General features: G+C 45.2%; 3 protein-coding genes and 1 long non-coding RNA gene across 8 annotated transcripts in view; 3 read left to right on the top strand and 1 right to left on the bottom strand.

Annotated features, from left to right (window-relative positions):
- Positions 1-19,518, top strand: part of LOC112216392 (zinc finger protein PLAGL2) — a 53,400-nt gene extending 33,882 nt beyond the window's left edge. The window contains exons 2-3 of one of the 2 annotated variants that reach the window (XM_042299747.1): positions 17,042-17,500; positions 17,597-19,518. In XM_042299747.1, the coding sequence (XP_042155681.1) occupies positions 17,211-17,500; positions 17,597-19,046 (1,740 nt within the window). In that variant the 5' untranslated portion in view covers positions 17,042-17,210 and the 3' untranslated portion in view covers positions 19,047-19,518. Of the gene's footprint in view, positions 1-17,038; positions 17,501-17,596 lie in introns of both variants that reach the window. The other variant, XM_042299748.1, reaches the window with a different exon arrangement.
- A 1,132-nt stretch (positions 19,519-20,650) lies between these two features.
- On the top strand, positions 20,651-26,586 carry LOC121839648. 3 transcript variants are annotated; one of them, XR_006079138.1, is made up of 2 exons: positions 20,651-20,893; positions 24,075-26,586. It is a non-coding gene; the product is annotated as an uncharacterized LOC121839648 (long non-coding RNA). The 3 variants fall into 3 exon arrangements; XR_006079140.1 differs by having other exon boundaries at positions 22,921-26,586; XR_006079139.1 differs by having other exon boundaries at positions 22,904-26,586.
- A 2,139-nt stretch (positions 26,587-28,725) lies between these two features.
- Positions 28,726-45,901, bottom strand: LOC112215249 (transmembrane 9 superfamily member 4-like). Its single transcript, XM_042299745.1, has 17 exons — positions 45,755-45,901; positions 43,891-44,004; positions 43,533-43,632; positions 43,184-43,340; positions 42,879-43,014; positions 42,102-42,225; positions 41,693-41,811; positions 41,174-41,356; positions 40,821-40,953; positions 40,544-40,625; positions 40,198-40,273; positions 40,002-40,085; positions 38,338-38,513; positions 33,847-33,910; positions 32,220-32,339; positions 31,942-32,031; positions 28,726-31,830 (listed from the first exon to the last, which is right to left on the bottom strand). The coding sequence occupies exons 1-17, from the start codon at positions 45,788-45,790 to the stop codon at positions 31,681-31,683; spliced, it is 1,944 nt and encodes a 647-aa protein (XP_042155679.1). The 5' UTR covers positions 45,791-45,901; the 3' UTR covers positions 28,726-31,680.
- Positions 45,902-57,702: 11,801 nt separating this feature from the next.
- Positions 57,703-68,471, top strand: LOC112216394 (zinc finger and SCAN domain-containing protein 2-like). 2 transcript variants are annotated; one of them, XM_024376367.2, is made up of 5 exons: positions 57,703-58,208; positions 62,268-62,422; positions 62,519-62,600; positions 65,986-66,331; positions 66,594-68,471. In XM_024376367.2, exons 3-5 carry the CDS (start codon positions 62,536-62,538, stop codon positions 67,755-67,757), a joined length of 1,575 nt encoding a protein of 524 aa, XP_024232135.1. In that variant the 5' UTR covers positions 57,703-58,208; positions 62,268-62,422; positions 62,519-62,535; the 3' UTR covers positions 67,758-68,471. The 2 variants fall into 2 exon arrangements, with proteins under 2 accessions (XP_024232135.1, XP_042155667.1); XM_042299733.1 differs by lacking the exon at positions 57,703-58,208 and adding an exon at positions 62,065-62,195.
- The last annotated feature ends 3,618 nt before the right edge of the window (positions 68,472-72,089 follow it).

Raw genomic sequence — 72,089 nt, 5'->3', positions numbered from 1 at the left:
ACAGAGTACGATTGAGATACAGGCAGGTATGCCCCCCCAAACATCCCTCTTTCCTGTTGGTGTGACTGATAGTGTTGCTGGAGGTTGGTAGAGAGACACTGAGCAGAGGCAGACCCACCCTCTTCCTCTCCCCCTCCTCTTCCTCTCCACTCTCCCCTTCCCTTTCCCTCCCTCTTCCTCTCCACACTCTCCCCTTCCCTCTCCCTCCCTCTTCCCTTTCCCCTCCTCTTCCTCTCCACACTCTCCCCTTCCCTCTCCCTCCCTCTTCCCCTTCCCTCTCCCTCCCTCTTCCTCTCCACACTCTCCCCTTCCCTCCCTCTTCCTCTCCACACTCTCCCCTTCCCTCCCTCTTCTCTCCACACTCTCCCCTTCCCTCCCTCTTCCTCTCCACACTCTCCCCTTCCCTCTCCCTCCCTCTTCCCCTTCCCTCTCCCTCCCCCTCCCTCTTCCTCTCCACACTCTCCCCTTCCCTCCCTCTTCCTCTCCACACTCTCCCCTTCCTTCCCTCCCTCTTCCTCTCCACACTCTCCCCTTCCCTCCCTCTTCCTCTCCACACTCTCCCCTTCCCTCCCTCTTCCTCTCCACACTCTCCCTCTTCCTCTCCACACTCTCTCCCTACCTCTTCCTCTCCACACTCTCTCCCTACCTCTTCCTCTCCACACTCTCTCCCTACCTCTTCCTCTCCACACTCTCCCCTTCCCTCTCCCTCCCTCTTCCTCTCCACACGCTCCCCTTCCCTCCTCCTCCTCTTCCTTCACTATTGTTCCCCACAGATGAGTGTTAGTTCTGGGTGGGATGGAGGGAAGCCCTGTTTAATTTGTCTTTGTTTGTAGAGCCGGTTCATTTTCTAATTAGTCCTGTTTCATCCCGTGCCATCGTTAAGAGGATGCCTTGTGTCGTCCAGATGTCTCTACCCAGTGCGTTCTGAATAGACTATACAGCACATTGAGAGTTCTCAGCAGACTATACAGCACATTGAGAGTTCTCAGCAGACTATACAGCACATTGAGAGTTCTCAGCAGACTATACAGCACATTGAGAGTTCTCAGCAGACTATACAGCACATTGAGAGTTCTCAGCAGACTATACAGCACATTGAGAGTTCTCAGAAGACTATACAGCATATTGAGAGTTCTCAGCAGACTATACAGCACATTGAGAGTTCTCAGAAGACTATACAGCACATTGAGAGTTCTCAGAAGACTATACAGCACATTGAGAGTTCTCAGCAGACTATACAGCATATTGAGAGTTCTCAGCAGACTATACAGCACATTGAGAGTTCTCAGCAGACTATACAGCACATTGAGAGTTCTCAGCAGACTATACAGCACATGAGAGTTCTCAGCAGACTATACAGCACATTGAGAGTTCTCAGAAGACTATACAGCACATTGAGAGTTCTCAGAAGACTATACAGCATATTGAGAGTTCTCAGAAGACTATACAGCACATTGAGAGTTCTCAGAAGACTATACAGCACATTGAGAGTTCTCAGAAGACTATACAGCACATTGAGAGTTCTCAGCAGACTATACAGCACATTGAGAGTTCTCAGCAGACTATACAGCACATTGAGAGTTCTCAGCAGACTATACAGCACATTGAGAGTTCTCAGCAGACTATACAGCACATTGAGTTCTCAGCAGACTATACAGCACATTGAGAGTTCTCAGCAGACTATACAGCACATTGAGAGTTCTCAGCAGACTATACAGCACATTGAGAGTTCTCAGCAGACTATACAGCACATTGAGAGTTCTCAGCAGACTATACAGCACATTGAGTTCTCAGCAGACTATACAGCACATTGAGTTCTCAGCAGACTATACGGCACATTGAGAGTTCTCAGCAGACTATACAGCACATTGAGAGTTCTCAGCAGACTATACAGCACATTGAGAGTTCTCAGCAGACTATACAGCACATTGAGAGTTCTCAGCAGACTACAGCACATTGAGAGTTCTCAGCAGACTACAGCACATTGAGAGTTCTCAGCAGACTATACAGCACATTGAGAGTTCTCAGCAGACTATACAGCACATTGAGAGTTCTCAGCAGACTATACAGCACATTGAGAGTTCTCAGCAGACTATACAGCACATTGAGAGTTCTCAGCAGACTATACAGCACATTGAGAGTTCTCAGCAGACTATACAGCACATTGAGAGTTCTCAGCAGACTATACAGCACATTGAGAGTTCTCAGAAGACTATACAGCACATTGAGAGTTCTCAGAAGACTATACAGCACATTGAGAGTTCTCAGCAGACTATACAGCACATTGAGAGTTCTCAGCAGACTATACAGCACATTGAGAGTTCTCAGCAGACTATACAGCACATTGAGAGTTCTCAGCAGACTATACAGCACATTGAGAGTTCTCAGCAGACTATACAGCACATTGAGAGTTCTCAGCAGACTATACAGCATATTGAGAGTTCTCAGCAGACTATACAGCATATTGAGAGTTCTCAGCAGACTATACAGCACATTGAGAGTTCTCAGCAGACTATACAGCATATTGAGAGTTCTCAGCAGACTATACAGCACATTGAGAGTTCTCAGCAGACTATACAGCACATTGAGAGTTCTCAGCAGACTATACAGCATATTGAGAGTTCTCAGCAGACTATACAGCATATTGAGAGTTCTCAGCAGACTATACAGCACATTGAGAGTTCTCAGCAGACTATACAGCATATTGAGAGTTCTCAGCAGACTATACAGCACATTGAGAGTTCTCAGCAGACTATACAGCACATTGAGAGTTCTCAGCAGACTATACAGCACATTGAGAGTTCTCAGCAGACTATACAGCACATTGAGAGTTCTCAGCAGACTATACAGCACATTGAGAGTTCTCAGCAGACTATACAGCATATTGAGAGTTCTCAGCAGACTACAGCACATTGAGAGTGTTGTTTGAGAGAATCAGTCATAAAGTCCATTGTGTGGCTTCAATAGAATAGTTATTAGGTGTGTGTTTAGTGTATTTCTCTGATAGATAGCTCTATGAAAGAGCCTCGTTTTAGAGTCTCAATCAGAGCGTGAACACAGGAGGGTTGTGTATATACTCCAGGTGTATATCCTTTCTCCACTTGTTGTAAAGCATGGAATGAATATAGGGTGTGTTAAAGGCGTTTGATCACGGATAATTGCTGTCAGGTTAGTGACGGGCTGTGGGACTACACATGAAGAAGACAGAGGTTACAGTACTGTTTCTCCAGTTAAGGTACAGTGTCATGGGTTGGTGAGTAGTGGGTGGTGCTCCTCCCAATCGCTCCCCATGCATGATGTACTGTAATCTAGACTGTTTATTTTGGGAGGTGCCCCTCAAACGCATCTGCCCCTCATACACAACAGAGCCCCATACGCAACAGAGCCCCATACACAACAGAGCCCCATACACAACAGAGCCCCATACACAACAGAGCCCCATACACAACAGAGCCCCATACACAACAGAGCCCCATACACAACAGAGCCCCATACACAACAGAGCCCCATACACAACAGAGCCCCATACACAACAGAGCCCCATACACAACAGAGCCCCATACACAACAGAGCCCCTCGCACAACAGAGCCCCTCGCACAACAGAGCCCCTCGCACAACAGAGCCCCTCGCAAAACAGAGCCCCTCGCACAACAGAGCCCCTCGCACAACAGAGCCCCTCGCACAACAGTGCCCCATACACAACAGTGCCCCATCGCACAACAGTGCCCCTCGCACAACAGTGCCCCATACACAACAGTGCCCCTCGCACAACAGTGCCCCTCGCACAACAGTGCCCCTCGCACAACAGTGCCCCATACACAACAGTGCCCCATACACAACAGAGCCCCTCGCACAACAGAGCCCCTCGCACAACAGTGCCCCATACACAACAGTGCCCCTCGCACAACGCACAACAGTGCCCCTCGCACAACAGTGCCCCTCGCACAACAGTGCCCCTCGCACAACAGTGCCCCTCGCACAACAGTGCCCCTCGCACAACAGTGCCCCATACACAACAGTGCCCCTCGCACAACAGTGCCCCTCGCACAACAGTGCCCCTCGCACAACAGTGCCCCATACACAACAGTGCCCCATACACAACAGAGCCCCTCGCACAACAGAGCCCCTCGCACAACAGTGCCCCATACACAACAGTGCCCCTCGCACAACAGTGCCCCTCGCACAACAGTGCCCCTCGCACAACAGTGCCCCTCGCACAACAGTGCCCCTCGCACAACAGTGCCCCTCGCACAACAGTGCCCCATACACAACAGTGCCCCTCGCACAACAGTGCCCCTCACACAACAGTGCCCCATACACAACAGTGCCCCATACACAACAGTGCCCCTCACACAACAGTGCCCCATACACAACAGTGCCCCATACACAACAGTGCCCCTCGCACAACAGTGCCCCTCGCACAACAGGCCCCGCGCACAACAGTGCCCCTCGCACAACAGTGCCCCATACACAACAGTGCCCCATGCACAACAGTGCCCCATGCACAACAGTGCCCCTCGCACAACAGTGCCCCTCGCACAACAGTGCCCCTCGCACAACAGTGCCCCTCGCACAACAGTGCCCCTCGCACAACAGTGCCCCATACACAACAGTGCCCCTCACACAACAGTGCCCCTCACACAACAGTGCCCCTCGCACAACAGTGCCCCTCGCACAACAGTGCCCCTCGCACAACAGTGCCCCATATACAACAGTGCCCCATACACAACAGTGCCCCATACACAACAGTGCCCCATACACAACAGTGCCCCTCACACAACAGTGCCCCTCACACAACAGTGCCCCTCACACAACAGTGCCCCTCACACAACAGTGCCCCTCACACAACAGTGCCCCATACACAACAGTGCCCCTCACACAACCGTGCCCCTCACACAACCGTGCCCCTCACACAACAGTGCCCCTCACACAACAGTGCCCCTCACACAACAGTGCACCATACACAACAGTGCACCATACACAACAGTGCACCATACACAACAGTGCCCCTCGCACAACAGTGCCCCTCGCACAACAGTGCCCCTCGCACAACAGTGCCCCCTCGCACAACAGTGCCCCTCGCACAACAGTGCCCCTCGCACAACAGTGCCCCTCGCACAACAGTGCCCCTCGCACAACAGTGCCCCTCGCACAACAGTGCCCCTCGCACAACAGTGCCCCTCACACAACAGTGCCCCTCGCACAACAGTGCCCCTCGCACAACAGTGCCCCTCGCACAACAGTGCCCCTCGCACAACAGTGCCCCTCGCACAACAGTGCCCCTCACACGCAGTGCCCCTCACACAACAGTGCCCCTCACACAACAGTGCCCCTCACACAACAGTGCCCCTCGCACAACAGTGCCCCCTCGCACAACAGTGCCCCTCGCACAACAGTGCCCCTCACACAACAGTGCCCCTCGCACAACAGTGCCCCTCGCACAACAGTGCCCCTCGCACAACAGTGCCCCATACACAACAGTGCCCCTCGCACAACAGTGCCCCTCACACAACAGTGCCCCATACACAACAGTGCCCCATACACAACAGTGCCCCTCACACAACAGTGCCCCATACACAACAGTGCCCCTCACACAACAGTGCCCCATACACAACAGTGCCCCATACACAACAGTGCCCCTCGCACAACAGTGCCCCTCGCACAACAGGCCCCGCGCACAACAGTGCCCCTCGCACAACAGTGCCCCATATACAACAGTGCCCCATACACAACAGTGCCCCATACACAACAGTGCCCCATACACAACAGTGCCCCTCGCACAACAGTGCCCCTCGCACAACAGTGCCCCTCGCACAACAGTGCCCCTCGCACAACAGTGCCCCATACACAACAGTGCCCCTCACACAACAGTGCCCCTCACACAACAGTGCCCCTCGCACAACAGTGCCCCTCGCACAACAGTGCCCCTCGCACAACAGTGCCCCATATACAACAGTGCCCCATACACAACAGTGCCCCATACACAACAGTGCCCCATACACAACAGTGCCCCTCACACAACAGTGCCCCTCACACAACAGTGCCCCTCACACAACAGTGCCCCTCACACAACAGTGCCCCTCACACAACAGTGCCCCATACACAACAGTGCCCCATACACAACAGTGCCCCTCACACAACCGTGCCCCTCACACAACCGTGCCCCTCACACAACAGTGCCCCTCACACAACAGTGCCCCTCACACAACAGTGCACCATACACAACAGTGCACCATACACAACAGTGCACCATACACAACAGTGCCCCTCGCACAACAGTGCCCCTCGCACAACAGTGCCCCTCGCACAACAGTGCCCCTCGCACAACAGTGCCCCTCGCACAACAGTGCCCCCTCGCACAACAGTGCCCCTCGCACAACAGTGCCCCTCGCACAACAGTGCCCCTCGCACAACAGTGCCCCTCACACAACAGTGCCCCTCACACAACAGTGCCCCTCGCACAACAGTGCCCCTCGCACAACAGTGCCCCTCGCACAACAGTGCCCCTCGCACAACAGTGCCCCTCGCACAACAGTGCCCCTCACACAACAGTGCCCCTCGCACAACAGTGCCCCTCGCACAACAGTGCCCCTCACACAACAGTGCCCCTCACACAACAGTGCCCCTCGCACAACAGTGCCCCTCGCACAACAGTGCCCCCTCGCACAACAGTGCCCCTCGCACAACAGTGCCCCTCGCACAACAGTGCCCCTCGCACAACAGTGCCCCCTCGCACAACAGTGCCCCTCGCACAACAGTGCCCCTCACACAACAGTGCCCCTCACACAACAGTGCCCCTCACACAACAGTGCCCCTCACACAACAGTGCCCCATACACAACAGTGCCCCATACACAACAGTGCCCCTCACACAACAGTGCCCCTCACACAACAGTGCCCCTCACACAACAGTGCCCCTCACACAACAGTGCCCCTCACACAACAGTGCCCCTCACACAACAGTGCCCCTCACACAACAGTGCCCCTCACACAACAGTGCCCCTCACACAACAGTGCCCCATACACAACAGTGCCCCATACACAACAGTGCCCCATACACAACAGTGCCCCATACACAACAGTGCACCATACACAACAGTGCCCCTCGCACAACAGTGCCCCTCGCACAACAGTGCCCCTCGCACAACAGTGCCCCTCGCACAACAGTGCACCATACACAACAGTGCCCCATACACAACAGTGCACCATACACAACAGTGCCCCTCGCACAACAGTGCACCATACACAACAGTGCCCCTCGCACAACAGTGCACCATACACAACAGTGCACCATACACAACAGTGCACCATACACAACAGTGCCCCATACACAACAGTGCCCCATACACAACAGTGCCCCATACACAACAGTGCACCATACACAACAGTGCACCATACACAACAGTGCACCATACACAACAGTGCACCATACACAACAATCTCTGCAGGTTATGTGGTGTAACAGAACTGAGTAAAGGAAGCAGCATGAACTCAGACTTAACCCCAAAAACCCAGTTGACCTCCCGCTATCATTACTGTTGCAGGATGTATCCATAGACACACACAGAGTTGTAGATACAACACAGAAAGTGACCAGAAATAAGAGTGTACCTGTTGCAAATCTCTTTGGTGACCACAGATTTGTCAATGCTTTTTATTGTTGGCTGACAGATGACAAGGCTTCATGGCTGTTTAAGTGTGAAAAATAAATACTTCCTCTGGGGTTCAATCACTCATCTGTGCTGGATTTACAAAAGTCAGACAAAGAAAAAAGAAAGACAAAAGTGACTTGGAAGATCCAACAGTGAAAGGTGAACCGAGGAGAGAGAGACAGAGCCCTCATGAAGGTGTTCCTCTGTAACTGTCAGATGAGTCCCCACAACCACAGGGGCTATCTTTAGCCCGGGCAGAGCGCAGAGTTGTTTGGCCACATCCCGAACCCACTGCTTGCTGCCTGTCCAGGCCTACTGGCTCCAACTGCCGGGAATGTGCGGGTTTGGCACAGAGTCTTCTTCATGCGTGGCAGGGAGGGGTTCCTCTTCTGTCCCCTCTCCCCACCACCACCAACTCTACAAAATCCTCCACACCAGGAGGTCAAAACCAACCTGGACTCAGGGGTAGACGTACCATACCAAACGTAAAATATCGTACTAATTGGGGTGTCCTGGATTTACGTTTAATGTGGTACGTATTCATTTGTGTATGTCCATCATCCATTTTGTATTTGTTGTGGCTAACGTTAGGTAGGTGGCTAATGCTAACGTTAGCTAGGTGGCTAATTTTAGGTAGGTTGGGGTTAAGGGTTCAGGTAAGGAGTTAAGGTCAGTGGAAGGATGAGATTCGAACACACAACCTTTGGGTTGCTAGATGTTTGGGTTATATGCCTACCCAGACACCCCAACCAACCACCTACTTTAGTTTTTGTCTTCTGCCTTATGTGACCATACCAAAAGTAACATACTAATTTGAGTGTCCCGAATTTCAAGTAAAATCAAATAAAATGTTCTTTGTCAGATGCGCCGAGTACAACAGGTGTAGGTAGACCTTACAGTGAAATGCAAAATTACAAGCCCTTTAAACCTACAATGCAGTTTAAAAAAAGAAAGTGCTAAAATCAACTGAAGTTTAAAAAAAAAAGTATAATAAAAAAAAAAGTGAAATAACACATGTACGTATACTATGTTACGTCTAGTCTATAAGACCAGGCTGTCAAAGCCAACAACCATTAGAGGAACTGAAACCTGCCCATTTATGTGAATGGTGGGAGAGAGGAAAGGAGGGAGGGAGAGACAACAGAGGGGTTGACTTGTTCAGAGAGAGAACTTGACTGCAGCCTCATAAAAGCCCACTTTCAGAACTTGTTGGTCACTGCGTTGATCGTTGTTGTCGGTCACCATACATAGTCCTCTCTGAGCAGTTCGCGATGCAAGGAGCTATGCTATTCAACGGAACACCTCCCTCCTCACTCTCCTTTCTACTCTCCTATCTGGTCCTGCCTGTAGGAGTGTCTCCACTTCCTCCCCTGTCACTCTTTTGTCAATGTGGTTGGTAAAGCATGACGTGCCAACCTCCACTGTGGAGTCACTACACTATTGCTAAAGGCGAATTCCACTGTTGCAAGTGACTCCCCCCTCCCTCCCTCCCTCCAGACCTGCAGTCTTTCTCTGTGTTTCTATTCGTCCTCCCTCTCAGTCCCTCACTCAGCTTCTCAGTCCTTCGCTCACCGTCTCTCTCTCATTCCCTATCTTTCACTCACTCACTTGCAGAAGCTCTCCCCCACACCCTCTCTTACGATATCTCCCAGCATCGATCTGTCCAATTCTCTCTGGAAACTCCCTTTCTCACACATCCTCTTGTACTTTCAAACTAGTCAGACATGCTATACTGGCATGAACTATCATAATATTCTCAGATAATGCAAAAAGAGGTTACACTACCAAAATATTCACACAAGGTGACACGGATGTAACCAGCGAGACATATGAGAGTTTGTTTGTGTATTTATGTATATTTGTCACAATATTTGTGTAATCGGTGTTTTGCCCCTCCTCTCCTCTGGTGAGTGCGGCTGTTGTCACCTAAGCTCAGGAAGCTGAACTCAGTTTCTATATTCTATATTTATCTCAGTGGTTTAGTTGAACAGGTTCTGTAGCCTCAGGCCCTCTGCTCTCACAGCTCTCACAGCCCTGACTACTCTGTGCCTACCTTCTGCTTAGCGCCCCTCATTTCAGCGGTGTGACTGTGAAAGGGTTAAAACAACTCCACATGCAGGAGCCAGAGAGAAGTGTACGAGATGACCCCTGACCCCAAAGGAAAGGAATGTGGAAGCTCTTTCATCTTGGACAAAACCAAAGACACTTGGAACAGTTGGAAAGTAGAGGGGAATTTCTGTTCTAGGTTTTAGATTAGAGTTAGACTAGGTTCTAGGTTTTAGACTACGGTTAGACTAGGTTCTAGGTTTTAGACTACAGTTAGACTAGGTTCTAGGTTTTAGACTAGACAGTTAGACTAAGTTCTAGGTTTTAGACTAAACAGTTAGACTAGGTTTTAGACTAGACAGACTAGGTTCTAGGTTTTAGACTAGACAGACTAGGTTCTAGGTTTTAGACTAGACAGTTAGACTAGGTTCTAGGTTTTAGACTAGACAGTTAGACTAGGTTCTAGGTTTTAGACTAGACAGTTAGACTAGGTTCTAGGTTTTAGACTAGACAGTTAGACTAGGTTCTAGGTTTTAGACTAGACAGACTAGGTTCTAGGTTTTAGACTAGACAGTTAGACTAGGTTCTAGGTTTTAGACTAGACAGTTAGACTAGGTTCTAGGTTTTAGACTAGACAGTTAGACTAGGTTCTAGGTTTTAGACTAGACAGTTAGACTAGGTTCTAAGTTCTAGACTAGACAGTTAGACTAGGTTCTAGGTTTTAGACTAGACAGTTAGACTAGGTTCTAGGTTTTAGACTAGACAGTTAGACTAGGTTCTAGGTTTTAGACTAGACAGTTAGACTAGGTTCTAAGTTCTAGACTAGACAGTTAGACTAGGTTCTAAGTTTTAGACTACAGTTAGACTAGGTTCTAGGTTTTAGACTAGACAGTTAGACTAGGTTCTAAGTTCTAGACTAGACAGTTGCATGTGGAAGGGTTTTCTCATAGAGAAACCTTTTTATGCATGGCAGTCTTACAACATCCTGCTGTCCATGTTTGTGATGGACCTGTGATGCGATACTCTTCCTGGATGTTGATTTGCTATCTCAGTATATTCTATTTTTGTCTGCAATGCATGGAAACACTCAGCACTGACAATTGTTAGAGTGGACAGTAGATTACTCTGCCCCTGGGTAGACAATGCTTTTCTCTTTCCTGAGGTAGACAATGCTTTTCTCTTTCCTGGGTAGACAATGCTTTTCTCTTTCCTGGGGTAGACGATGCTTTTCTCTTTCCTGGGGTAGACAATGCTTTTCTCTTTCCTGAGGTAGACAATGCTTTTCTCTTTCCTGAGGTAGACAATGCTTTTCTCTTTCCTGGGGTAGACAATGCTTTTCTCTTTCCTGGGGTAGACAATGCTTTTCTCTTTCCTGGGGTAGACAATGCTTTTCTCTTTCCTGGGGTAGACAATGCTTTTCTCTTTCCTGAGGTAGACAATGCTTTTCTCTTTCCTGGGGTAGACGATGCTTTTCTCTTTCCTGGGGTAGACGATGCTTTTCTCTTTCCTGGGGTAGACGATGCTTTTCTCTTTCCTGGGGTAGACCATGCTTTTCTCTTTCCTGGGGTAGACCATGCTTTTCTCTTTCCTGGGGTAGACAATGCTTTTCTCTTTCCTGGGGTAGACCATGCTTTTCTCTTTCCTGGGGTAGACAATGCTTTTCTCTTTCCTGAGGTAGACAATGCTTTTCTCTTTCCTGAGGTAGACAATGCTTTTCTCTTTCCTGAGGTAGACAATGCTTTTCTCTTTCCTGAGGTAGACAATGCTTTTCTCTTTCCTGAGGTAGACAATGCTTTTCTCTTTCCTGAGGTAGACAATGCTTTTCTCTTTCCTGAGGTAGACAATGCTTTTCTCTTTCCTGGGGTAGACAATGCTTTTCTCTTTCCTGGGGTAGACAATGCTTTTCTCTTTCCTGGGGTAGACAATGCTTTTCTCTTTCCTGAGGTAGACAATGCTTTTCTCTTTCCTGAGGTAGACAATGCTTTTCTCCCTTCCTGGGGTAGACAATGCTTTTCTCCCTTCCTGGGGTAGACAATGCTTTTCTCCCTTCCTGGGGTAGACAATGCTTTTCTCTCTTCCTGGGGTAGACAATGCTTTTCTCTTTCCTGGGGTAGACCATGCTTTTCTCTTTCCTGGGGTAGACAATGCTTTTCTCTTTCCTGGGGTAGACCATGCTTTACAATGCTACCACATGATGAAATCATTGTGCATAGGTTTATTATTTATAGACATTCACAGTGAATATACAGTACCGTTTGGGCAAAGGCTACCATCATTTAATTGAAATGACGGGAAACAGCGTTGATTCAACCAGTGTGCGCCCAGTGGGAAAGCATTGCGTGCGGTGCTTTGCTATGGCTAGCCTGACTACTCCCTGACTACCTCGCGACTACATCCATGACTACGTCCCTGATTACCCTTTTGACTACTCTCCTGACTACGTCCACGACTACCCTCCTGACTACCCTCCTGACTTCCTACCTGACTACCCTCCTGACTTCCTCCCTGACTACCCTCCTGACTACCTCCCTGACTACCTCCCTGACTACCTCCCTGACTACCTCCCTGACTACCTCCCTGACTACCCTCCTGACTACCCTCCTGACTCCCCTCCTGACTCCCCTCCTGACTCCCCACCTGACTCCCCACCTGACTCCCTACCTGACTCCCTACCTGACTCCCTACCTGACTCCCCCATGACTCCCCCCCCTGACTCCCCCTGACTTCCCCCCTGACTACCTCCATGACTACCCTCCTGACTTCCTCCCTGACTACCCTCCCGACTACCCTCTCCACTACCTCCCTGACTACCCTCCTGACTACCACACATACTGTGGTCCCTGCAGGGGAGGGCGAGGGGCGGAGCCTGATGGGTCAGGGGAAAACGAACAAAGATAAAAAAAAAATAATGAAGTAAAGGACATTTAAATCATCAGAGGAACATAGCGTGTATAGCTCATACACATATCACAGAGCAGAAGGGCCACACACAGTATGAAGCTGTTAGTGGTTGATAAATGACAGAGGATGACTGTACTGATGTGTGGGCAGGTTTTTACAATGGGACTTGTACATTTTATTCTAATGTAATGGAATGAAGAGGTGTAGTTTAGTCACGGCAGAGATGGAGAGAGTATGGGGATTTCAGGAGGTCATTATGTTAGATGGTGAGATAGTTCTAGGTAGGGATTGATGGAGGTGTTGGTTACTACTATATATTACGGGGCTGATGAAGAGGTCTTATGTGGAGCTCAGTTGTGTGTTGTTGTTGGTGTGTTATTCGTCCTGAAATGATTACATGACATAGCAGAAACAAGTCTTGTTGTTGAGTCCTGGTGTAGATGCTAGGTGTTTTTATGTAGGAAGCGTTAGTTATTGGATGTGATGCCTAGGACCGGCGGGGCAGGGGTCAGGGGTCACGGTGTGAGGTGTAGTGTACTCCGTGTGATGCAGGACTAGAACTGTCAGGGGTCACGGTGTGAGGTGTAGTGTACTCTGTGTGATGCAGGACTAGAACTGTCAGGGGTCATGGTGTGAGGTGTAGTGTACTCCTTGTGATGCAGGACTAGAACTGTCAGGGGTCAGGGGTCACGGTGTGAGGTGTAGTGTACTCCGTGTGATGCAGGACTAGAACTGTCAGGGGTCACGGTGTGAGGTGTAGTGTACTCCGTGTGATGCAGGACTAGAACTGTCAGGGGTCAGGGGTCACGGTGTGAGGTGTAGTGTACTCCGTGTGATGCAGGACTAGAACTGTCAGGGTTCACGGTGTGAGGTGTAGTGTACTCCGTGTGATGCAGGACTAGAACTGGCAGGGGTCACGGTGTGAGGTGTAGTGTACATGCAGGACTAGAACTGTCAGGGGTCACGGTGTGAGGTGTAGTGTACTCCGTGTGATGCAGGACTAGAACTGGCAGGGGTCACGGTGTGAGGTGTAGTGTACTCCGTGTGATGCAGGACTAGAACTGTCAGGGGTCAGTGGTCACGGTGTGCGGTGTAGTGGACGCCATGTGATGCAGGACTAGAACTGGCAGGGGTCAAGGGTCATGGTGTGAGGTGTAGTGTACGCCATGTGATGCAGGACTAGAACTGTCAGGGGTCACGGTGTGAGGTGTAGTGTACTCCGTGTGATGCAGGACTAGAACTGTCAGGGGTCACGGTGTGAGGTGTAGTGTACTCCGTGTGATGCAGGACTAGAACTTTCAGGGGTCAGGGGTCACGGTGTGAGGTGTAGTGGACGCCGTGTGATGCAGGACTAGAAATGTCAGGGGTCACGGTGTGAGGTGTAGTGTACTCCGTGTGATGCAGGACTAGAACTGTCAGGGGTCAGGGGTCACGGTGTGCGGTGTAGTGGACGCCGTGTGATGCAGGACTAGAACTGGCAGGGGTCAAGGGTCATGGTGTGAGGTGTAGTGTACGCCATGTGATGCAGGACTAGAACTTTCAGGGGTCAGGGGTCACGGTGTGAGGTGTAGTGGACGCCGTGTGATGCAGGACTAGAAATGTCAGGGGTCACGGTGTGAGGTGTAGTGGACGCCGTGTGATGCAGGACTAGAACTGGCAGGGGTCAAGGGTCATGGTGTGAGGTGTAGTGTACACCGTGTAATGAGCTCCCCAACACAGCTGTCAGCTACTCTTAACCACATCTATATACACACACGTACTGATGTCTCCCATTAATTCATACCATTCAGACCTGTACCCTCTCTGTCTCAGAGAATCCCAGAGATCACACTGCACCTATCAACAGAGATGGGGTAGTGGGAACTGGGTTAGTGTGTTGTGTTGTGTTTTGTGTGTGTGTGTTGTCGTGTGTGTGTCGTGTGTGTGTTGTATTGTGTGTGTATGCACACACTTATTTAGACGGAGTGTTCAAAACATTCTGAAAATGACAGACTGACCAGGTGAATCCAGGTGGAAGCTATGATCCCTTATTGATGTCACCTGTTAAATCCACTTCAATCAGTGGAGATGAAGGGAAGGAGACAGGCTAAAGAACCATTTTTTTTGGCCTTGTGACAATCGAAACATGGATTGTGTATGTGTGCCATTCAGAGGGTGAATGGGCAAGACAAAAGATTTAAGTGCTTTGAACAGGGTATGGTAGTAGGTGCCAGGTGCACCGGTTTGTGTCAAGAACTGCAACGCTGCTGGGTTTTTCAACTCTCAACAGTTTCCTGTGTGTATATATCAAGTGTGGGGGCACAGATGTGGTTAGTAGGAGCCAGACCAGGGTGACCTTGGACTTGACCATGTGACTTAGCTGTGTGGGAGGAGAGGGGTCGGAGGTGACAGCAGAGGTGACTTAAAGACATGGTGCAACAGTGTTGCTTGGAAGGTGTAAGAAATGTACGCTTGACATGACTGGCTTTGGAGAAAAGTGTCTGTTAAATGGCTTATATTATTATTATATGAAATATCACTCAGGAATGAAACTGTATCCAGACATGTAGTTACTGTATCACTCTGAAATGGTTGGATTTTCATTTTAATCTGACCAAACTAGACATGTGTTGTTCTTATTTAAAGGTAGGGATTTATACATTAGAGGAATCTGATGAATTTAGGCAGATAGACTGGTACTGGTTAATTTATGGTAACCCCCCCCACCCCATACCCTGGGGCTGAGTGTGATTCATCGTTTTCTGTAGGATTATGTGAGCCTTATCCAGCTTCATAACATGTACATGCATGTACATGCATGCACACACATACACACACATACACATACACATACACACACACACACACACATACACATACACACACAATGCCTGCTTTGTGCACCCACGTTTTTTGGGGGGGAAGTCACAGAACATGATGAGGACATGTATGAAGCCGAGCACACAACATGACGAGGACATGTATGAAGCCGAGCACACAACATGACGAGGACATGTATGAAGCCGAGCACACAACATGACGAGGACATGTATGAAGCCGAGCACACAACATGACGAGGACATGTATGAAGCCGAGCACACAACATGACGAGGACATGTATGAAGCCGAGCACACAACATGACGAGGACATGTATGAAGCCGAGCACACAACATGACGAGGACATGTACATGACGAGGACATGTATGAAGCCGAGCACACAACATGACGAGGACATGTATGAAGCCGAGCACACAACATGACGAGGACATGTATGAAGCCGAGCACACAACATGACGAGGACATGTATGAAGCCGAGCACACAACATGACGAGGACATGTATGAAGCCGAGCACACAACATGACGAGGACATGTATGAAGCCGAGCACACAACATGACGAGGACATGTATGAAGCCGAGCACACAACATGACGAGGACATGTATGAAGCCGAGCACACAACATGACGAGGACATGTATGAAGCCGAGCACACAACATGACGAGGACATGTATGAAGCCGAGCACACAACATGATGAGGACATGTATGAAGCCGAGCACACAACATGACGAGGACATGTATGAAGCCGAGCACACAACATGACGAGGACATGTATGAAGCCGAGCACACAACATGACGAGGACATGTATGAAGCCGAGCACACAACATGACGAGGACATGTATGAAGCCGAGCACACAACATGACGAGGACATGTATGAAGCCACGCACACAACATGACGAGGACATGTATGAAGCCGAGCACACAACATGACGAGGACATGTATGAAGCCGAGCACACAACATGACGAGGACATGTATGAAGCCGAGCACACAACATGACGAGGACATGTATGAAGCCGAGCACACAACATGTATGTGCTAAACATCGGTAACACGTGACTAACGTTCAGTGGATAAGACGTTGACATTTTACATAGATGAATACTGTGACGAGTGGGATGGCTGAATGACTCAACGACTGGGAATGAACTGTCTCAGACATTCCTATTCGTCACTTTTCATTTGTGTACCACTATGCCACATTGTCCTTTAGTGCCCCCTAGTGCCCAACGGGTGTTTGGACTGGAACTCTGCCCTGTCCAAGTCACAAGTCAAGTCTGTTTGTCCATTTTCATAGCAGAAAGACAATCAGTTGAGTCATTTAGCAGTTGTTCTTGTCCAGAGCGACTCAGAATAGAGAGTTCATACATTTTCATATTAGTTTTCATACTGGTCCCCCGTGGGAAACGCTGCATATGTCTGCTCAATGGGAAAGTGCCTTTAAATTTTATCACAGATCTTCAGCTACACTGATTGAATCATTTCCTACTCACCCTCAACCATAGTTGTCGGGACCGACCGACCGAGTGAGTGAGTGAGTGAGGGAATTTGAAAATGTACACAGTTGCACTCTCACATCATAGTGCAACAACAAGTAAACAAATACTTTTGTTTTTTCAGCAGACATTGACAACAGCAGCACTATCTGAGGCCCAGACCGTAGCCCTCCTAAGCCCTACCCGGTCCTGCCTGGAGCCTCGCCCTACACTGCCCTCCACCACTCCCCACGTAGAGCCTGGAAGGCAGGGAAGCCACGGCCGGGATTTCATGGCAACAGCACCCTAGGGCTGCCATGGCAGCTGGTGCCGCCGAGGCTCCACGCCATGTTACAGCACTGACGCCGGAGGACGAGGAACGACTAGCCGCTGCCGAGCTGTACAGCGACTCTACCCTGCCACGGACAGAGAGAGGGAGAGAGAGGGAAGAGCGAGCCAGCGGCAACGAGTGTTTGGTGTGTGGGACTTGGTTTGGTTCGCAGGATAAGCTTCGGCTTCACTCTTTCTGTCACACGGGAGAGAAACCCTTCCATTGCTCCCAGCCACACTGTCCTAAGGCCTTCAGCTCCAAATATAAACTGTTCAGGTAAAACATCACTCCTCCAAGAGTTTTTAAACAGTTGCTCTAAAACACTTTCACTGACTAACTTTTTTCTCATACTGTACTCTCTTCGTTATCCAGGCATATGGCCACACACTCTCCGCAGAAAACTCACCAGTGCTCGTTCTGCGAGAAAATGTTTCACCGCAAAGATCACCTGAAGAACCACCTGCAGACCCATGACCCCAACAAAGAGGCCTTCAAGTGTGAGGAATGTGGCAAGCACTACAACACCAAGCTGGGCTACAAGCGTCATGTGGCCATGCATTCAGCCACGGCTGGGGACCTCACCTGTAAGGTGTGCCTGCAGAGCTACGAGAGTACCCCTGCCCTGATGGAGCATCTCAAGAGCCACTCGGGCAAGTCCTCCGGAGGTGCCAAGGAGAAGAAGCATCCGTGTGACCACTGTGACCGCCGCTTCTACACACGGAAGGACGTGCGTCGCCACATGGTGGTCCACACCGGCAGAAAGGACTTCCTGTGTCAGTACTGCGCCCAGCGCTTCGGCAGGAAGGACCACCTGACGCGGCATGTGAAGAAGAGCCACTCTCAGGAGCTGCTGAAAATAAAGACAGAGCCTCTGGACATGCAAGGCATGCTGGGCTCTGGCTCTTCCCCCTGCACTGTTAAAGAGGAGCTCAGCCCCATGATGTGCAGTATGAGTTCCAACAAAGACCACATGCTGGCCAAGACGTTCCCCAGCGGCACCCCCTTCCCCATGGGCATGTACAACCCCCACCACCTCCAGGCCATGTCCAACCCTGGGGTGGGCCACCACCACTCTCTGATGCCCGGCTCCCTGTCCGCTGCCATGGGGATGGGCAGCCACATGGAGCCCCCCCTCCATCCCCCGCACCACCACCACCACCACCACCACCATCACCACCACATCCAAAACTCCCCTCCGCTGCCCCACCTGCAGCAGCCCCAACAGCACCAGCAGCAACAGCACGCCCAGCCGCCGCCCAAATACCAGCTGGGATCTACCTCATACCTGCTGGACAAGCCCCTCAAAGTGGAGATGGAGAGCTTTCTCATGGATCTGCAGAGTGGGCTGCCGGGCCACCACTCAGGCGATCATCATCATCATACTGCTGCCTCGCCCCCCAAGGAGGGACTAGAGCACCCCTCAGGCCTGACAGACGAGCTGTGTGGTGACCCCCTCCTGTCTAAGAGCCCTGCTGTCATCGCTGAGTCTCTGTGCACAGCTAACATGGACTTCTCTCACCTGCTGGGCTTCCTGCCTCTCAACCTGCCCCCCTACAACGCCCCCATCAGCACAGCAGGACTAGTCATGGGGTACACCTCATCTGCTGCCTCCTCCTCTTCCTCCTCTTCGTCATCCTTGCGTGGCACTGAGCCCCACGCCGCTGCCACAGCCGCACCTCTTACCTCTTTGCAACCTCAACCTCAGGAGCAGCATGGCTCCAGCAGGGGCCTGGGTCTAGGGCCCCTGCACCCTCTCCCGCCAGTGTTTAGCTCCAGCCTCAGCACGACCACCCTGCCTCGCTTTCACCAGGCCTTCCAATGAGGGGCCCCCCAGGCCATCATCCTCAGCTCACTGCCTCACACCCAGGGGCCCAGGGGCCAAGGGGCCTCCTGGGCTGCAAGGGTGGACATAAAAACACTTGAACACTTAGAAGCCTTAATTGAAGTGCACAAAAGCTTTTGATTGAGCTCCAGAGGAAACTAAACCCCCATTGTTAAAACAAAAGGAAAAGACGAGAAACTTTCAAACTAAGGAGCTTTTGTTTGGCCTTTCTTTAGCTGTGATGATTGAATCCCTCTCACTTTGTTGTTTGTTTGTTTAGTTGGATCCCCATTTAGCTTTTGTAGAATCAGCAGCTACTCTTCCTGGGGTCCACAAAAAAACACGACAAGTAACAAAACACTGATACACAAGGACAGTCACACAAATTTAAAATACAGGGATGTACAAACAATACAAAATATATGTGTGTCTGTGTTAGAGTGTCTTACTGCATCTGTGTTAGTCTGTGTGCTAGTGTGTCTGTGTGCTAGTGTGTCTGTGTGCTAGTGTGTCTGTGTGCTAGTGTGTCTGTGTGCTAGTGTGTCTGTGTGCTAGTGTGTGTCTGTGTGCTAGTGTGTCTGTGTGCTAGTGTGTCTGTGTGCTAGTGTGTCTGTGTGCTAGTGTGTCTGTGTGCTAGTGTGTCTGTGTGCTAGTGTGTCTGTGCTAGTGTGTCTGTGTGCTAGTGTGTCTGTGCTAGTGTGTCTGTGCTAGTGTGTCTGTGTGCTAGTGTGTCTGTGTGCTAGTGTGTCTGTGTGCTAGTGTGTCTGTGTGCATCTGTGTGCTAGTCTGTGTGCTGTGCTAGTGTGTCTGTGTGCTAGTGTGTCTGTGTGCTAGTGTGTCTGTGTGCTAGTGTGTCTGTGTGCTAGTGTGTCTGTGTGCTAGTGTGTCTGTGCTAGTGTGTCTGTGTGCTAGTGTGTCTGTGTGCTCTTGTGCTAGTGTGTCTGTGCTGTGTTCTGTGCTAGTGTGTCTGTGTGCTAGTGTGTCTGTGTGCTAGTGTGTCTGTGTGCTAGTGTGTCTGTGCTAGTGTGTCTGTGTGCTAGTGTGTCTGTGTGTAGTGTGTCTGTGTGCTAGTGTGTCTGTGTGCTAGTGTGTCTGTGTGCTAGTGTGTCTGTGTGCTAGTGTGTCTGTGTGCTAGTGTGTCTGTGTGCTAGTGTGTCTGTGTGCTAGTGTGTCTGTGTGCTAGTGTGTCTGTGTGCTAGTGTGTCTGTGTGCTAGTGTGTCTGTGCTAGTGTGTCTGTGTGTGTCTGTGTTAGTCTAGTGTGTCTGTGTGCTAGTGTGTCTGTGTGCTAGTGTGTCTGTGTGCTAGTGTGTCTGTGTGCTAGTGTGTCTGTGTGCTAGTGTGTCTGTGTGCTAGTGTGTCTGTGTGCTAGTGTGTCTGTGTGCTAGTGTGTCTGTGTGCTAGTGTGTCTGTGCTAGTGTGTCTGTGCTAGTGTGTCTGTGTGTTAGTGTGTGTCTCTTAGTGCGTCTGTGTTAGTCTGTGTGCTAGTGTCTGTGTGTTTGTGTGTTAAGAGTGTGTTAGTGTGTCTGTGTTAGTCTGTGTGTTAGAGTGTGTGTCTCTTAGTGCGTCTGTGTTAGTCTGTGTGCTAGTGTCTGTGTGTTTGTGTGTTAAGAGTGTGTTAGTGTGTCTGTGTTAGTGCGTCTGCGTTAGTGTGTCTGTGTGTTAGTGTGTCTGTGTGTTAGTGTTAATGTGTGTTAGTGTTAATGTGTGTGTGTGTGTGTGTCACCTCACAGTCCCCTCTGTTCCATGAGATGCTGTTTATTCTGTTTCTTTTAAAGGTAATTCTTCTGTTTGCTGAGTAACTGGAAATGGAAGGGAGTTCCATGGGACCACGGCTCTGTGTAATACTGTGAGTTGCCATGAATGAGTTCTTTAACCTCTACCACTAGCCTATCCCCCCTTGTCACTTCCCTCCCTCTACTCTGTAGTCAGGAGGCAGCATCTGCAGGCCTGAAGGCCTGGTACTTTACAAAGTCAGAATATTAAGAAAAAAATATTAATTTTAGAGAAAATTATTTAAAAAAAAACCATATATATATATATTGTTACCCAGAAGCCTAGTGACCCAGAAGTATAGTTTTGAAGTGGGTGAAATATAATTTTCTAGCTTTTTTCCAATGTGACTGAACATGCTGGGTTGTCTCTCCCGTGAGTGTAAAAGTCTGAAGCAGCTACCCAGAAACACCCCCTGTCTGTCATCATCATCATCATCGTCATCGTCGGGGGGGGGTGGAGATTAGTGAAGAACTAAAGTGATACTGCCCCACGGACATTACCCTCCTCTAATATAGGCTACAACCACACAACAAAATATCTGTCTTGAAAAAGTGCTCTTAAAAAAAAAACTGGAATAACTGATTACTGTTCAGACTCATCAGTTGTGCAGAAAGTAAAATAAAAGTGAAAACAGAGAGTTGATTTTAACGTTGATAACCAAACACAGCGACCACCGGTGCCCACATATTTAATGAAAAGCAGATGTGAAAATAGGTGAGTCAGTAGAAAACATGCCAAGTCATGCATGTTTTGTGTTGTTCCTCAAGAGCAGCACTTTTATTTAGCAGAAGTGTCTTTACCTTTAGGAATCTCTTTGGCTAACCACCGTGACCTGCTCAACCAGGGCCAGGCCAGTGAGGATATACCCCTCCTATAAAAGCTGCTCTTGAAAACAGGTCATTATTTGACTCATGAGGATTTTTCATTCCTTCAACTGTCATTCTTCCAGCATTGGTTTTTAACAAGTTAATATGTCACATCCTTTGCCCACCTTTCATATATTAACGATTTTTATTTTTATGAAAACAAATATATATACAGTCTGTTAAATACATGGTAATAATAACCCTGACATATGTGAATAGAGAACAAAAATAACAACGACGACAGTTAAGGAAAACGTGTAAAAGAATGTTATTTGCAGTGTATTAAATATCTCGTCAAAAATGAACATTAGAATTGCTTTTATGTCAGTAAGGTGTATTTAGGTGTGTTAAAACAAAGTGTTTTTTAATGTGGCAGGTTTACATGTGTCTGTATCTGGCATTTTATTGATAAGAAATGGGATGTATTTAGCTTTGCCCTTGTAGCTTTTCTCCTCTGGATGTATCGTTTATCTGTTCATGTACTACTAAAACAAAAACCTGGATTGTTGACTTTGACAAATGTGTAGTTAGTAGGCTGTTAGTGGCACAATAATCCAGTAGGATTTTACATAGACGTCTTTGATCGTCTCGTACGACTTTAAAAAAAAAAGAATGACTGACGTCGATAGTCTATTTTCTCAGTTTGAAACACAGCCTGATTAAGAGGTCTGGTTTTAAGATGCCTTTTTCATATACACTAGCCTGTTGAAAACTTGCGCCAAAAGTTGTAAAACTATAATACGTGCTCTGTATCACGTAAGTGATATTTGTATGATGGAAAATATGAATAATATCCTGTCTTTGGCCAACAAATGAATGATATGTTTCACTTTCCTACAGACGTCCTGATTGATAGATCGAGAGATAGGCTTTGGAACACCCAGCACGTGGGGTATATAAAGTCCAAGTCAAAAGAATGTCAAAGTGCATCTTGAGCGTACAAGGACTGATATTAACAGTATTCATATATTATCCTCTTGGTTTGCAACTTTCTCAACTCTCTTGACTTTGTCTGTTTGAGTACTCAGCCCAGTCCATATGCAACTATTAGTAAACAAGTAGTTTCAAGTAGATGCCAAGTATAAAGAAAAGAAAACAAATTGCTGCTTTTAGCTACAGTTGCTGGGAACAGAGAACATTTCAACATTGCAAGATGTAAACATGCACAGTGGTACAGATTTGAACTGTTTCCTTTCCTGTCTGTACTCCTCACTCAGCTGCTTCCTGGTTTCAGGAGGAAAGGGTCTTAAAGAAATACACAATATCCAGAACAAACAAGTCACCAGCCTGCTCTTTGACATTCAAAGCATGGGACAACTGACTAGGATATTTCTTAGTCCTTTTTTGTTGTTGTTATATGATATGTTATTTTCTGTTTGTTAAAACAGGACCTTGAAACAACACAACACATCACCTCATTTTATTTTTTGATTTTTTTTCTTCCCAAAACCTGGGGAGAGGAAACAAAATCTTGCACAATAGCTCATTAAAATAAATATTTTATTATTTCATTTTAATCATGGTAGAATTGTTATTCAAATTGACCAACCGATCAGAGCCTACTATTGCCTCTTCAGTCAGCTAATTAGACTGACCTATAAAAGTAGTTGACAAATATGCGAAAATAAATCCAACTTAAAAGAAACATGTGTTTGGTTGTGACATAGCGCCACTACCAACCAATACTTGTGAAGTAATACGTTCAGGCATGAATCCCCAAAGTTCATGTTGACACTTCCAATAGGCTGGGAAATGATCTAAATTAGGAACATTTAATGATTGATCGTGAAGAAATGTGGTTCGCATCTTTGAAAGAATTTGCCTCTTTCTTATAGTGGTAATTCAATATAAATATTTATATAATTGTTTAAAAGCTATGCTTAAAACATATATATTTTTTGTGTACATCAAGTTTACATTTTGAAAGACCATGGCTATATCCAATTCCAGACAAAATTGTAGCACTCAAATTTAGCATTTATCTTTTTATTCATTGATTGAGCATTTATTGATAAAAAAAGAAATGTCACTTGGCATTGAGTTTGTCCTCCCTGGGTTTCTGTGAGCTAATCTGAATTCTAGCACTTTCAATCTTTAAAAAAAAAAAAGTTTTTTTTCTTTTAAAATTTCAGCTTATATGTTCCTATGTTTATAATTTTGTATTTGATCCTGTGTATGTATGTATGTGCCATTAGTTTGATGTGTAGATTTGATCAATATTTGTCTATTTTTCTCCTCCAAAAGAAACAGTATTTTTTAATAGACTTTTCACTAATACCTTCTTTCATGTGCCCCCCCCCACAATTGTATATAATTAACACAACAACAACAACAAAATATTCTACAACCAAGTATTTGTAACAGATTTGTAATCTAATTGCCTTTCAGAGAGCTTGGTGAGCATGACACATCATCGTCCCTAGGACGTCACATCCACGATCTGGAATAGAGAAACTACCAGATTGACCTCTTCTTCAAGGTCAAAAAGACTAGGTCCTGTTTTTTCCCCACATAGTTCCATTTAACAGCACATTATCTGGGGAACCCAGTTTTTAAAGCACTTTTATTTTGCAACCATAACAACTGTCTGAAGTGTGACAAATAAAGGTGAAATAATACAAACTAATTACGGAAAAGGACTGTACTGTTGCCTAGTAACTACAGAATACATGTTGTCTCTAGACAGGAAAAGGACTGTACTGCTGCCTAGTAACTACAGAATACATGTTGTCTCTAGACTGGAAAAGAGCTGTACTGCTGCCTAGTAACTACAGAGTACATGTTGTCTCTAGACTGGAAAAGGACTGTACTGCTGCCTAGTAACTACAGAGTACATGTTGTCTCTAGACAGGAAAAGGACTGTACTGCTGCCTAGTAACTACAGAGTACATGTTGTCTCTAGACAGGAAAAGGACTGTACTGCTGCCTAGTAACTACAGAGTACATGTTGTCTCTAGACAGGAAAAGGACTGTACTGCTGCCTAGTAACTACAGAATACATGTTGTCTCTAGACAGGAAAAGGACTGTACTGTTGCCTAGTAACTACAGAATACATGTTATCTCTAGACAGGAAAAGGACTATACTGTTGCCTAGTAACTACAGAATACATGTTGTCTCTAGACAGGAAAAGGACTGTACTGCTGCCTAGTAGCTACAGAGTACATGTTGTCTCTAGACAGGAAAAGGACTGTACTGCTGCCTAGTAGCTACAGAGTACATGTTGTCTCTAGACAGGAAAAGGACTGTACTGCTGCCTAGTAGCTACAGAGTACATGTTGTCTCTAGACAGGAAAAGGACTGTACTGCTGCCAGGCTGTGCCAAGACAGGGCTACAGAGAAGGCAGGTCTCCATCTGTCCCAGTTTACAGTAGACCTCACCCCACACATGAGTTTACAGTAGACCTCACCCCACACATGAGTTTACAGTAGACCTCACCCCACACATGATAGTGTACAGTAGACCTCACCCCACACATGAGTGTACAGTAGACCTCACCCCACACATGAGTTTACAGTAGACCTCACCCCACACATGAGTTTACAGTAGACCTCACCCCACACATGAGTTTACAGTAGACCTCACCCCACACATGAGTTTACAGTAGACCTCACCCCACACATGAGTTTACAGTAGACCTCACCCCACACATGAGTTTACAGTAGACCTCACCCCACACATGAGTTTACAGTAGACCTCACCCCACACATGAGTTTACAGTAGACCTCACCCCACACATGAGTTTACAGTAGACCTCACCCCACACATGAGTTTACAGTAGACCTCACCCCACACATGAGTTTACAGTAGACCTCACCCCACACATGAGTTTACAGTAGACCTCACCCCACACATGAGTTTACAGTAGACCTCACCCCACACATGACAGTTTACAGTAGACCTCACCCCACACATAACAGCAGAGAAGATGGATATGCTAATAATTCATTCGTGGAAGAAAACTAAAACTAAAGTACTTGTTGGGAGGCAGCTGTAAATGCTACATTTTGCACAGCTAGCCTTGGGAAGTGGCCTTTTCAGGAGTATTTCAGTCTCATCTGGATGACATAATCATTTTATCCATCCCACCTGTTTTGGAGAGACAAACTCTGCTAAACCTCTGCTGAGATACTCATGAGAAGGACTACCTCTGACGGTGGTGTTACACCATGATTCAAACCATCAAATAGTTCATTAGCATCGTTAATGGAAAGGTTGTGGAAGTAATATCTCACCTTAAACTTTGACTGAGTGCCGAGTGGATGTTTTCGCTACAGCGCCTTGTTGGTTCATTACCTCGACTGCGCCTACTAGAGATGCATTTGTCTTCACCTTTTCTCTGTACTAGTAGGTGCAAAACACACAATTTAAGGGAATTCTTAAATTTTTTAATTTAAAAAAAGAAATTCTTTCCATTTTTAAGTCAGAACCTGTTTTTGGATTTCATTAATGCTTTCTGTTGTTGTTGTTGTAGTGAGAAACTGGGTACTGTCTGGTGAAGACAAGATTCACATGTAGTTTTACATTTTTGTTTTTTAGCTTAATGTATGTCTTTTCCAAGCTCTTTGTGTATGTCGTGTAGCAACATCTACTTTATGTTTCATACTTTATTACAGCCACCTCTGGGGGGGAAAGGTCATCCTTACACTATTTTATATAGCATGGAGTTTATCAACTACAGGGAGAATTGTATAAAAAATATATATTCTTCAGAGGAAAAACAGCTTTTTTTGTTGTTTCATATCTCACATGCAATCAGTTGCTGCAAAGTGACAGATTTTGTATATTGGTTGATCCAAAGAGATGACATAACAACAAACCTATTTACTGATTGTACAGTACATTGTATCTTTGAACTGTCATGTGTTATGTTATTAAAATACAAACCCACGGTTTCATACTTTGGTTGTAAGTTTGACTCCTTTTTGTCTTCTGAAAGGAGGATGTTTCGAACACAGAAAATTGGAAATGGACTCAACAGACTCATGTTGAAAAAGGCAGTGAACATTCCTAGAGAGCCCTACACTACATTGCTCTACACAGATGATTTGACACACTGGACGTTGCTAAGGGTCTTGTTGCTAGGCCATGGGACAACCGTAATTACAGTATGATGTCATACAGGATGATGCAGCTAACCTATAGCTACACAGACAGCAACACTCACAAATACACTTCCAGGTTTCAGACTGCGCTATACACACAAAAAATAGAAATTCAAATATGCTTTTTAAGATTTTTTGCTGGGCAGCCACAAGGTTGTTAAAATGTATAGGAGGGTAGCGTACTGTGATCCCACAGTGTGTAATCTGATCTCTACCCCTCAAGACCCACAACATACAGAAGACGACAATGTGTAATCTGATCTCTACCCCTCAAGACCCACAACATACAGTAGACGACAATGTGTAATCTGATCTGTACCCCTCAAGACCCACAACATACAGAAGAGGACCATGTGTAATCTGATCTCTACCCCTCAAGACCCACAACATACAGAAGAGGACCATGTGTAATCTGATCCTACCCCTCAAGACCCACAACATACAGAAGAGGACCATGTGTAATCTGATCTCTACCCCTCAAGACCCACAACATACAGAAGAGGACAATGTGTAATCTGATCTCTACCCCTCAAGACCCACAACATACAGAAGAGGACAATGTGTAATCTGATCCCTACCCCTCAGGTTTAATTAGTCATTTGGGATACACAGTCTAATAAAATGCTCCCTTGCAACAACAATAATAATAAATAATGAAAGATAAGAATATGAACATAAAGTAAATGTCTCAGTAGAATAGAATAAATGTTTTAGCTGAATTATAATACAGGAAGCTACAATTTATAGTCTAATATTTACACATGTTTTGGGTAAGGGGGGGATTGGAGGGAAAATGTTTAAATGGTGCAGTATTTAGCAATGATAATAAGAGTCTGGTAGCGAAGTGTGTGTGTGTGAGAGAGAGAGAGTGTGAGTCAGTGCAGGTGGTCAGTTTAAGTGTTCCAGCAGTCTGATGGCTTGTAGATACCAACAGGCTCAGAGACAGTTTCTATCAGACCTCATGCTCCGATAGCATCTACCCGACGATAAGACAAACAGCTCGTGGCTGAGGTGTGTAGGGGCCTTGATGATGCTGCGTGCCTTCCTCAGGCACCGTTTCCAGTAGATGTCCTGGATGGGTTGGAGCACGGTCCCGGTGATGCTACTGGGTCGTCTTCACCACCTGCTGGAGGGCCTTGCGGTCGTGGATGTAGCCATTTCCGTAGCCGGCCGTGATGCAACTGGTCAGGACACTGGAGATGGGGCAGTGGTAGCATTTGAGGACTGAATTTCTTCAGTCGCCTTTAGGAAGTAGAAACGCTGTTGCGCCCTCTTGACAAGAGTGGTGGTGTTATAAGTCCTTTGTGAATTGGACGCTGAGGAACATAAAAACTGCTGACTCTCTCTTCTGCCGTCCCGTGGATCGGGGCATGTTCCCTCCTCTACTTCCTGAAGTCAACAATCAACTCCTTTGTATAGCTGAGGTTGTTCCAGTTCCAGCCAACATCCAGCAACTTCCCACAGCCATTGGAAGAGGAGTGGGGCAACATTCTACAGGCCACAATTAACAGCCTGATCAACTCTATGCGAGGGACATGTCACTCGTGCTGCATGAGGCAAATGGTGGTCACAACAGATACTGACTGGTTTTCTGACCCACGCCCCCCCCTACCTTTTTGATTTGTTTTACGTATCTGTCACCAACAGAAGCATATCTATTTCCCATTCATGTGAAGTCAATAGATTAGTGCCTAATGAATGTAATTAAAAAGACCGATTTCCTTATATGAACTGTAAATCAGTCAAAATTGTTGCGTTTTATTCATTATTTATATATAAAAAATAAAAAAATTGACAGAGCGAACAGGACGACGGAACTTCAGAAAGCATTACTTTGGCTTTTCTATATGAAAATTACACACAATCCCTACCGATCAAACATTTTTGTCATAAATTAATAGTCTACTTTAAAGAGACGCATTCAAATTCCAACATCGCATCAGTACTTTATTAGTTTCATAAATTATATCACTGGGCATTCTGTAAAGAAAAGGGGACAAGAAACAGGTTCTTAAAAATCATGCTTTTGGCTAAAACAATGACATGATATTTATATAGTCAAGAGTCCCCACTAAACAGCAAACCTCAGCAATACAATGTGTTGTATTTACACAGTCAACACTCATTCACACGCATACATACAACGGCCCCTGTCAGTCAAATGTACATCTGCAGGAAATCTCTCCAGAAATCTCTTTGTTGGGCCCAGGTGAGGAAGTCTGTCCGTCTCTGAATCAGAGAGCAGTGAGAGCTGGCAGCTCAGGAACACTTTTGACACTAAAGCCCAGTTCACACTGGCAGTTTGAAGTGACTCAAATACAATTTATTTGCATATCCAATTCAAATCTGTTCTTTTTCCTGCAGTCTAAACAGCCAAAAAGTACATGGAATCTGATATTTCAAGCCATCTTCCCAGCCATGGCTTTTTCATGTGCCCTCAATTGTTATTTGGCATATCTTGATGCTTGCTAGCTACTCTGTTGACAGTTTGACAAGAACATGTGGTAACTAACTAGGTTGTTTACAAAACAAATCAGTGAATGTTCTAAAAAGCTAAACATCTACCTAACTAGCTCGTTAACTGCTGTGACTAAACAAAAAGGATTTGTTCTGAAAGTTGGATCATCTTTGTCCTTTGAGGCTTTAAAAGTGTTTATACACTATGACTTTCAACATTCAAAGCAACTGTGAAACTTCCATGACGACACATTGTTGTCATCACCTTAGGTTGTTACATAACTTCTGAGTGATGGGAAGCAGGAGCACCACCACCAATCAGACGACACCAAAGACCCCTGTCGTTACTATGACAACTAGCGTAGCCATGTCAGCAAATGACTGTCTGAACACACACCTAATTTGGTCATTTTTAACTTACTGTTCGGACAACAAAACAGCAAGTTGTTAAAAATAAAAAAAACTGATTTGAGCATTAAGGCCTGCCGTGTGAACAAGGCTTTACAGGGGGAAGAAAAAGACCGATGCAATACTGACTGTGGAGGTGAATGTGTGAGAGGCCAGAGAATGCCAGAGACTAAGTGAGAGTGGAGAAGTATGATACACTACATGGTGAATGGAGTAATTCCCCCTCTGCACCTGTTCGATCCCTCTCTCTTCCAGTGCAGCTCTATCCCAACACCATCTGCTGGGCAAGACCACCAGACTGTCCTGTTTGGTTGCTATGCTCTTCATCAAGGAAAAACTGGCAGGATAATAACGTTGACCTAAAAGGCTGCATTCCTGAAAGCTCAGCTCTCAAACATAAAATAATTTCCTGGACCTAAATTAAACCTATTCCTGGACTCAAAATGACCTTTCAATGGTAATTCTCCATAGAGAATGATGTTTAATCCAGGACCAGGCTTAATCTGGGTCTGAGGAACTGGCCCATAGAATAACATAAATGGTAGTAAAAATATGCCCATGATAGAAAAGGTCTGGAATATTCTGAATCTCATTCACCCCACTTCCATTCAGTTGTGTAGGTCCCGTGTTTTAGTTTACAGGATCTTCTGCATTTCAGACTCCACCATCAAGAGGAACTCCATCTACAAGACGACGAGAACCACTAGTAGGGAATTCTAGCTGGGTAACAGAGTAAACCCAGTGAAGGATCTGCCCATTAATACAATAGGTTGACATGTAGTACCTTCTTGAACCTACCGACAATCTAAACCACATTGTCGATCTTACACAGCACCGACTTGGCTCGTGGTTTATGGGGAATAACTGTACTCCACTTAGATGCCCAATGACAGAATCATGTTTAAGGTCATCCGAGAAGACATTGATGCTCAGGGACAACCGACAACGGTAGTTAGAATAGCAGTGTCTCACTGACAACTCAAAACATGTAACATGACCTTTATGAAACCAAACAGTAATACTTAAATAAAAAAAATGCATAGTTCAGTGGGACCATGGAGCTGATTACCTCACCTAGTAATGGCAATGTGTCCAACCATTTTAAAACACATCGTTTCTCCTAGGTTAAAGCCCAGAAATTATATAGGTGATTTGAAGGAATACTACTTTTCATCAAAATTCACTTCTGTTCCATAACATTTCAACAGTCTTAAGCCCAAGTGGCTTCCCTGCAAGTAGTATTTAAAGAGAAAATTAAATGTCTGCTTTTCCACATTGAAATCCAGCCACTTTAAAAGACACATTTCAGACAATCTGTTACCTTAAATCTGAGAGACAATTGTTTTCAGGGAGTCAAATTGAGAATGATTTTAGTTGTGGCTGAAATGGTCCCATTTAAGTAAAAAAAAAAAGAAGAATATTTTAATATCCGTGCCTGTTCCAATGTTAGACCTCCATTTCCCAGCATATTTTCAGACAAAAATAATACTTATTAGCGACGTTACAAGTGTGACCTCTGATCATAAACGTATCTGGAATAAAGATAAATAAACTAACTTTACAGAGAAAGAGAGAGTGTGAAAGAAGTTAAGACTAAAATATCTTACTGACTTTAAAACAATAAAGGTCAATGCTGAACCAATGCACTTGAGTCGTCCTGTGGAACAAGGCTTGCTCCAAAAGCAGACAGTAAAACGTACAGAGACTGTTTCATTTGACATGCTTTGGCCCATGTTGTGTGTACAAGGTGAAACACAGTAGAAAACATTGACTGTCCAATAGGAAATCTCTGTGTCTCTGGACATCCAATCACAGGGAGGAAGATCGTTGAGTTTGCAGACTGCGCGCCGCACCATCTTACTGTCGTCTCTCCATGCCTATTGGGGGGGGTCTCTGTTCCACAAACACCACCTCACACGTCCATGTGTCCACACACACAAGCCAGTGATTGCTGGACATAAAGAATAAAAATGTAAAAAATGAAAAATAATGTGACAAAAACAAAACAAACAGCAGAAACAAACTCAGTCGATTTTGACGGCAGCGTAGATCTTCCGTATGAACATGTACGCTGCGTAAAAGCCAATTGTCCCTGTAAGGAGCCAGAAGGACAGGACCATGAGAGCCGTGTAGCCAAAGTACAACAGGGAAGGAATAAACTCCACGATGTCCAGCTGGAAGAGAGAAACACAACGTCAACTTGTTGTTAGACAGCTACCAGCCAATCTAAGCCTGCTTAAACAACCTCATTCAAAAGTTCATCTCAAAACATCTTCGATGGTTACCTTGTTGACAAAGTAGAAAACAGAGTAAACAAGGACGTAGAAGGCTGAGCCCCCTGATACCAGGAAGGTCCTCCACCACCACCGGTAGTCCTGCAGGAGACAGACCACACAGTTGGGCATGTATGTGACGTCACAACTCACCAATCATACCTCCTGTCTCTATCAAGTTCTACTGGGGTTGAGAACTGAATATCTCTGAACTTCTGTTCACACTCAATGTTTTCACTATGCAATGCCCCATACACACACAGCAGCCACACAGCAGGGCACCGCCTCACCTCTGCACAGAGCTGGAAGTAGACCATGACGATACTAATCTGGGAGCAGGACACCACCAGGATGATGAACACCAGGAAGAGGAAACCAAACAGGTAGTAGAACTGGTTCTCCCAGATGGCCTGCAGAGGGAGGATTTACAGTCAGACAACACCTATTAGACCAGTGCCACGCACGGCAGAGACGCGGGCTTAGACTCCGAACACGCACGGCAGAGACGCGGGCTTAGACTCCGAACACGCACGGCAGAGACGCGGGCTTAGACTCCGAACACGCACGGCAGAGACGCGGGCTTAGACTCCGAACACGCACGGCAGAGACGCGGGCTTAGACTCCGAACACGCACGGCAGAGACGCGGGCTTAGACTCCGAACACGCACGGCAGAGACGCGGGCTTAGACTCCGAACACGCACGGCAGAGACGCGGGCTTAGACTCCGAACACGCACGGCAGAGACGCGGGCTTAGACTCCGAACACGCACGGCAGAGACGCTAGACTCCGAACAGATTTTTTTAAATGTAATTTCTGCGACCAATACTGGGCTGTTTTAGACATTCAGAAGGGTGAAGAATAAAAATCCCTGCTGAGGACAAATAGAGACAACTGTACAAATGATCACTAACCCAAAACAGGTCTAAAATAGACTAAAATTCTGAATGTTACAACTTCCCCTGGTGTCCTTACTAATAGTGAGCGCACAACTTATTCCCTACCAATTAAGGAAGTTCTGACGAGTGCGACAAAGTTGAGGATATTTTTCAATGAAAGAACAGTAAAGTAGGAAGCCCAGGTTTCGATTAAGCAATAAGGCGCGAGGAGGTTTGGTATATGGCCAATATACCACGGCTAGGGGCTGTTCTTAGCCACGACGCAAAGCATCCGACACCGAGAAAAGACGAGACACAATGTGGTCTCAAAACAGAGACCAGTAATACTACAGAATCTGTAGCAGCTGGCTCTCACTGCTTTTCTGGTTTGATGTTTACAGAACAGTTGTGGCTTTTCGAATAATATCAGCTAGTCGAAATGCCCAAAAAGTTCCAAAAATAATATATATTTTTTGCTCTACTCTCTTGACCAATCAGAGTGAAGCAAAATGCCACCATAGCAGATAGTGGGTAATGTGTCAAGGCCATGTGACATCTGAAGTAGCTCAACGTGCCGTACATAAAAGCTACATTCTAAAGTTTGTTGTTTTATTAAATTATTTAGAATGTCATGATAAATCCTCACATGTAACATGGACAATTCAAAATTTATACAAAAGCTTTTTCCATTGTTAAAATAAGCCTACATTTTTTTTAAAAATCAGAACAAAATGAATACGCACAGGTGTTAATACTAAAGTCCGTTGGGATATCCGATTAACTGTACCCATATCTAGTGGTGTCTCACTGTTGTAACTTGTAATAAACAAGATCCATTTGATGGACTTCACCTACGACAGTTCCTCCGGTTCCCCTCTACACTCCTATTTCAACAGGCTAGACTAGAACAGGCTAGACTAGAACAGGCTAGACTAGAACAGGCTAGACTAGAACAGGCTAGACTAGAACAGGCTAGACTAGAACAGGCTAGACTAGAACAGGCTAGACTAGAACAGGCTAGAGGAAAGGACTTCAACTCACACTGAAGATGAAGAAGAGCTCAATGAACATGGCACCAAACGGTAGAATCCCAGCCATCAGGATGCTTTAAAAAAAAGAGAAAATGTTATGACACTGCATTAGGGTTAACAGTGATTTAATGACAAGTTGTGTGACTGGATATGAGGAAAGGTTTTGCTCCCCAGCAGGTATTCCCAAACTGGGGTATGCCAAATAAAAATGTGATTCACATTAAAATACAAATATTTTTCTTCACATTTTCAAACAGTCCATTTATATTTTCCAACAGGGCTATACATTTGGGTGAGTTCTTTTCCCCTCGCCTGAGTAACCTCGTTTCACTGCCAAAAATAAAATTAAACCATCTAGTGTTCAGCGAAATAACAACAATGTCAAATACAGGTAGCCTAATCAAATAATTAACATCCAATCACATTAACCTTCTCTCTCACAGGAAACATTCACTCTGTCACAGACATTTAGAAACATGACAATTTGAAAAATAAGCCACAGAGTTTGAGAGAATAAAGATGACTTTTGAGTAGTAAGACGTGTATAAAAGCAACAGATACCATTAATAAGAAGGGGCTAGAAGCGTCTTATATGTTGAGCTACCGAGTGGCTAGGACAGGCAAGCCCCATATTATTACCCCATACTATTGAGGAGGACTTAATTCTTCCTGCTGCCGTGGATATGGCTGGGACAATGCTGGGGGAAAAGGCCCACAAAACTATACAGACAATGACTTCATCAAACAACACTGTTTCACAACGCATCAGTGACATGGCAGAAGATGTTTTGAAACAATTACTGCTTCACATACAAGCCAGTGAACTCTATGCGTTACAGCTGGATGAGTCAGATGTGGTGGGCCTGGCACAGCTCCTAGTATATGTCCGTTACGTTTATGGGTGGGGGTGTGTGTCAATTAAGGAAGACATCTTCTGCAAACCACTGGAAACCAGGACAACATGAGGTTATTTTTAAAGTACTGGACAGCTTTGTGATAAATGGACTTTGGTCAAGATGTGTTGGTATCAGTACTGATGGCGCAAAAGTTATGACAGGGGACATAGTGGAGTGGTAACTGCGTGCCAGCATTTGCTCCCGACGCTACTTGCGTACACTGCAGCATCCACTAAGAGGCTCTTGCTGTCAAGGGAATGCCTGACAGATTGAAAGGCATTTTGGTCAACTTTCTTACAGCAAGGCCCCTGAACTCTTGTGTATTTTCTGCATTACGCAATGATATGGGCAGCGACCATGTAACACTTTTACAACATAGAGAAGTGCGCTGGTTATCAAGGGGCAAAGTATTGACACATTTTGTTTTAACATTGAGAGACGAGCTTAAAGTTCTTTACCATCATTTTCACTTGTCTGACCGCTTGCATGATGACAAGTTTCTCACACGACTGGCTAATCTGGGTGATGTTTTTTCCTCTCCTGAATGATCTGAATCTAGGATTACAGGGATCCTCTGCAACTAAACTCAACAAAAAAAAGAAACGTCCTCTCATTGTCAACTGCGTTTATTGTCAAACTTAACATGTGTAAATATTTTTAGCAACATAAGATTTAACAACTGAGACAAACTGAACAAGTTCCACAGACATGCGACTAACAGACATGGAATAATGTGTCGCTGTACAAAAGGGGGGGGGTCGAGTCAAAATCAAAAGTCCGTATCTGATGTGGCCACCAGCTGCATTAAGTACTGCAGTGCATCTCCTCCTCATGGACTGCACCAGATTTGCCCGTTCCTGCTGTGAGATGTTACCCCACTCTTCCACCAAGGCACCTGCAAGTTCCCGGACATTTCAGGTGTGGGGGGCTAGATCAGGGCTCATCGCTGGCCATGGCAGAACACTGACATTCCTGTCTTGAAGGAAATCACACACAGAACGAGCAGTATGGCTGGTGGCATTGTCATGCTGCATGAGCCTGCAGGAAGGTTACCACATGAGGGAGAAGGACGTCTTCCCTGTAACGCACAGCGTTGAGATTGCTTGCAATGACAACAAGCTCAGTCCGATGATGATGTGACACACCGCCCCAAACTATGACAGACCCTCCACCTCCAAATAGATCCCGCTCCAGAGTACAGGCCTCGGTGTAACACTCATTCCTTCGATGATAACCGCGAATTTGACCATCATCCCTGGTGAGATAAAACCATGACACGTCAGTGAAGAGCACTTTGCCAGTCCTGTCTGGTCCAGCGATGGTGGGTTTGTTCCCACAGGCGACGTTGTTGTCGGTGATATCCGGTGAGGACCTGCCTTACAACAGGCCTACAAGCCCTCAATCCAGCCTCTCTCAGCCTATTGTGGACAGTCTGAGCACTGATGGAGGGATTGTGCATTCCTGGTGTAACTCGGGCAGTTGTTGTTGCCATCCTGTACCTGTCCCGCTGGTGTGATGTTCGGATGTACCGATCCTGTGCAGGTGTTGTTACACGTGGTCTGCCACTGCGAGGACAATCAGCTGTCTGTCCTGTCTCCCTGTAGCGCTGTCTTAGTCGTCTCACAGTACGGACATTGCAATTTATTTCCCTGGCTACATCTGCAGTCCTCATGCCTCCCTGCAGCATGCCTAAGGCACGTTCACACAGATGAGCAGGGACCCTGGGCATCTTTCTTTGTGTTTTTTCAGAGTCAGTAGAAAAGACCTCTTTAATGTCCTAAGTTTTCATAACTGTGACCTTAATTGCCTACCGTGGCGGCAGGTAGCCTAGTGGTTAGAGCATTGGACTAGTAACCGAAAGGTTGCAAGATCGAATCCCTGAACTGACACAGTAAAAATTCCATCGTTCTACCCCTGAACAGGCAGTTAACCCACTGTTCCTAGGCCGTCATTGAAAATAAGAATTTGTTCTTAACTGACTTGCCTGGTTAAATAAAGGTAAAAAAAATTTAATTGTCTGTGAGCTGTGTGTCTTAACAACTGTTCCACAGGTGCATGTTCATTAATTGTTTATGGTTCATTGAACAAGCATGCAGCTGGTGGCCACACTGTTACTTTTGATTTTGACTTTTGACTACTTTTGACTTTGTTCATGGACACATTATTCCATGTCTGTTAGTCACATGTCTGTGGAACTTCAGTGTTTGAACCCTTTTACAATGAACATCTGAAGTGATTTGGATTTTTAAGAATGATCTTTGAAAGACAGGGTCCTGAAAAAGGGGCATTTCTTTTTTTGCTGAGTTTATATTCAATGTGCGGGACAAAATTGAGACTCATTAAGAAGTTGGAGCTCTTCTCTGTTTGCATTAACAAAGACAACACACAGGTCTTTCCATATGTTAGATTTTTTTGTGTGCAAATAAACTCAAGCTTATGGACAATGTCAAATGTGATATAGCGAAGCACATGGGTGAGCTGGGTGCGCAATTACGCAGGTACTCTCCTGAAACCGAAGACAAACTGGATTCGTTATCCCTTTCATGCCTCCAGTCCACTTATCGATATCTGAACAAGAGAGCCTCATGTTATTTAAATCAGAAGCCACTGACAGATTTCTGGATTGGGCTGCGCTCAGTATCCTGCCTTGGCAAATCGCGCTGTTAAGGCACTGATTGCAACCACGTACCTATGTGAGAGTGGATTCTCGGCCCGCACTAGCATGACAACTAAATACAGGCACAGACTGTGTGTGGAAAATTATTTAAGACTGAGCCTCTCTCCAATACAACCCAACATTGCAGTTATGTGCATCCTTTCAAGCAGACCCTCCTCATTAACCTGTGGTGAGTTATTCACAATTTTTGATGAACAAAAGGTTTTATATGTAAGGTGGTTAAATAAAGAGCAAAAGTATTGATTATTATTATTTGTGCCCTGGTCCTATAAGAGCTCTTTGTCACTTCCCATGAGCCGGGTTGTGACAAAAACTCTCACTCATTCTTATGTTTAATAAATGTATTGTATAGTGTGTGTGTGGGGCAGGCTTACAATGATGGCAATAAACAACATGTGAGAGTGTGCTGACCCTGGTGCTAGAGGGGGTACAGGTGACCCTGGTGCTAGAGGGGGTACAGCTGACCCTGGTGCTAGAGGGGGTACAGCTGACCCTGGTGCTAGAGGGGGTACAGCTGACCCTGGTGCTAGAGGGGGCTACAGCTGACCCTGGTGCTAGAGGGGGGCTGACAGCTGACCCTGGTGCTAGAGGGGGCTACAGCTGACCCTGGTGCTAGAGGGGGTACAGCTGACCCTGGTGCTAGAGGGGGTACAGCTGACCCTGGTGCTAGAGGGGGTACAGCTGACCCTGGTGCTAGAGGGGGCTGACCCTGGTGCTACAGCAGCTGACCCTGGTGCTAGAGGGGGTACAGCTGACCCTGGTGCTAGAGGGGGTACGCCTGACCCTGGTGCTAGAGGGGGTACAGCTGACCCTGGTGCTAGAGGGGGTACGCAGCTGGAGGTTGAATGTTTGGAGTACAGGACTATAAAAAGTTCAGGAACCACTGCTCCAGAACATAGCAATAGGCAGGCTTGACAAGGACACTCACCCCACAAACTTGTTCATGTACCAGCGCTGCTCAGGCACCTGGCGAGGGATCTGATTGGTGCGGACGGGGTTATCGTACGGCTGCTTCCGGAAGCCAAAGTAGTAGCCAAAGTAGACCAGCGGCATGGAGATACCGAACCACATGCAGAGTAGAGCCAGCATGGTGGTGAAGGGGACCTGAGGAGGGAGATGGTGTGATTGATGGCAACACAAGACATCACAGTCATATTTCAACTAAGAGATACAGTGGGCCTGTATATAGTGAATGTGTTGATGCTAAACAGTGGGCCTGTATATAGTGAATGTGTTGCTGCTATACAGTGTTGGCCTGTATATAGTGAATGTGTTGCTATACAGTGGGCCTATATATAGTGAATGTGTTTGCTATACAGTGGGCCTACATATAGTGAATGTGTTGCTGCTATACAGTGGGCCTGTATATAGTGAATGTGTTGATGCTATACAGTGGGCCTATATATAGTGAATGTGTTGTTGCTATACAGTGGGCCTATATATAGTGAATGTGTTGCTATACAGTGGGCCTATATAGTGAGTGAATGTGTTGCTGCTATACAGTGGGCCTGTATATAGTGAATGTGTTGCTATACAGTGGGCCTGTATATAGTGAATGTGTTGCTATACAGTGGGCCTATATATAGTGAATGTGTTGCTGCTATACAGTGGGCCTATATATAGTGAATGTGTTGCTGCTATACAGTGGGCCTATATATAGTGAATGTGTTGCTGCTATACAGTGGGCCTGTATATAGTGAATGTGTTGCTGCTATACAGTGGGCCTGTATATAGTGAATGTGTTGCTGCTATACAGTGGGCCTGTATATAGTGAATGTGTTGATGCTATACAGTGGGCCTGTATATAGTGAATGTGTTGCTATACAGTGGGCCTGTATATAGTGAATGTGTTGATGCTATACAGTGGGCCTATATATAGTGAATGTGTTGATGCTAAACAGTGGGCCTGTATATAGTGAATGTGTTGATGCTATACAGTGGGCCTGTATATAGTGAATGTGTTGATGCTAAACAGTGGGCCTGTATATAGTGAATGTGTTGATGCTAAACAGTGGGCCTGTATATAGTGAATGTGTTGATGTTATACAGTGGGCCTGTATATAGTGAATGTGTTGCTGCTATACAGTGGGCCTGTATATAGTGAATGTGTTGCTATACAGTGGGCCTGTATATAGTGAATGTGTTGATGCTATACAGTGGGCCTGTATATAGTGAATGTGTTGATGCTAAAATGTGTTGATGCTAAACAGTGGGCAGTGGGCCTATATATAGTGAATGTGTTGCTATACAGTGGGCCTGTATATAGTGAATGTGTTGATGCTAAACAGTGGGCCTGTATATAGTGAATGTGTTGATGCTATGTGTTATAGTGAATGTGTTGCTATACAGTGGTCCTATATATAGTGAATGTGTTGCTATACAGTGGGCCTATATATAGTGAATGTGTTGCTGTTATACAGTGGGCCTATATATAGTGAATGTGTTGCTATACAGTGGGCCTGTATATAGTGAATGTGTTGCTATACAGTGGGCCTGTATATAGTGAATGTGTTGCTGCTATACAGTGGGCCTGTATATAGTGAATGTGTTGTTATACAGTGGGCCTGTAATGGAGGAGACTAGCTAGCTCACGGCTCCAGACGAGTGCTCTCCCCAGATGAAACAGTTGAGAACGAAGCAGATGCAGAAGACCACGGCAGGGTACAGAGTGGCCGTCTGCAGGCAGAGCGGAGGAGAAACAGTCCCACGTGAACAGTAGGCAACAGGACACCAAGTTTCCTTAAACATACAGCGTTAGCCATTGATAGCATCCATTTGTAGTACTCACACAAAACGCACCCTTCTTCCACCGATGCCCTTTCAGCGTGCGGTAGAGTCGGCCAGCAGAGTATCCACCGAATACACTAGGAAGAGAAAACAGTCATACGGATGGCTCTCCCACAGCCAGAGGCCCCAGTCCCAAATGGACCCCTAAGCTCTACACTACACCCAATCTCTGTGTGGATATCTGAGAGGATTTGATAGGAGTAAGCAACATATAAAAATCACTCGCTCCACCACACCCTCTGACAAGCTAGGTAGAAGCCCCCCCCCCATACTGCTTATACTTATCAAAATGTCCACAAGTGGGATTGGGCGAGAGAAATAAGGAGGGCAACTCTCTCGTGTCTTACCCCATGAACATAAACAGGAAGCAGGAAGTGGTCATCAGGGCCCCTCTACTAGAAGGCGACAGCATCCCCAACATGGCCACGACTACAGGACAGATAACACAGCAGCTTCAGCCCCATGTCACAGAGACAAACACGACCACGCTTTCATCTCCAGTTGTGATGGATGACCCATATCCAGACATTACAATGCATGTCCTTGATGGAAATGCCAGTTGGTAGATAGAGTACTATTGAAGAGGTTTTAGGAGTCCCGTTTTTTTTTTTACAGCCCACTTACAGATAACGATGAGGATCATGCAGAAGAGCTGTATGCCCGAGCCCAGCAGAGAGCTGAGGATCATGGGATACTGTGGAGGTCTGAACACGTCTCCATGGACATTCTTCCAGCCCGACTCCTCCATGGTGTCCTCCTAACGAAGACAGACATTGGTATTTCACAGACACTACCCACATTCATTCACACAACGTGAAGAAGCAAATATTTTTCTTGAGAGGGTGAACACAACGTCGCATTTTGAAATGTCCGCAGTCTCACACGTAACTGAGTCTCTCTCTCTGCAGCTACAGACACAAAGTGACGTCAGAAGCCAAAGCCATGTCATATTTAGCAGAGTGAGTGGGGTCTCTTACTATGTCATCCTCTCTGTTGTAGTTGGCGATGTCCTTCCTCAGGGTCCTGATGATGATCATACTGAGGATCCCAGAGAGGAAGAAGACCACCACCACTGAGTTGACGATGGAGAACCAGTGGATCTGCACGTCGCTCATGGTCAGGTAGGTGTCCCAGCGGGATGCCCACTTCACCTGGCTCTCCTACAGGGCAGACAAACGGGCTCCATTTCTATTTCTTTAGGAAGGGGAGTCCTTAATGAGACCCAAGGGCTCTTTATCTAGAGAACCTTGCATTACAAGACAACCAATTACACAATCAAGGAGCCTAGAAAACAAAGAAAAATATATTTAACAAAAACAAATAACCACATTCCTCAGTGAAGAGGTCCATTAACAACAACGTAGCCAGCTAAGTCAAGTGACATTCTATTTGAAGTGCATCACAACGTTTCACATTTTACAGAGGAAGATCTAAAAATCTTTGCCGTTGCTAAAAACCTAAAGATAGAACATAAAGAGAAGGGCCGTGCCTCTTACCTCCCAGCGGACAGAGTAGGTGAAGAGAACCTCATTGTCCTTGGAGGGGTCAATCTCCTGAGGAGCTGAGTTAGTGGCCTCGGGCAGGGTACACGACCCCTTATCAGCCACCTTTAGGTCTGCAGAGGGATCCGTACAGAGAATTAACATAGAGAAGGGGGAGAATAGAAACACACTGTATTTCACAGGAGGTTGGTGGCACCTTAATTGGGGAGGAGGGGCACGTGGTAATAACTGGAATGGAATAGGTGGAACGGGATCAACATGGTTTCCATGTGTTTGAAGCCATTCACGCCGTTCCAGACCTTATTATGAGCCGACTTCCACGCCTGTATTTTTTTTTAATGCACTGTGTTTATTGGGCTCAAATAACCCGTTCGTACCTCAGGAAGGACACTGTGTAACTTACCCTCCACCTTGACACTCTGGGGAACCACCTCAAAACGAACAACTCTGTAGTTGTGCTCTTCCCCGTCCTCCAGCTTCTCCTTGTGGTAGTAGATGATGAAGGACAGGTGGTTGTGGAGGTAGAACTATAGCAGAAACACAACAGTGTAGGACAGGTAGGACTATAGTAGAGACAACATACTGTAGGACAGGTAGGACTATAGTAGAGACAACATACTGTAGGACAGGTAGAACTATAGTAGAGACAACATACTGTAGGACAGGCAGAACTACAGTAGAGACAACATACTGTAGGACAGGCAGAACTACAGTAGAGACACAACATACTGTAGGACAGGTAGAACTATAGTAGACACACAACATACTGTAGGACAGGTACCAGAGAGAACAGAACACAAAACACCCTAAAGCAGGGTTTCTTAAACTATGGTTTGACTTGGGACCCAAAGTAGGCCCTGGGCATGTGAGAGGATTGTGAGTTATCTATAATCACACTATTTTGTATTAATTTGGGTCGTTGAAGGACGAGTTTGGTCTCGGGTGGACGGTGAAGTTGTCATTTGGGCCTCAAGCTGAAATCTTTTTAAGATCCCCTGCCCAACAAGATCTGTTCTATAAAAACAAATGGTATATCTTGAAAAAACCCTGCTGTCTTCACATCTTAAAAGTGTAGGGGGTCAAATAGAAGGATTCAGCGTTCCACTCCCCTAATCTCATTCAGATGTGTCCATGCTCTCTCTCCACCCTTTAGTTATGCCCTTGTAAAGAGGTTCAGTACCTTGTTGTTGTCAGTGAAGCCCAACCTGTAGCCGTGTTCAAACTGAACATCCTTCACCACCTCCTTGTCCTCAGCCCCTGCCTCTATGTTGGGGTTGAACTCCAGCCGCGTAGCCACTGGGAGGTTGTCTGCAATGCTGTGGGAGTTTATAGACAGGATTAACATGGACCATGCAGCAGCATTTTACACAGTTACCTGATAAATGCTGCTGCCTAATTGTATTGATCCAATGGTAGATGATTCACAGGCATGCTGACAGTTTCTTAAAAAAAGGTGAGAAAGAGTAATGAGGAAAGCCAACTCACAGGTGAACATAATACTCCTCCTGAATTCGCTCAGCCACCAGCTTACTCTGCTGCACGTTGAGTTTCAGCTTGGCACAAACCACCTCACACTTCCTGTCCTGGGTCATGAGTACCGAGTACAGGGTGTTGACAATGCGGTCCCCGCGTAACACCTCCCCTGCACACACACAGAATAACACGTCAATAGGACTTCTTGGTGAGGACCTTGAGGTGCAACAGATGATAATAAATCACATACAAAGACTAATCATCAGCAAATACACAAGCAAAGAGTAAACCTTCCAAACAGCGACAAGACGCTTGGAACAACATATGCATGAGAGGAGAGCAGAGAGAAATGCTTACTTACCCAGGTTCTCTGCTTTGTAGACCACTTTATCAGGCTGACAGAAGGGCAAGGAGTAGTATTCATAGGGAAGCTGAGTCCGGGAGCTGGTCAGCTTCACGGCCTGGTGGTGGGGGGGGGAATCAATATGCACATTCATTTGAGTGACTGACTGCCTGACCTGCCAACTGCATGCAAATAGGCTACACAACCAATACCTAGTTTTCACCTCAGTCTGCCTTGGAAAAGCATTTGAGCTAAACAGGCTTTAGTCTCTGTATCAAAATGAGGTTATGATAACATACATCATCATACTTAGAAAACCAAACAACAGCAACTTAGTAAATCCATAAAAAGGAGGACACGTTTCTGCTTAGTTTACCTTAATCTCTACAGCACTGTTCTGGTGGAAGTTCATAGGAGCAACTCCAGGCACGTAAAAGGCCTGGACTCCTCCAGGTAACAAGGACAGCAGCAGAAGGGCCAACCACGTCGCCTGCAACACACAAACGGACTAGTTGCCACATACCCACAATGGAAATTGAGCAATCAATGGAGAGTGGAGCCGACGTCAGGCCATGTAAAGTGAGACACATTTTTCACCCTGAGATGATGGTAATCAGATTACAATGTAGTAGATTTATTGGTGCACAGTATCAAGCACAATCCAAGATGTCTCAATCACTTACACAAAGCTTTGAGTGGACTTGGCATGGACCTACAGTATGACGTATCTAACCAGTTACAGTGGCTAGACCGCAGGCCTACACAGCCCACTGATGGTATAGAAACACCTTAATATCTCAATATGATCTTGTGGATTATTTACTGTATGCTTAAGGGTGTTACAATAACACTGCATGACAAATATTAGAACAATACATAATTTTAAAGCTGGGGTGGGAGGTCACCTTAACCAGGGTTCCCAGATTCAGGTTAAACCTAGTACTGGACAACAACAAAAAATGTACAGATGGGAAATTGCATTGAATATGCAGGCTATATAAATCCCTTTCACTCAGAGTGAGAGAGCTCAAGATTTAGCAGGCAAACATAGGCCTTCTACTAAAACTAAATGTCACACCAGTCAAACTGGATTTTCCTTTCCTGTCTGGAGTGCTTGAAAAACTACCGTATCCATGACTCTAATCAGACAGTAACTATTCTGCATTGGTTCTGGGGATGGGTGGGGGACAAGCATGAACATTCTGTGTTAACAGTGAAACGTTTAAACACTGAAAAGATACATGTTGATAAAAACAATAACAAACCAAACAACCCAATGTAGCCAAAGTTATCATATTAATCTTGTTTCAAATTATTCATTTGCTAGGCAGCTACAGGTGTTCGTTAGCTACCTATCTGTATAAAAATGAGTATGACAATATCCACACTCACAATAGCACACTTAACTAGCTAACGTTAACTAAATAGCTAGGTGACATTATTAGTAAATTGTTTTGATGTGAATGTCAACTAAATACGCCACATAGAAACTCATCAAGGAGATTGCCTTTGGCTACATTTATATAATACACACACAATGCAAAAATGCATAGCTAGCCAGCGAACCACGTACGTCAACATTCGCCATTCGCCGCGTAACGTCAACATTCGCCACGTAACGTCAACATTCGCCACGTAACGTCAACATTCGCCACGTAACGTCAACATTCGCCACGTAACGTCAGCTAACTAAACTGGCTCTGGTGCTCGAACTAGCCAGCTACCACATGAAAACGACCTGCTTTGCATTCCCAGTTGCTACAAACGTTTAGAAAGCGTATGCGTAGCTAATGTTAGATTATGATTGAGACTAATTCACTAGCCAAGTTAGCTAACCTTACATTTATGTAGGAGGTTGTTGGCTAGACAGATAACAGCCCAGCTACGCAAAAGCATTACTGTCAACCGTAACGGTAACCGAAATACATTTCCTTTCTGGTCAACATACAGTAAGAATTAAGGAACATTATTGTATTGTGGATTTACGCTTGAAAACACATTTGACAAGTTAGCTGGTTAGCGTCGTCAACACTAGCCTACTACTAGCACTTCTGCACCATTGACAAACCAACAATGTAGAAGGACACCACATTTAAATACCGTTAAATCATAACTTTTTATTTCACTTGATAAAGTAAACTCGGATATGAAGAATAACACAACAATATGCTTGTAGTTGAAGGTAGACAGTGAAATCTGACAGATGTTTGAAGAACAAAATTGTATTGCTTCTCACTTACCATCGCCGCGGCCGCCATCTTGAATACACGTGTCATTCGTGACGTGAAAGGAACCAAAACCCGTTCGCCCCGGTCGTCATACTGAGGAGACTGGCGAATCAGTGATGCCAATTTAGCAATTATGTTGTTAGATTTGGCAATTTTTCAGACTACCCTGGCAAACTTTTTTTCCTCAAACAGCACCTAACATCAAATTTAGCCACTTTTAAAAAATGGATTTGGAACTTTTAGCAACTTTTGAAAAGTGACTCAAATGCTTAAAATGCACGCATTTTCCCTCTAAATAACACAAAACCGATTTTTCTCTGTCACACACTCAGTCACAACACACGTGCCTGGCTGCAAAAGTGCATTGTGAGTGACCTCGGCAGCAGGCGCTCAGCTCGTGCACAGGCAGCAGAAGGCCTGCTGCAATTTCAGCAAATTTCAAATCATTGTTGGCTGACTGCAGCAGCAGTAGTATGCGTTCAACGAGACAAACCCAATGAATATATTTGGTCACAAATGTTTGATCTTGAACAGAACTTAAAACAAAAATCAACATGTCTCAATCAAAATTGTACAGCCAGAAGTACAGAAAAGAGTGGGAGTCTGAGGTTGGCTGAAGGTTGGCTGAAGCCAGTAATTGAGGATTGAGGATGATTGTCAGGCCTACGGTGCCTACTGCAAATCAGATATGCTTGCAACAATGTATGACATCAAAAAACATTGCATATAAATAAATCAAAACCATACAACCCCACAACTCAGTCTACATTACCACAGTTGGTTAAGAAAGTGGATAACTGCAAGAGCGCAGAAGCTACTATGGCAATGGCCATTGCGGAGCATTGTTCTCTGCGACCATTTAAGTATGGCTTGCAAAGCTGCCTTTTCAGATTCTGTGGCAGCAACAAACTTCCAAGTGCACAGAAATGATTAGTGGAGTACTGGCTCCTTATTTTCTCCAAAGGGTATCATCAGATGTGGGGAGATGAGAAGTTCAGTCTCCTTTTGGATGAGTCCACTGATGTCAGTGTCTCGACATACCTGGGTGTGGTGATTCGGTATTTCAGTGCTGAAAAAGGAACCGGTGTCCACATTTCTCAGGCTGGTTGAATTGGAGGGGGGCGATGCCAGATCAATAGCAAAGGCGGTAGTTGAGTTCCTTGAGAGCTTTACAAAAGAAAATCTTCAGGGTATTGGAACTGATAATGCGTCCATGATGACTGGGGTGCACAACAAAGGAAGAATGTGCATTGCCCAATTTGGTACTCATCCGCTGTGTGTGCCAGTCTTTACAATTGGCTGTCAGTGCAGCATCCAAAGAAACCGTCCCTAGGAGTGTTGAGTACTTAATCAGGGAAACATACAACTGGTTTTCCATTTCCCCAAAACGGCACGAGGCGTACAAAGCAGTGTATAACACCATTAATTGTGGCCAGAAACCCCTGCAGATCACCAGTGTGTGCCACACTTTGGCTATCGATTGAGCCTGCGGTAACTCATATATTGAGCCAGTAGGAAGAACTGAAACTCCACTTTGAGGTGACCAAGGCCAGTGAGCATTGCTTGGTGCATGGTGGATGTGCTCCACTCCACGTACATGGACAAGACCAACTATGTCTACCTGACATTCTGGAAATCAATCCTGTCTGACGTACAAGTAGCAGTGAAGTCATTTGAGGGAGGAGCAAACAGATCCTGTCAAGCTTTTGGACAATCTGGTACATCTCTTAACATCAATTTGCAGCAGAGTAGTCAACCCTATGGCAAAAAATGTATGTCCTGAAGGATGCCATTGATGGACATCTCAGTCCATCACCATACCTTTGGTACCTTTTAGAGAGCGCGGTGTACCAACAGTCTTGAGCCAGGGGACAAAAAGGTCATTCGGAGACGGTGCATCAACTACGTTGTTGCTTTAAGCAAGGAGCTGCAAGCAAGGCTCCCAGACAACCTAGAAGTCTTGTGAAACATGGCCTTGTTCAGTGTTAAGGAAACACTAAAGCACAATAAAGACACCACTGAAATGATTAAAGTAGCTGAGCTACTGGGGTACCAGCCCCAAACAATTGATACAATTGTTTCCCAATGGAGAAACATCCATCTGTTTAGGTGTTTAACTGAAAATACAGTCGAGTTTTGGAGTGAAGTCAGTAACTACACGGAATCTTCCGGGTCAAATCCATTTGAAGAACTGTGCAACGCTGCACTCGCTGCCCTCTCCTTGCCACACTCAAATGCGGAGGTTGAGTGGCTGTTCAGTCAAATGAGTGTGGTCAAGTCAAAGTTAAGAAATAGAATGTCACTGCACACTCTCAACTCCATACTCCTGGTGCGGTATGGACTGAAGCTGGCTGGTGATACCTGTTACCAGCATAAACTACAAGGTGAAGTTCAGCAGCAGTTTGGCACCACAGCAGCATACAACTTTAAGGCCACTCCATCCTCTTCTGGTTGTTCCAGCTCCGTGACAATGCAGTTGGACAGTGAAGATGAAGAGGATTTCCTTGCCAATCTATGATTCATCATATTTACAGTATGCAAGGAGTGGACTTTCTGGAACTGGCAGAGACACAAAGCTGATGGTGGCAGTGTGTACTGCAGTGTGAGTGAGAACAGTGGTAATATCTGGAGGAAACCAGTAAACAGCTATCCAGCCAAGCAGCACCACAACCGGGAGAGAACTGGATGCCTACCGCACACATCATTATTTGAGTTAAGTTGCTTGTTCAATAAGATAGCATATACAGTACCTTGTTATTAGCTTGTACCGATAATTGTTGATCAGTTAGATAGCATGTTAACTAACTACCAATGCACTGCTTAAAACTGTAATTGTTCAGAATGTGTAGGTTTACTAGTTAAAAAGAAAATGTAAAAAATGTAATTGTTCAATAATGTGTAACTGTTCAAAATTTCAAGGTGTTGTGTTTAAAAATTTAAAATATCGGATCATATAAAATGTGTTGGGTTTAAATTACTTTTACAAATAAAAATATGTGATAATAAACAAACAAATCTAAACGAACAAATGTCAAATCATATTTTTTGCCGAGATGGCCAGTCAATTTGAGTAACGTTATTGTGTATTCTACGTAACAACGCAGTTTTACGTTATTACGTAATGACCTCATCACGCAATGACAATGTCATTTAGCAACTTCTAGCAACAAATTGACCTGCCACTAGCAACTTCCCCGGAAAATTAGTTGGCAACTCTGCTGGCGATACTACAGTTTAACTGACGCCAAGCCCAGAAAGACAATTTCCATAGACACCCCAATAGAGAAGTCCATACTATTTTTTCCTAAAAACAGTCCCTCTGTTTGTGTTAGAGAATGATACCAATCATGTTAAAAAGTCCCTCTGTTTGTGTTAGAGAATGACACATTACCAATCATGTTAAACAGTCCCTCTGTTTGTGTTAGAGAATGACAATCATTACCAGTCCCTCTGTTTGTCATATCAATAAAAAGTCCCTCTGTTTGTGTTAGAGAATGATATCAATCATGTTAAACAGTCCCTCTGTTTGTGTTAGAGAATGATATCAATCATGTTAAACAGTCCCTCTGTTTGTGTTAGAGAATGATATCAATCATGTTAAACTGTCCCTCTGTTTGTGTTAGAGAATGATATCAATCATGTTAAACAGTCCCTCTGTTTGTGTTAGAGAATGATATCAATCATGTTAAACAGTCCCTCTGTTTGTGTTAGAGAATGATATCAATCATGTTAAACAGTCCCTCTGTTTGTGTTAGAGAATGACACATTACCAATCATGTTAAACAGTCCCTCTGTTTGTGTTAGAGAATGATATCAATCATGTTAAACAGTCCCTCTGTTTGTGTTAGAGAATGATATCAATCATGTTAAACAGTCCCTCTGTTTGTGTTAGAGAATGATATCAATCATGTTAAACTGTCCCTCTGTTTGTGTTAGAGAATGATATCAATCATGTTAAACAGTCCCTCTGTTTGTGTTAGAGAATGATATCAATCATGTTAAACAGTCCCTCTGTTTGTGTTAGAGAATGATATCAATCATGTTAAACAGTCCCTCTGTTTGTGTTAGAGAATGAATGACACATTACCAATCATGTTAAACAGTCCCTCTGTTTGTGTTAGAGAATGATACCAATCATGTTAAACAGTCCCTCTGTTTTGTGTTAGAGAATGATATCAATCATGTTAAACAGTCCCTCTGTTTGTGTTAGAGAATGATACCAATCATGTTAAACAGTCCCTCTGTTTGTGTTAGAGAATGATATCAATCATGTTAAACAGTCCCTCTGTTTGTGTTAGAGAATGATATCAATCATGTTAAACAGTCCCTCTGTTTGTGTTAGAGAATGATATCAATCATGTTAAACAGTCCCTCTGTTTGTGTTAGAGAATGATATCAATCATGTTAAACAGTCCCTCTGTTTGTGTTAGAGAATGATATCAATCATTTAAACAATCATGTTAAATGTTAAACAGTCCCTCTGTTTGTGTTAGAGAATGATATCGATCATGTTAAACTGTCCCTCTGTTTGTGTTAGAGAATGATATCAATCATGTTAAACAGTCCCTCTGTTTGTGTTAGAGAATGATATCAATCATGTTAAACAGTCCCTCTGTTTGTGTTAGAGAATGATATCAATCATGTTAAACAGTCCCTCTGTTTGTGTTAGAGAATGACACATTACCAATCATGTTAAACAGTCCCTCCGTTCATTGTGTTAGAGAATGATACCAATCATGTTGCTATCTTTGGTCCAGTGCCCCCAGGCTAGCAGTACTTCCCGTACCCCTCTCCTCTCTATCTCTGTACACACAGCGACTGCTCTGGATGTGTGTCCTCTCCCTCCACTGAAACAAACACACACTGGCTACTGACTGTTGGGAAAGTACGACACAGAGGAATGAGGCCCATTAGGTCATTTTCCTTTCGACCCAGGAAGATGTCACTGTGTTGATGTTCTTTCAGTTTCTGCTAAATGTGTCCAGACATAACCCCTAAACCGTGTCTATCCAGTGTGTAGTCGTGTAGAACTGAAACATTTGGATGAGTATGGTAGTACTGGAACTAATTTACCCCTGAGAGGCTTGGTGTGGCTAAGTATATATTTTTTCCTCCATAGAAATAGAATGACAATCATTGATAATAAATTATAGAATGATATTAATCATCTAATTCAGTTTTTTTCTGCAGCTTATTTGGGCCAAAGGGGTTTAAATAAAACTTTAGGATTGTGTCCAGGCTAGTGGGAACTGTGTGCAATGGGAAGGGATGCTGCAGCTGCCATTATTGCTCCTCTGTTGAGGTGTTTGAGCGCTATGCGCCATCTAGTGGCCGTTCTCCAGTGGTACATGGTGACAGCGGTGAGTTTAAGTGTCTGGTTCAGTCAAAAAAAAAGATCCATTCACATTTTATTTGTCACATGCGCCGAATACAACAGGTGTAGCAGACCTTACAGTGAAATGCTTACTTACAAGCCCTTAACCAACAATGCAGTTAAGAAAAATAAGTTAAGAAAGTATTTACTAAAATAAACTGAAGTTAAAATGATAAATAATTAAAGAGCAACAATAAAACAACAGTAACGAGGCTATATACAGGGGGTACCGGTACAGAATCAATCTGCGGGGGCAAAGGTTAGTCGAGGTAATTGAGGTAATATGTGCATGTAGGTAGAGTACATCTCTGCTCCAGGACCTCCTGTCTGTTTCAAGCCCAGTCCAGCTCGCTCTTCCAGTGGGTAAAACACAGGGCCATCATCCTCATGGCTCTGCCAAGCTGGAAACTGGCACCACTGTGCCTACTTGCCAAGCTGTGCCAGGGCAGGGCCGACATAGGCTTTCTAGCTCTGGAAAACCCAGCATGGGAGAAAGAGAAGTGAAAAGGTGAGAATGAATCTTAAATGTTGCACAGAATTACTTGTCCAATCCAAAAGTTATTTTTGGAGGACTGTCCCATGTTAATATACAGTAGTTCTGGAGGTCTGAGTTTTAACATTTGAGTCATTTAGCAGACACTTATCCAGAGCAACTTACAGTAGTGATTGCATACAAGTTCATATTATGATTTTTTTGATACTTGGGAATCGAATCCACTACCCTGGATTTGCAAGCACCCCACTCTACCAACTGAGCTACATTTAAATCAAGTAGAAAACAGAGACAGATAGTGGTATGCATGGCACACTGATTTATCATCGTGGGGCAAATGTTCATATTCATGGGAAAATGATTAGTTAACTTTTCTCTTTATACACAGTTACAGTCTAACACACACACACACACACACACACACACACACACACACACACACACACACACACACACAAACAAACACAAACAAACACACACACACACAGTCTGATTGTGAAAAGCCAAACTGGTCAGTGAGGACTGATGTGCTGTGACCAAAGATTTATATAATCGCTTATGTACTATTTTCACAAGTATGTGGTAAACTTTCACAACTTTCACAACGCAGGTCATCAAAAGGCTGTTTTTTCCAAACTTGAAGCAGATTTTCAAATTTACTAAGTAAAACACACAAAACCACACTAACTTTTTCACCAAACCTAATCAGTGTTTCATCTAGAAATACCTTTCATATTAAGTAATTATTTTAGGTAAATATTAATATTAATTACATTTTAATATTAAGTAAATACGTTTCGTATGACTCTCTTCTCATTTGTTTAAATAGGGGAGGTACTTAGCCATTTGGTTAACCTATAGATTTTAAACTGGTTTGTCTACTATATATGGATTTTGAGAACTACAGAAAGAAAATATGTTTGTAAAGTATAACCCTACATAGTAACTGTTCCTTATTGTTAATTGATTTCAGTTGTAACCACAATTGGTCACCATATAAAAGGATGTGTTTTAACACTTGCAATTTCTTTCAACATGGAGCAGGATAGACAGCAAGGGAGAGGAAGAAATCAAAGAGCTTGTGGACAAGGGGCCCATCAGAGAGGTGGACATGGGCCCCGTCAGAGAGGTGGGCATGGGCCCATCAGAGAGGTGGACAAGGGGCCCATCAGAGAGGTGGACAAGGGGCCCATCAGAGAGGTGGACAAGGGCCCATCAGAGAGGTGGGCATGGGCCCCGTCAGAGAGGTGGACAAGGGGCCCATCAGAGAGGTGGACAAGGGGCCCATCAGAGAGGTGGACAAGCCCCGTCAGGGGCCCATCAGAGAGGTGGACAAGGGGCCCATCAGAGAGGTGGACAAGGGGCCCATCAGAGAGGTGGACATGGGCCCCGTCAGAGAGGTGGGCATGGGCCCCGTCAGAGAGGTGGACAAGGGGCCCATCAGAGAGGTGGACAAGGGGCCCATCAGAGAGGTGGGCAAGGGGCCCATCAGAGAGGTGGACAAGGGGCCCATCAGAGAGGTGGACAAGGGCCCAGTTAGAGAGGTGGACAAGGGCCCCATCAGAGAGGTGGGCATGGGCCCCGTCAGAGAGGTGGACAAGGGGCCCATCAGAGAGGTGGGCATGGGCCCATCAGAGAGGTGGACAAGGGGCCCATCAGAGAGGTGGACATCCCATCAGAGAGGTGGACAAGGGGCCCATCAGAGAGGTGGACAAGGGCCCATCAGAGAGGTGGACAAGGGGCCCATCAGAGAGGTGGGCATGGGCCCCGTCAGAGAGGTGGACAAGGGGCCCATCAGAGAGGTGGACAGGGGCCCATCAGAGAGGTGGACAAGGGGCCCATCAGAGAGGTGGGCAAGGGGCCCATCAGAGAGGTGGACAAGGGGCCCATCAGAGAGGTGGGCAAGGGCCCCGTCAGAGAGGTGGACAAGGGGCCCATCAGAGAGGTGGGCATGGGCCCCGTCAGAGAGGTGGACAAGGGGCCCATCAGAGAGGTGGGCATGGGCCCCGTCAGAGAGGTGGGCATGGGCCCCGTCAGAGAGGTGGACAAGGGGCCCATCAGAGAGGTGGACAAGGGCCCCGTCAGAGGCAAGGGGCCCATCAGAGAGGTGGGCATGGGCCCCGTCAGAGAGGTGGGCATGGGCCCCGTCAGAGAGGTGGGCATGGGCCCCGTCAGAGAGGTGGGCATGGGCCCCGTCAGAGAGGTGGGCATGGGCCCCGTCAAAGAGGTGGGCATGGGCCCCGTCAGAGAGGTGGGCATGGGCCCCGTCAGAGAGGTGGGCATGGGCCCCGTCAGAGAGGTGGGCATGGGCCCCGTCAGAGAGGTGGGCATGGGCCCGTCAAAGAGGTGGGCATGGGCCCCGTCAAAGAGGTGGGCATGGGCCCCGTCAAAGAGGTGGGCATGGGCCCCGTCAAAGAGGTGGGCATGGGCCCCTTCAGAGAGGTGGGCATGGGCCCCGTCAAAAAGGTGGGCAAGGGCCCCGATAAAGAGGTGGGCATGGGCCCCATCATAGAGGTGGGCATGGGCCCCGTCAAAGAGGTGGGCATGGGCCCCGTCAGAGAGGTGGGCATGGGCCCCGTCAGAGACGTGGGCATCAGAGAGGAGGAGGGAGATGGCAGGGAACTGTGGTGTCGAATGAAGTCTGGGCCATCGCCGTTGACCATGTGGTAAACAGAGCCTTCCAGATTAGTTCATCCCAGTCTGAACATATCAACTGTGAATTCAATCATGAGAACCCCTCCCCCCCCAAAACATGTTACAGTATGATCTATTGATGGTTGTTACGGATACAGTTATCCTGTGTGTGTGTGTATCCTGTGTGTGTTTCTTTTCTCTCCTTCTCCCCTCACAGGTGAAAATCATCACTCCCCAATCAGTCAACAATCAATCATCAATCAGAAGACACACCTCCTCCTGTTTCCTACCCTATCACAGTTCCTTCCCCATGGTTTAAAAACCCCATCATTTGTTTGCTCTAGAGCTCAATCTCTCTGTAAATGCCATGTATGTAGATCTCTGTGTTTCACTCTCTCTTTGTGTCTTAACCTCTCTTTTGTTTGAGCACCTCCAAATCACTTTGTCATCTCCTGTGAGTATTGTTTTTTTGGTTATGGTGTTTGTTTGATTGCTGGTGGGAAAAGGGGAAACCAAGACAAGTCACCCATGGGCATACACTACCCGTAGGTGAACTTTGTTAAATACACTAGTTAGAACTGGGCGGACCACCCACAGTATTTTTGGTTAGTTAGCTGTTAAAGTAGGCTAGTCTAGCTTAGGGGTGTTTTTGTATATTTCTTTCTTTCCTTGGGTCCAGCTCAGCCCCTTTTCTGCTCTTCCCCCCCATTTCCGTGTGTTTATAAATAAACCTGGAGTTTGACGGTAGATTTCTGTTGTCGTGGTTATTTCATTCACACTTTTACTTTGTCACAATAATTTGCATGATTTATGTTACGGGTCTCATTACCATCCCCCCCCTAGACTGTCGGGCCAAAAGGGATTCGTAACAATGGTATACTCTGTTCTACCTTCAGATTGGACAGAAGACCCCATGGTGGCGGCCGTGTGCAGACCGACCAGCAGGAGTGCCCAATGGTAGAAACGGTGAGGGCCAAGAATGATCCTTTGTTCGCGCCACCAAGGGCAATTCAAATGATTAAAGAGTCCAACCCAAAACAATGCTGGTGAAGGAGAGGTACTCGGAGCGGTCTTCTATGGTGTTTTTACGGACATATTCAATCTACCTGGAGGTGACAGCATTCTCTCCCCCAAGACACAACTATGACAAAACAACCAACAAAAATAGTACATAGTCAATGGTAGGCTTTGAGGGGAGGTACAGCACATCCCTTGGCAGTGGTACTGTAGGTTACTTAATCATTGACCTCAACCCAGTCTCTCCAAGCATTCACAGTCAGTCCACTGACACACCTACCAGATCACAGCAAAATCGCAATCTACTTGTAAAAGAGCAATACTCAAATCATGAGGCATTAAAGCCTAAGAAACTGCATATTCTTAAGACATTTTATAGATGGAAGGAATGTAGTGTGGAAATATACCGAAAAACAATTAGGCAACAACAAATTCAATCCATTTTAGACAACTTCCTGGACAAAACATTACACTGTAATAGGGAAGGTGTAAACTTGGCAGCAGAAAACTGAAACAGTACATTTAACATCTCAGCTTCCCTATCAAATCTAAAAATGTCAATCAGACAACCTAAGAAAATGAATGACAAATGGTTTGATGAAGAATGCAAAAAAAAAATATCCAACCAAAAATCATAGACAGTCACAGGTCAGGGTTTTCTCCCTTGAGTGTACTACCTGAGGTTGCCACTGGAGAGCACCGATGGGTTACTTCTAGTATCCAGGTGACCCTGATTGGGCTTATTGGGATCACCTGCTGGATGACTATTTTAGGTTCCTCTGTGGGCTGGGCTAGTTGTTCAGGTCTTGTTCAGTGTTCTCGTGTGCCCTTGCGATGAGCACCTTAAGTAAATATTCTGGATTTACCCTTACCTCTGCGTTTCGCTGCACTCGGGTCCGAGTTTGTACTAGCACTAATGTCACTATACCCAGAATCCCTGAGCATACGCCTTGACTATGGTGATTCACTTAAACAATACAGAAAAAGACGGAACAGCGTGTCAGCAATCAGCTCAATGTAATTGTGGGATCCATAGAAGCTAACCTGGGAAAATTGGAACACACAACGAGTTATCTGCAGCAGGCAGATGGAGTGCAAGTCACTACAACTTTTTTTTACCAGTTGGAAGTTAGACTATTTTAAATTGTCATTATGGAGACACCTATTACAAATATTTTTCTATCAAACATATTAACGCCCTAGAACCGATGGGCATCATGAAATATTATGACAAAGCACTGGAAAACGACTTTAAGGCGCTCTAGAGCGCATTAGATATATTCGCTCTGAGGTGGTTTACTACATTTAAATTACATTTGAATTTCTGTTGACCATTAAGTTGCCTATTCATTAACATACCTGTAGGCTACTGTAGCCTACCATTTGAATCAATAAATATGTTGAAATGACGATATGGCTGGAGTCATTGCAAATCAATTTCTGCCACTTGTGTAGCCTGCCTGGAGCTGGCAAACGGATTTAATAAATAGCCTATAACTTCAGTGTATTGTTGTTGTAGCCTTGTGTTGTTATGCAATCATGAATGGCCATGTTTAGTTAATGAAATTGGAAGTTATCAATTGTGATCATGGTAACAGTTCTATCGCAATTGCTGATCAGCTGTTAGAATACATTAGATTGACTGTAACAGTCAGTCAGTTTAGGCTACAGGTAAAAAAAAAAACACTAGCTGTAGGCCTATTCAGTTCATATCCATATTATTAATATATGATTCAGTGATTGAATATAAACTATTCCAGCAGGCTATTGGGCAACATAAACACTACTTATCTCGAAATGGCTTCACTATTCATGTTGAATAAATGACTGTCAATTTGAACAAAACAAATTTTACATCTTGCCAATTCTACTGGGCTATAGGCTACCTGCATCTAGCTAACCAAACAATGGCACAATTGAATTACAGTCATAAACCTAGATTTTAGTGAGAATGCCTAGCCTATGCCTGTTGAAATTACAAATCAATCGCACAATTAGGTCATTCATCACGGTTTGTAGTCGTAACATCTGACACATAATGGCACAATTGTCAGAAAATAGCCTAACACGAGTTTAAAAAAAATTCGAACAAGTGTTTTTTTGCAGAGATTTTGACATCCTCTGTCCAACTTTCATCCTTCAAACCTTCCTGTTGGAAGTATCTATAGTTATGCACATGCGCATAAGGGATTTATTTACAATAAAAGTTACACGAGTTAAATCGACATCCATTGATGAAAATGATCTGCCGAGTTTAATAAAGGCGAATTATATTTTATCTTGGAACATATTTATTAGTTACGTTAGCTTGCAATCATTATTTGGATGGAAAACCGAATTTTGCTTCTTACAAATTGTGTCGATATTCCTTAATTTGCTCGATAACGTTATGATAAAAGGGTAAATGAGAGAAGTGTCACCTCTGGGGGTAGTTGTCAGGCCTTGAGGGCGGGTTTTGAGTAGGCATGGGTTCGACTGTTAAGTTAGTCCCCATTTTTGCGCTAAACCTGGTAACCCTCTTGTCCTGTGCGTTTGGTAGTCGAGCGAGTAGTAGTTTTAATTTAAGATCTAAAAGAGTTTTAATTTAAGACCCAAAAGAGTTTTAATAAACTCACCCAACAGCTTTTTAAAAAGTTAAATATGCCAAGGAAGTGTGTTGTTGCTGGGTGCAGTAATACCCTTAAGGACGGGGTTACGACTCATTTGTGGCCCAAAGATGAAAAGATCGCAAGTGGGATCGGTTTGTCCGGTTGACGCGATTGGATTAAGGGAACCACGGCCACTACTGTATGCGGTGCTCATTTCACCCCGGAGGACTTCGATGGCTATAACCAGTGGAAGGCAGGATTCGGAATGAGACCGACTGAAACCATGTGCCGACGGTGCATGTGAAGCCTGACCAACCAAACATAACGTCAAGAACATCATCAGTGATGAAGATAAACCGGGTAAATTCAATGTGTTCAACTTTACTATAGCTAACTACACTTGGCTAATTTAGTTATGTATTATGACAACCACCCTTTAAAATAGTATTTTATTTTGTTAATTTATTCACGCCCGTCCTGTTGGTGGCGATAATACATTTTTAGCGTGTAGTTCGCCATAACATCACCGAAGAAGAACTGCGTTCCTCTGTTAACTTTAGGCAACGACGAGCAAAAGCAAGAGATTGTGCAGTAGTTGGCTGCAAGGCAACAAATGTTTCTTTGCTCGGTCTTCCAAACGAACAGTCACTTCGTCGAATTTGGCTTCGATATATATATTTTTTTAAATGAAGTGCCAGAGAAGTTAAGTCCGAACCTGCGCATCAAAATGGAGCTTTTTATAGTAAAGCATTCCGTGCATCACATTTGCATACTTGTGTAAGGGAGCCACCTATTTGTAATGTGATGAGTAGATTGGATAGTCATAATTTAGGCTAATCATATAACTCAATCACTGTTAGCAAAAAAAGACAGTTCAATGCATGTCTGAGGACGTATAGCATAGAGTAGACCTAAGGCTACATCAGATACGTCTTTATTCGCACAGGAAAAATCATTCAACCCTACTACACTTTATATGACTGGAGACATTAGCAGATATATTTTTTTTAATACTATAAATGACAGGGTAGCCTACTCTGCTGATACTGACAAACATATTAGTAAAAACATTGTCCATATAATAGGTCCTACGAGAAGGGGAGACGCAAATAGAATATGATGTTCGTCTCAACTGGACGAGGAAGTTATTGTCCAAAAACAAACTTGAAGTCGCACTGACCCAACAATGAGAAATACAATTTTATTTGTCACATGTGCCGAATACAACAGGTGTAGACAGTGAAATGCTTAATTACAAGCCCTTAACCAACAATACAGTTCACGAAATAGAGTGAAGGTGATAGTGTATATGTGCAGTACCAGGGATATGGCCGACACTCTCCGCTGGTGCCAATAAGCCAGTTGAGCGAACAACAGTAGCCCAACTAAAATACCTGTATTTTAATTTATTTTAAATGAACCTCTCCAGAAATAAGTCTCTCACTGTTGCCGTCTGCTATCTACCCCCCTCTGCTCCCAGCTGTGCCCTGGACACCATTTGTGAATTGATCGCCCCCCCATCTAGCTTCAGAGTTCGTTCTGTTAGGTGACCTACACTGGGATATGCTTAACACCCCGGCAGTCCTACAATCTAAGCTAGATCTCACACAAATCATTAAGGAACCCACCAGGTACAACCCTAAATCCGTAAACATGGGCACCCTCATAGACATTATCCTGACCAACTTGCCCTCCAAATACACCTTCGCTGTTTTCAATCAGGATCTCAGCGATCACTACCTCATTTCCTATATCAGCTATGGGTCCGTGGTCAAATGACCACCTCTCCACTGTCAAACACTCCCTAAAACACTTCTGCGAGCAGGCTTTTCTAATCGACCTGGCCCGGGTATCCTGGAAGGATATTGACCTCATCCCGTCAGTCGGGATGCCTGGTCAGCCTGGTCAATCTTTTAAAAGTAATTTCCTCACCATCTTAGATAAGCATGCCCCGTTGCCTCCCCAGCTTCTCCTTCACCTATATCCAGACAGCAGATGTTATGAAAGAGCTGCAAAACCTGGACCAGTACAAATCAGCTGGGCTAGACAATCTGGACCCTCTCTAAAACTATCCGCTGCCATTGTCGCAACCCCTATTACCAGCTTGTTCAACCTCTCATTCCTATCGTCCGAGATCCCTAAAGATTGGAAAGCTGCCGCGGTCATCCCCCTCTTCAAAGGGGGTGACACCCTAGACACAAACTGTTACAGACCTATATCCATCCTGCCCTTCCTATGTAAAGTCTTAGAAAGCCAGGTTAATAAACAGGTCACTGACCATTTCGAATCCCACCGTACCTTCTCCGCTGTGCAATCCGGCTTCCGAGCCGGTCACTGGTGTACCTCAGCCACACTCAAGGTACTAAACGATATCATAACCACCATCGATAAAAGACAGTACTGTGCAGCCGTCTTCATCGACCTGGCCAAGGCTTTCGACTCTGTCAATCACCGTATTCTTATCGGCAGACGACTGACGACTGCCTCGCCTGGTTCACCAACTACTTTGCAGACAGAGTTCAGTGTGTCAAATCGGAGGGCATGTTGTCCAGACCTCTGGCAGTGTCTATGGGGTACCACAGGGTTCAATTCTCGGGCCGACTCTTTTCTCTGTATACATCAATGATGTCGCTCTGATCCACCTCTACGCAGACAACACCATTCTGTATACTTCTGGCCCTTCCTTGGACACTGTGCTAACTAACCTCCAAACGAGATCCAATGCCATACAACACTCCTTCCGTGGCCTCCAACTGCTCTTAAACGCTAGAAAACCAAATGCATGCTTTTCAACCATTCGCTGCCGGCACCCGCACCCGCCCGACTAGCATCACCACCCTCGATGGTTCCGACCTAGAATATGTGGACAACTATAAATACCTAGGTGTCTGGCTAGACTGTAAACTCTCCTTCCAGACTCATATTAAACATCTCCAATCCAAAATCAAATCTAGAATCGGCTTTCTATTTCACAACAAAGCCTCCTTCACTCACGCCGCCAAATTTACCCTAGTAAAACTGACTATCCTACCGATCCTCGACTTCGGCGATGTCATCTACAAAATAGCTTCCAACACTCTACTCAGCAAATTAGATGTAGTCAATCACAGTGCCATCCGTTTTGTTACCAAATCACCTTATACCACCCACCACTGCGACCTGTATGCTCTAGTCGGCTGGCCCTCGCTACATATTCGTCGCCAGACCCACTGGCTCCAGGTCATCTACAAGTCTATACTAGGTAAAGCTCCGCCTTATCTCAGTTCACTGGTCACGATAACAACACCCACCCTTAGCACACGTTCCAGCAGGTATATCTCACTGATCATCCCCAAAGCCAACACCTCATTTGGCCGCCTTTCCTTCCAGTTCTCTGCTGCCAGTGACTGGAACGAATTGCAAAAATCGCTGAAGTTGGACTTTTATTTCCCTCACCAACTTTAAAAATCAACTATCTGAGCAGCTAACCGATCACTGCAGCTGTACATAGTCCATCTGTTAATAGCCCACCCAATCTACCTACCTCATCCCCACACTGTTTTTATTTCATTTACTTTTCTGCTTTTTTGCACACCAGTATTTCTACTTGCACATCATCATGTGCTCATTTATCACTCCAGTGTTAATCTTCTAAATTGTAATTATTCGCTCCTACGGCCTATTTATTGCTGACCTCATGCCTTTTGCACACACTGTATATAGACTTTCTTTTCTCTATTGTGTCATTGACTTGTTTGTGTTATTGGCTTGTTTATCGTTTACTCCATGTGTAACTCTGTCTGCGTCACACTGCTTTGCTTTATCTTGGCCAGGTCGCAGTTGCAAATGAGAACTTGTTCTCAACTAGCCTACCTGGTTAAATAAAGGTGAAATAGAATATAAAACCCAACGTGGTCCCATGTTTCATGAGTTGAAATAAAAGATCCCAAAAAATGTTCTCTCAAATTGTGTGCACAAATTAGTTTACATCTCTGTTAGTGAGCATATCTCATTTGCAATGATAATCCATCCACCTGACAGATGTGGCATATGAAGATGATTTAACAGCAGGATCATTACACAGGTGCACCTTGTGCTGGGGACAATAAAAAGCCACTCTAAAATGTGCAGTTGTGTCACACAACACAATGCCACAGATGTCTCAAGTTTTGAGGAAGGGTACAATTGGCATGCTGACTGCAGGAATGTCCACTAGAGCTGTTGCCAGAGAATTTGTTATTTTCTCTACCATAAGCTGCCTCCAACGTCGTTTTCCAGAATTTGGCAGTATGTCCAACCTGCCTCACAAGCACAGACCACGTGTATGGCGTTGTGTGGGAGAGCGTCCATTCTCAATACCAGCGAAGGGTAAAGAAAATATTTAGCCAAATATTGCAAAACCCCCTGTAGTTATAGTTGATAAGATGTTGTCTTGTTTAGGTGGAAAACGTGACGTTGGGCCTGACGACAAAATATGAGGGACGTCAGTATGAAACGACAACATGCAACATTACAGTACCATCACCTCCAAGATGCGCTGTGGTAAAACACAACGTCTCAACACAGGCTTATTATTACAGAAAAGAAAAACAAAGGTGAGTGATATGGCTCGTATCTTTTTTCTAGTTTCCTCCTTTTCAGCTGGAATGAATTGGTGTTTACATGCCCCTGTATTGTGTCTGATTTTACAGCCGTCCAAGTCTGGCCAATGCGGAAGACTGTCGGAGTCAATACTTCCTTTACGGAGGACATACCACGGAAGGAAGTGAACCGGTATATACAGTTGAAGTCAAGTTTACATCCACTTAGGTTGGAGTCATTAAAACTCGTTTTTCAAACACTCCACAGATTTCTTGTTAACAAACTATAGTTTTGGCAAGTCTGTTGGGATATCTCCTTTGTGCATGACACAAGTCATTTTTCCAACAATTGTTTACAGACGGATTATTTCACTTATAATTCACTGTATCACAATTCCAGTGGGTCAAAAGTGTACATACACTTAGTTGACAGTGCCTTTAAACAGCTTGGAAAATTCCAGAAAATTATGTCATGGCTTTAGAAGCTTCTGATAGGCTAACTGACATCATTTGAGTCAATTGTAGGTGTACTTGTGGATGTATTTCAAGGCCTACCTTCAAACTCCGTACTCTTTGCTTGACATCATGTGAAAATCAAAATAAATAAGCCAAGATCTCAGAAAAAAGATTGTAGACCTCCACAAGTCTGTTTCATCCTTGGGGGCAATTTCCAAATGCCTGAAGGTGCCGCGTTCATCTGTACAAACAATAGTACACAAGTATAAACACCATGGGACCACGCAGCCGTCATGCCGCTCAGGAAGGAGACATGTTCTGTCTTCTAGAGATGAACGTTCTTTGGTGTGCAAATCAATCCCAGAACAACAGCAAAGGACCTTGTGGAGACACTAGAGGAAACGGGTTACAAAATGATCTTTTGCCACAGTAAAACGAGTCCTATATCGACATAACCTGAAAGACCGCTCAGCAAGGGAGAAGCCACTGCTCCAAAACCACCATAAAAAAAAAAATCCAGATTAGTGTGCAACTGCACATGGGGACAAAGATCGTTTTTTTTTTTTTTAGAAATGTCCTTTGGTTTGATCATACAAAAATAGAACTGTTTGGCCATAATGACCATTATGTTTGGAGGAAAACGGGGACGCTTGCAAGCTGAAGAACACCATCCCAACCATGAAGCACAGGGGTGGCAGCATCATGTTGTGGGGGTGCTTTGCTGCAGGAGGGACTGGTCCACGTCACAAAATAGATGGCATCATGAGGTAGGAAAATTGTGGATATATTGAAGCAGCATGGAAGTTTAGGCTTGGTCGCATATGGGTCTTCCAAATGGACAATAACCCCAAGCATACTTCAAAAGTTGGGGCAAAATGGCTTAAGGACAACAAAGTCAAGGTATTGGAGAAGAGGTTGACCGATTTATGATTTTTAAACTCCGATACCGATTATTGGAGGACCAAAAAAAGCCGATACTGATTAATCGTCCGTTTTTAAATTTTTATTTTATTTGTAGTAATGACAATTACAACAATACTGAATGAACACTTATTTTAACTTAATATAATAAATCAATTTAGCCTCAAATAATGAAACATGTTCAAGTTCCTTGCTCAGAACATATGAAAGCTGGTGGTTCCTTTTAACATGAGTCTTCAATATTCCCAGGTAAGAAGTTTTAGGTTGTAGTTATTATAGGACTATTTCCCTCTATACTATTTGTATTTCATTAACCTTTGACTATTGGATGTTCTTATAGGCACTTTAGTATTGCCAGTGTAACAGTATAGCTTCTATCCCTCTCCTCGCTCGAACCAGGAACACATCGTCAACAGCCACCCACGAAGCATCGTTACCCATCGCTCCACAAAAGCCGCGGCCCTTGCAGAGAAAGGGGAACAACGACTTCAAGGTCTCAGAGCGAGTGACGTCACTGATTGAAACGCTATTAGCGCGCACCTCGCTAACTAGCTAGCCATTTCACATAGGTTACACCAGCCTAATCTCGGGAGTTGATAGGCTTGAAGTCATAAACAGCGCAATGCTTGATGCACAGGGAAGAGCTGCTGGCAAATGCACGAAAGTGCTGTTTGAATGAATGCTTATGAGCCTGCTGCTGCCTACCATCGCTCAGTCAGACTGCTATATCAAATCATAGACTTAATTATAACATAATACGCAAATACGAGCCTTTGGTCATTAATATGGTCGAATCCGGTAGCTATCATTTCGAAAACAAAACGTGTATTCTTTCAGTGAAATACGGAACCGTTCTGTATTATCTAACAGGTGGCATCCCTAAGTCTAAATAATGCTGTTACATTGCACAACCTTCAATGTCATGATTGTGTAAAATTCTGGCAAAGTAATTACGATCTTTGTTAGGAATAAATGGACTTCACACAGTTCGCAACGAGCCAGGCGGCCCAAACTGCTGCATATACCCCGACTGCTTGCACGGAACGCAGGAGAAGTGACACAATTTCGCTAGTTATAAGAAATTCATGTTAGCAGGCAATATTAACTAAATATGCAGGTTTAAAAATACACTGCTCAAAAAAATAAAGGGAACACTAAAATAACACATCCTAGATCTGAATGAATGAAATATTCATATTAAATACTTTTTTCTTTACATAGTTGAATGTGCTGACAACAATCACACAAGTTTGATCAATGGAAATCAAATGTATCAACCCATGGAGGTCTGGATTTGGAGTCACACTCAAAATGAAAGTGGAAAACCACACTACAGGCTGATCCAACTTTAATGTAATGTCCTTAAAACAAGTCAAAATGAGGCTCAGTAGTATGTGGCCTCCACGTGCCTGTATGACCTCCCTACAACGCCTGGGCATGCTCTTGATGAGGTGGCGGATGGTCTCCTGAGGGATCTCCTCCCAGACCTGGACTAAAGATGGAGCGAGACATGATGTCCCAGATGTGCTCAATTGGATTCAGGTCTGGGGAACGGGCGGGCCAGTCCATAGCATCAATGCCTTCCTCTTGCAGGAACTGCTGACACACTCCAGCCACATGAGGCCTGACTCAGTTACACCAGCTCTGTCAGGAGGAATGGGCCAAAATTCACCCAACTTATTGTGGGAAGCTTGTGGAAGGCTATCTGAAGTGTTTGACTGAATTTAAACAATTTCAAGGCAATGCTACCAAATTCTAATTGAGTGTATGTCAACGTCTGACCCACTGGGAATGTGATGAAAGAAATAAAAGCTGAAATAAATCATTCTCTCTACTATTATTCTGACATTTCACATTTTTTAAAATAAAGTAGTGATCCTAACTGATCTAAGACAGGGGATTTTTACTAGGATTAAATGACAGGAATTATGAAAACTGTGTTTAAATGTATTTGGCTAAGGCGTATGTAAACTTCCGACTTCAACTGTACATTTTATTTTTGTTAAAGTGGGAAACTATTGTAAATGAATTGGCTAATGAATGTTGGGCCCATAGCCTTAGTAATACGAGCAACTATTCAGCTGTAAATTGTCATACAAATATGCATAACGACTTTTGACCTGTCTCACTGTCTGGCCTGCTTGCAAATCCTAATCTGTGATAGTTTGTGATTTATTTATAAATGCATAATTTTCTTCCAGTTTACACTCTGTTGCGGTGTACATGGCCAGGAAGTACGTGGTCTACGAAGACTGCCTCCTTCCGTTGTTCAAGACTTGTCCGGTCTGTCGCAGCTCCTGTAGCGTCGACAAGTTCATCCAAGATACCCTGCTCACCATCAACCAGTTCTGTAACCACTGTGACCACCGGAGCCAATGGAAGAGCCAGCCTTTTAACCTCCCAGCTAGATACCTGTCCTCTTCAGCAGCTGCAGCATCGACTGGCACAACTAATGCTTCGATTGGCATAACAACTGGCACATCCACTGACGCTCTGACTGACTCCTCAACTGGCCCAACTTGCACCATCAAATCTCAGACCCTGAAGGTAGCCTATATCATTTTTCACTATACAATGCATGAATACAAATACACACAAGCCATTAGAAACAAGCCTATTTTTAATGATGAGGTGTTTGTCAAGTTAACCAATAACTACAATTGTCGTCAGCCATATGGCTACCTCATTTTAACTAAGTGAAATCAGGAGGTTGGCCGATGTCCCATTCTGCATTGGGATTCTGTCAAACCAGTAGTTAAGTGTAGATATTGTTGGAGGAGTTGCTCATTATTGTTCATTGTCCTTGTAGACAGCGGAGGATGGGGATCTTCTGTTGGAGAATTACGATGGTAATATTTGCAACAAGGGTCTGGAGGACATTCAGACCCTGGTGTTTGAGACAACCTTTTGTATGCATGACAACCTTTTGTATGCACGTCAGTCCTTGGAGGAGGAACAGGAAGAGGAGGAGGAGACGGAGGAGGAGGGCTCCGATGTGGAGTGGCAACCTGAGGTTGAGTTAAGTGCTCTTCTAGCCTCCGAATGGGATTCCCGGGCGCTCTGCCCGGATTGTGGCACGTTTATCAAAGGCTGCAAGGCTCACGTCTGCGAGCATGCCAAGCCGTTTGTCTGCCAGGACTGTGGCAAGCGGTTTGTTAACGAGACCTCTCTCAACATTCACCAAAGAATCCACAAGCCAGGCTACGTGCACGGGTGCAAGTACTGCCTCAAGCCATTCCAGAGCAGGCCGGAGAAGCTGAGGCATGAGGAGAGTCACCCGCGTGTAGAAAAGGCCTACGAATGCCCCGACTGCCCCATACGATTCAGCGACATTAAAGCCCGGGACGGCCACCTTCAAAGCCACAGAGGGCCCACATGGTACATTTGCGATATCTGCAAAATGGAGTTTACAAGGAGTAGCTACCTAGAAAGACACATGCTAGTCCACAGCGGGGAGAAGCCCTACACATGCCCCGAGTGCCAGCGCTCCTTCAACCAGGCGAGCCACCTCAAGTCTCACATGCGCCTTCACACTGGCGAGCGGCCGTACAAGTGCCGGCATTGTGACAAGTACTTCAACCACAACGTGAGTCTGAAAAGCCACGTCCAGCGCTACCATCCTGCCTCTGGGACCAATGAGAAGAAACAGGAGCCAGTCTCAAACTCAGACACTCTGACTGAACAACAGCTAGTGATCGAGGAGAGTCGAAAGACTAATGCAGGGTCTGGGCAGGAAAGAGTGAAGAGGGCAGGGAGGAAGAGGAAACGCCTGACTTTTGACCCTGAGGAGTTGGGGGAGAGTGAGCACAACAGTGACTCCGACTTCAACCCAGGGGCAGAAGAGGGCGGTAGCAACAAGAAGACTACAGGCAGACCAAAAGGCAGGCCGAGAATGAGACCAGGGACCACCAGAGAGATGTATACAGGAAGTGTGACTAAAGAGCAGGATGGATCCAACCTGAATGAACAGTAGGAGGAGGACAGGGGTACCAAAATGAAGGCCACTAGAAGGGGGAGAGGGACACCAATAACCATTGAAGAGCTGCATGAGGGAACTGCTTGCGACGAGCTTGATGAATCAAACCTGAATGAACAAGTGCCATCAATAGAGACTGCTCTTTCTGAACTTTTAGAGAGTTGTTGGCCGATTCAAAATGTAGATGAGGCTTTTGACTCAATGCTAAATTAACTGTTAGTTATTGAGGATTTGTCCCCCCCCCTATATTTTCTATATTTTTTTTTACACGTTGAAGAAAAATAGTTATGATTCGACACATGTTCATAAGGTTCAAGATTCTACTCTAAAGCAGGGTCAACAAGGAAACTGTCAACGCGTCCCAAATTGTACCCTAATTCCCTATACAGCGCACTACTTTTGAACAGCCTACATTGCGTTGGTTTCAGACACCGTTGCGTTGAGCCATAAGCCTACCGCCTGATCCCTTATGTTCAACATTTTGTGTTCTAGAGAACCTGATGAGTTGCTGTCTACATTATGATCAGTTAAGAAGAAAAACATCAAAGTGCCTCCTATACTTTGTCGTTGATAAGCGGTTATCTTGGATTGTAATTCCTATCATTTGCAGACAAGATTGTAATAAACTCCATTATAAACCGGGTGGTTCGTGCCCTGAATGCTGATTGGCTGAAAGCCGTGGTATATCAGACCGTATACCACGGGTATGACCAAAAATGACTTTTTACTGTTCTAATTACGTTGGTAACCAGTTTATAACAGCACTAAGGCACCTCTGGGGTTTGTGTTATATGGCTGATATACCACAGCTAACGGCTGTATCCAGGCACTCCGCGTTGCGCATAAGAACACTCCTTGACCAATAGCACACCCCCTTGCTTAAAGCATGTTTATTTTACTTTTATTATTGAATTGAATAGTATTGCTGCTACATTTTCTAACATTTTTCCAACCCACCTCAAATCTAGACTTTCATAAACCTTAAACCGTTAAAAGTAGATTGGCCCTGGGGTGAGGTCAACAGTCTAGAGGTCGACCGATTTTAATCGGGAATGGCCGATTTCAAGTTTTCATAACAACCGGTAATCTGCATTTTTGGACAGCGATTATGGCCGATTACATTGCACTCCACGAGGAGACTGTGTGGCAGGCTGACTACCTGTTATGTGAGTGCAGCAAGAAGCCAAGCTTAGGTGCTAGCTAGCATTAAACTTATCTTATAAAAAAAAAACAATCAATCTTAACAATCACTAGTTAACTACACATGGTTGATGATATCACTAGTTTATCTAGCTTGTCCTGCTTTGCATATAATCGATGCGGTGCCTGTTAATGTATCATGGAATCACAGCCTACTTCGCCAAATGGGTGATTTAACAAGCGCATTTGTGAAAAAAGCACTGTCGTTGCACCAATGTTTACCCAACCATAAACATCAATGCCTTTCTTAAAATCAATACACATGTAGATATTTTTAAATCGGCATATTTAGTTAATATTGCCTGCTAACATGAATTTCTTTTAACTAGGGAAATTGTGTCACTTCTCTTGCGTTCTGTGCAAGCAGTCAGGGTATATGCAGCAGTTTGGGCCGCTTGGCTCGTTGCGAACTGCGTGAAGACCATTTCTTCCTAACAAAGACCGTAATTAATTTGCAAGAATTGTACATAATTATAACATTACATTGAAGGTTGTGCAATGTAACAGCAATATTTAGACTGATGGATGCCACCCGTTAGATAAAATACGGAAAGGTTCCGTATTTCACTGAAAAAAATTAACGTTTTGTTTTCGAAATTATCGTTTCCAGATTTGACCATATTAGTGACCTAAGGCTCGTATTTCTGTGTGTTATTATATTATAATTAAGTCTATGATTTGATAGAGCAGTCTGACTGAGTGGTCGGTAGCAGCAGGCTCGTAAGCATTCATTCAAACAGCACTTTCCTACATTTGCCAGCAGCTCTTCGCTGTGCTTCAAGCATTGCGCTGTTTACGACTTCAAGCCTATCAACTCCCGAGATTAGGCTGGCAATACTAAAGTACCTATTAGAACATCCAATAGTCAAAGGTATATGAAATACAAATGGTATAGAGAGAAATAGTCCTATAATAACTACAACCTAAAACTTCTTACCTGGGAATATTGAAGGAACCACCAGCTTTCATATGTTCTGAGCAAGGAACTTAAACGTTAGCTTTTTTACATGGCACATATTGCACTTTTACTTCTCCAACACTTTCTTTTTACATTATTTAAACCAAATTGAACATGTTTCATTATTTATTTGAGACTAAATAGATTTTATTGATGTATTATATTAAGTTAAAATAAGTGTTCATTCAGTATTGTTGTAATTGTCATATATATATTGCCCCAAAAAATCGGCCGATTTAATCGGCCTCTTATTTTTTGGTCCTCCAATAATCGGTATCGGCGTTGTAAAATCACAATCGGTCGACCTCTACAACAGTCAGTTACATTGCAGATAGAACATGTCCCCAATTGTCACTGACCTGCTCATGTAAGTCCACTGGTGTAAGTCTTGTGCTTCCCTGTTGTTCTCAGAGGACTGGACCCAGGTGCGTAGAGGCCTTGTCTTTGCTGCCCTTCTCTCACTCTCCAAATGCTGATCCAGGAGCTGTCGCAGCTTTCCGTTTGGAGAAACCACACAGAAATGGGGTTAGCACACATGCTGGGTTGAATCAAGAATGGTCCACCAGTCAAAAGACATCCAGCTGACTTGACATTACTGTGGGACGCATTGGAGTCAACATGGGCCAGCATCTCCGTGGAACGCTTTCGACACCTTGTAGACTCCAATGCTGTTGTAGCTGATACAACACACTCAGTGTTTCTCAACCCCGTTCCTGGGGGACAACCAGAGGTTATACAGTTTTGTTTTAGCCCAGCTTTAATGTACATTTTTGTCATTTAGCACAGGGTTTTTCCCAACTCTGTCCAGGCACGTTTTGTTTTTTGACCTAGCACTACACAGCTGATAGGAGACTGTTATTTAGCATAACAACCAGGACTTGATGCAGACATAGCTTGGGTAACATCAGGTCCACTCTGGGAAATGTACTCCTCTTGATACAGGGCCGGCCCGGCCCCGCTGACTGAGCTGAGGCGGCCCCGCTGACTGAGCTGAGGCGGCCCCGCTGACTGAGCTGAGCCGGCCCCGCTGACTGAGCTGAGCCGGCCCCGCTGACTGAGCTGAGCCGGCCCCGCTGACTGAGCTGAGGCGGCCCCGCTGACTGAGCTGAGGCGGCCCCGCTGACTGAGCTGAGGCGGCCCCGCTGACTGAGCTGAGGCGGCCCCGCTGACTGAGCTGAGGCGGCCCCGCTGACTGAGCTGAGGCGGCCCCGCTGACTGAGCTGAGGCGGCCCCGCTGACTGAGCTGAGGCGGCCCCGCTGACTGAGCTGAGGCGGCCCCGCTGACTGAGCTGAGGCGGCCCCGCTGACTGAGCTGAGGCGGCCCCGCTGACTGAGCTGAGGCGGCCCCGCTGACTGAGCTGAGGCGGCCCCGCTGACTGAGCTGAGGCGGCCCCGCTGACTGAGCTGAGGCGGCCCCGCTGACTGAGCTGAGGCGGCCTCTTAAGTGCATCAGTAGATACATGTACACAGATGAAATGTTGCTTTTCATTTGCACTCAATGGTTTGAGATGTTTCCTCTACCTTGTAGAGACCGTTTGGTATGGAAAGTCAATGCTGTCTCAGTCTGCCCTGCAAGATGGTCTGGAGTATCAATACACGTAATTGTGTCATTCAAAAGCTGTCACATTCCTAGGAAATCTGGGCAGCAAAGTTATCTAAACAATAGCATTACTTGTTGAGTCAGCCGAGCATGAGCATCATTTCATTCAGAACTTGATTCTTACAAATGTATGGGTTGATCACGTCAGAGCCAAAGCAAAGGAGCAGTTACTGGAATTCTCGCTAAAGGATAAAGTAAATAACAGATATGAAACATTGGAAACATGAACTAATACATTGTCTTTCACCCCAGCTGACATAACTAACTCTCGTGATTGCCACAGCGAGAGTTTAGTGGAATTTGTTTAAAATACAGCTCATGCAAACATAAAAAAAACAAAAAACATCCACTGTACCTATTAGTGACAACTGCTAACCCATTGTCCTCACTAAAATGCCTGTGAGAGGTGGCCCCCCCCCGTGGGTTGGCGGGAGAGAAGTCCCTGCGGGGGTGAACATGATGGCGTTACTTGCTTTTTGTAGTAACAGGAACTGCAGTAAGTCGGCCATCTTGGCTCAGAGATCCGGGTGCTGCCATAGGTTACGAGGCTCCCCCTTTAACTCCTCCACAT

The sequence above is a fragment of the Oncorhynchus tshawytscha genome, linkage group LG16 (genome assembly GCF_018296145.1).
Source record: "Oncorhynchus tshawytscha isolate Ot180627B linkage group LG16, Otsh_v2.0, whole genome shotgun sequence".
Taxonomy (NCBI): domain Eukaryota; kingdom Metazoa; phylum Chordata; class Actinopteri; order Salmoniformes; family Salmonidae; genus Oncorhynchus; species Oncorhynchus tshawytscha.
Note: the sequence above shows the minus strand (reverse complement) of the source record. Positions and strands in the feature narration are given on the sequence as shown.

Coding starts and splice junctions, on each gene's coding strand:
- LOC112216394 (XM_024376367.2), top strand. CDS start 62,536: ATGCGGAAGACTGTCGGAGTCAATACTTCCTTTACGGAGGACATACCA. Junction 62,601..65,985: donor CCACGGAAGGAAGTGAACCG/GTATATACAGTT, acceptor ATTTTCTTCCAG/TTTACACTCTGTTGCGGTGT. Junction 66,332..66,593: donor TCAAATCTCAGACCCTGAAG/GTAGCCTATATC, acceptor TTGTCCTTGTAG/ACAGCGGAGGATGGGGATCT.
- LOC112215249 (XM_042299745.1), bottom strand. CDS start 45,790: ATGACACGTGTATTCAAGATGGCGGCCGCGGCGATG. Junction 42,226..42,878: donor GCTTCACTGACAACAACAAG/GTACTGAACCTC, acceptor TTTCTGCTATAG/TTCTACCTCCACAACCACCT. Junction 38,514..40,001: donor GAGAGCACTCGTCTGGAGCC/GTGAGCTAGCTA, acceptor CTCCCTCCTCAG/GTCCCCTTCACCACCATGCT.